The 72,089-nt window shown below is 35.8% G+C and overlaps 1 protein-coding gene across 1 annotated transcript; it reads left to right on the top strand.

The window, feature by feature from the left end:
• Positions 1-14,896: 14,896 nt before the first annotated feature.
• On the top strand, positions 14,897-64,627 carry LOC145662723 (chitin deacetylase 7-like). The gene is made up of 6 exons (XM_081728587.1): positions 14,897-15,094; positions 22,319-22,515; positions 48,397-48,652; positions 51,888-52,003; positions 53,789-53,932; positions 64,236-64,627. The coding sequence occupies exons 1-6, from the start codon at positions 14,936-14,938 to the stop codon at positions 64,534-64,536; spliced, it is 1,173 nt and encodes a 390-aa protein (XP_081584713.1). The 5' UTR covers positions 14,897-14,935; the 3' UTR covers positions 64,537-64,627.
• Positions 64,628-72,089: the final 7,462 nt, after the last annotated feature.

Below are 72,089 nucleotides of genomic sequence, written 5' to 3'. Positions count from 1 at the left end.
CCGCTGACGTAAAGGAAAAACCAGTTTCGCCGCTTCGAAACAACGGATTATTTTGGACAGGGAGGGGGAGTGCGCCAAAATACATGTTTTTAATGAGGAGGTTTATGTTTGTCCACTAGAGTGCACTGCTGCATAGGTGGAAATCACTTGCTTTTAAGAAGTAATATGTACACAGTAAATAGAAAGATCAGATTACAAGTTTTTTTTCTTTTTTTTATGACAGCTACAAGATTCATTTAACGTGGCAATGTGGCCATAGAAATGTACAGCGACGCAAATCTGTCTTCAACATTGGGGGGGGGGGGCCAAGTAAGACCGTTTTCTTCTTTTTTTTCTTTTTCTTGTTTTCTTTTTCTTTCTTTCTTTCTTTTTTTTTTTTTTTTGTTGTTGTTGTTAAGCGACGCTCAAAATATTTGTGAAGTAGAAAAACAATCCTGTGGAGAATCAGAAAGCAGAGTCGTCTTCAACATTGGGAGGCTGGCAGATTTGTGGCTTATTTTGGTGGGACATCGATTTCATCTCACTTTCCTTTGTCACAAATCGTCACATTTTTTCCCCAAAAACATGTATTTCAAATCGGATTATTGGGGGGATAGTCCCCCAGTTCCAAGATTGGAGTGGTCATGTTCCCCTCATCCCCCCTGGGATTTGCACCAGTGGAAATGTATGGTTTTGAACGTTCAGAAAGGAGTATATTATGAGATACAACGAAATATAGTTACTTAGTGTACTCTGATCCTTATGGTTTTCTGCTTCTATTATTTCATGTAATCAAATGAAAATTGATCATACCTGAAGTGATGATGAATATGAATTGATATTAATTCTGTTCAAAAAATGAAATCTTTAAGTTTTACGTCAAACTCTTATGCCGGTCAGGCTAAAGGAGACGCACGGTGATGATGACAAATGAATGAAATGGTGGAATGAAGAAAGTGGAAGAAAGCGGGAGAACACCGAGAAAACCCACACACATGGTATTTGTCCACCACAAAGCTCACTTCGCGATCGAACCAAGAATAACATGCACCTGAGATGAACGCTTTACTACTGAGCCAAATTCTGTTTAAAATGCGAGTTTAGTTGACAATTTTATAAGCCTACAGTTTATTATTATTATTATTATTATTATTATTATTATTATTATTATTATTATTATTATTATTATTATTATTATTATTATTATTATTATTATTATTATTATTATTAAAACAAATTTAAGCAACGTATAGTCTATTATGTTCGAAATATATGTGTTTTCCCTCATATTATAGTTGATTATTTAACGAAATTAACATTTTAGTTTTATACTCGCAAAAATGTCCGCTTTTCGCACACACTGAGAAAAGAAAATTGTAGGTGGCGAACTTAAAAAGATAGGTTAGATGCGTAATTCCTGTAGTTTTTGGACTTAACGTACAGCAGACGTATAACTGAAAACGCATGTTTTATAATACTTTCTGTATAAGTGTTCCATCTTATGTACTTTCCGTATGAAACAATGTAGGCGGTCAGGATCTCACATACAAATGGAAGTATATAACATATAGCTGAAGAAGTTAACATAATTATATGCATGTGATATACAGAAAACTGTTAAATACCAGACATCCTGCAACGGCATGATGTAACATCTAAGGGCAGTGCCTATGTAGCATACGGATAACGTATGCTCCGTACTGATTTCTACAGTAAGCAAGAGGATACCGTATATTTGTGCAATATACCGCTGTCCGGAGAACGGATTTTTCTCTGTGCAAGAACAGTAGATTTGAAAGAAGTATTTGAATCCTCTTTTTCCCTTAGGATACACATTTCAATGAAAGTTCCGTAATCTCGATCTTCCCATCCTCATCCCTAACCTTTTTACCCCATACAGATGAAGGCTGGACTTCGACTTAAACAGCATCAGAAGTGTCACTATCCATCTCAGCGACCTCGCAAACCACGAATTGGACATTAATATTGGACGTTTCCGATTATTTTTAGTTATCCTCTTTCCACTCAATAACTCACCCCCATACCGATGAGTGATGAGTTCGGACCTTAACAGCTTCGGGAGGTGTCACTATTCATCACAGTGACCTTAAAAATTACTAATTCGACTTTAATATTGGTTCATTGGTTGTTTTCAGCTACTTTACCATGTCACCTCTCCCACTCTATGGGTGCTAGGGGTGTCTTACCTCTGTTGTAAGGCACAAAGAGTGACTCTATTAATCCCACAAATTTCGAAAATTATGGATTTGACACTAATATCGGTCATTTGTGATTATTTTTACATGTTACCTCATTTCCGCTCCGGTAGGTGTGTTAGGAGTGTCTCACCTCATCCTACAGTATTTGTTCCCAGATTGTAAGATCATAATTATGTATAATAAGTTTGGTAAATTGCTTTAGGCATTCCAGTTATGCTGGAGACACATATACATATGCATACATTTATTAATAATACAGATAAGATACATTTATATATAATACAGATTATTTATACAGAGTGTTTCAAAACAACACCGATAACGTTTGGGAGGTAATTTCTGACACCGAGATAACACAAAAAGTATAGACCAATCTGGGTGCACAAATGCTTCCTTTAGGAGTTACAGGCTGACGAAAACATTAAAAAAATAACTTTAAAGGTCCATAGCTCCAAAACTATGGGACTTATCGTAGTCGGGTCAAGAAACTAATATGTGGGATATCCAAAAATCCATATTTCAGAATTCTAAGGTTTTCACGCAACGATTTTTATAGAGTGAGGCTACTTCTATAAAAATGGTTACGGACGTGCCGCAGGATTCTGAAACATGGTTATTTGGATAGGGCACATACTATTTCTTAAGTAAAGCCTTCATTCGACTAAGGTAAGTCCCATAGTTTTGAAGCTATGGATCTTTAAAGTTCATTTTTTCATGTTTTCGGCAGCCAATAACTCCTAAAGGAAGCATTTGTGCACCCAGGTTGGTCTATACTTTTTGTCTTATCTTGGTGTCAAGTATCACCTCCCAAACGTTGTCGGTGTTGTTTTAAAACACCCTGTATATAGAATGCTTCCTTGCCTCCCTTAAAAAAATTCAAAAATGCTGGAATATGTTTCCGAGTAATTTAATGAGAAGTTCGTATGCTGAGCTTTATGTTCCTAGTTTGAGGGGTTTTGATGAGATACTGAATTTTTGCTATAAATAATGACCCACAACCCCTCTTACGATAACCATTTAATGAAAGTAAGCTCAATTTGAGGTAGGCGATGACTATATGATGCTGAGAAGTTATCAAATGCCAGCGATATGTTCTATCTTCCATTCATGATTGAGAGCGTGACTTTGCTTTTTACGTTAATCGATCAATCAGAGGAATCTTCCAGACACTAATCAGATGAACTTCTATAACAAAGTGTACGATCTCTTTTTATAAAGAAGCGTATTCTCCTCATTTAAAAAAAATAAATCTGATCTTCAATTATGTTTAATTCAATTTTAAAAATCTGATCATTGATATATTTTGATTATAGATCACAGTACGTCATGCTTTCTTTCCCCAGAGTTGACAGCATATTGAATATTGTACTTTAAAACAAAGAAAGAAGAAGAAAAACTGAGTGAATATACTAGATTTTCTTAACGCCTTTCGTATATGCATTTCTTACGTAAACTGTGTAATATCAACCTTCGTGAAAGTTGGCTGTCTATATGTTCTCTGCATATGTATAATATTTTTAGTTATATCTTTCCTTTGAAAATACTAAAAGCAAAAGACATAACTAAGCTATTTTGCCTGTCTTTCGTAAGTTAAATTGTATTTCTATTACTTTCAACAGCTCTTATAAAGATATGCAATAAGTTACCTAGGCGGGCACCACCGTTGCTAGTTCCAATTGACTTCGGTGTTTAGCCAATCTCGTCTCTACCTGTCAACAATATTATTCAAGGCCAGCCTATCGATTCATGTAAGATACAGTAATGACAGTATGTCTTTCAAATTGAGAATAATCGCATTAATACAGATCACTAACAAACAACATGCTTAAATTGCTCAGTCGAACAGTAATAAGAATTGATTTTCCATCAAACATGCCGTAGAAAGTACTGCGGTTCTGATATATAGCAAATAAAATAATAAATTATAAGTTAATTGATTAGACATTTCAAGTTCACACTAACTCAGAAACAGATAGGTTAACAGTGGCATTATTACTTCTTATCATCTAATCTTAATATGACATATTATTTTTCGTATTCTTTCCTTGTAAGGAAATTATATTCACAATTATCACATTGGTGTATGTTTTATTTGCTAGGCTGCATTTACTCCATAGTTACAACTTGCCAACAAACAAACTGTCTTTCACTTTCTTAAAAGTTATCTTTATACTAAGAAAATATAACGAATTAATTGTTTCCGCCTCAAACAAACTCAGTGCAACTCAAGTTAATAAATGAATAACTCAGAATAGAATGTTCATCTGTGGTGTGAATGTTCCTGGTTGAATCCCAGGCCATATGCATTTGTGGTGGACAACATGATATACGTGGCTTCATCGGTGTTCTACCGGTTCCTACCACATTATCATTCCACCAAGTTCTTTAGAATCATTGGCTTCCATGCTTTTTAACCTGTAAGGCATAATCCTGGGACTTAAAATGAAAAAAAAATCATTTCAAGATTAGAAATAATAATAATAATAATAATAATAATAATAAATATAAGTTTTGACTTTACCCTATCAACTACAATGAGATCTTCTGACAAAGAAGAGTAATAAAAGAATTGATAATTTAATTGATTGCATATTATTTTCAAAACATACATCCTACATCATTTACATTTTGGTTGTTAGAAGAAACAATCAGCTCTGGAAGGAAAACCTGCTTACAGACGATTTTCATACTCTTTAGTTTACTGTTCTTTCAATAATAATGTCATTTTTATTATTTTTATTGTATTTTCTAAAAATGCTTGAGCTTATTATTTGTATAACCATCATAATATAAACAAACAACTTGAGTCTAAGGGCGCCAAAGAGCAAGGGCGTATGCGGGATGATGGTTATCTCCATCAAGGACATTATTTCAACGTTTTTTGAGAAATCAAAATTTATATCTCTATAAGTAAAAATGAAATTGGTCTTGTGTGTGACCACAGCACGGAAAAATGGCTAAACCTAAAATGAATTTTAATTTTTGGTTATCACATACTTTAATTATGGTTAGCACCTATCACGTTGATTAAAATGCATATCCCAAGAAGGGGGAGCTGATTGAGAATTTATACCAAAAATAGTCTCTCTGAAGTAAGCAGGTATTTAATAAGTAAGTAATCTCTGTGTGTATTAACTTCTCATTAAAAATAACTGCATAGACATTCCAGTATTAAAAAAAAAAAATCACTTCTGAAGAGTGAAGGAGTCAATTTCTGTATTTTGTCTTATTCGAATTGACGTTCTCTGTTTTACCATTACAAGAAAAGTGCTGATTCGTTTAAAACAAATTTTCAAACGCTTGCGGAGTTTTGCCATGTTACTTCCATTAAAATGTGTATTCTAAAGGAGAAGGAGGAAGGTTTAAAATGTATGTCAGAAATATATGTTTCTCACGACTACCTCATGTTTGGAAAATCAAGCTGAGTATTTAAACTCCTTATAAAAAGAAGTGAATATGTGCCCAACCTTTCCATGAAATTTCATTTGTGGTGACCGAGTTGGGGTGGATTGAAGCAATTTCTATATTTTCCATAGAAATATTTTCCCGTGCGGAGAACGAGCATTTCAGCTGATATAATGAAGGCATGCTGAGTCCATCACAGAGTCGCTGCCATGTTTCATGGTTGGGCGAAGACACTTGGTGTCATATGATGTTTTCGTTCTCCGCTACACATAAACACTGCTCGTGATTTGAAATAAGGTGAGCAATGAGTCATTCGATCATATAGCAAGTTTCTAGTTATCAGTGGTCTATGTGGCATGTTTGGGGCTCCATTAGCGTCTTGCTAAAGGACCCTGGCCCCTTATTAACGGCTTCGCCGTGCAACTCGACTCTGTACAGGGTTTGTCCAAGAAGTAATGAGACTGAGTCTATAAACAGGAATTTATTCATCCGATTGTAACAACTCCTCAAAATTCTTCAAAATAGTCCCCTTGGGAGTCGATGCACCGCTGCCAGGGCGATTTCCATGATTCATACGCTCACTGGAAGTCAGCTTCCGAAATGCCTTTTAAAGATTTGGTTACGGCCTTCTGGATGGCGGCAACGTCCACAAGACGGCGACCTTTCAGGGCGCTTTTCCCTTTGGGGAACACGAAAAAGTCTGCTTTACCTTCCACAACCTCCACCATTTTACGGCACACCTCAACTCGTCGTTGCATTTGTTCACCACTCAACACTTTTGGTACTCATTTTGCACAAACTTTTCTCATGTTAAAATTCTCGGTTACAATGTTGTGTACCTTGGACTTGCACATATTAAGTTCTTCCGCTATTAATCGCAGACTCAACCAAAGATCAGAGTCTAAGAGTTCTTTCACCTTTGACACGGTTTCATCCGAAGAAGTCGCCGAATGCTGTCCAGATCGATCGATCTTGTCCTTAACTGCTTCTCGCCCGTCTTTGAAGTTTCGACATGGCATTGTCTCCGTAGGAATGCTGGATCAAGGCAAGAGTCTCTGAAGCAGTTTAGTCCAAGAGAACGCAGAATTTGATGGCATATCGCTTCCCCATCTTCCACTCCATTTTTCATTTTTTATCCCGTAACCAAAATGAAAAAAATATGCGTAACGATCGATCCTCATTCTCTCACTGCTCAGAAGCGACTGCCGCGAGGAGCGATGCTCAGGTAAGACCCCTACCACCGATACCACCTATTGAGAGCGCTCTGGTGGCGACTGGAGCGCTGCGTGGCCGCCAGTCTCATTACTTCTTGGACAAACCCTGTATGTATATGTCATGTAACTCGAGGCGGACTGTGATTAGTGGCAGAGGCTAGGAGGTACTGCTTGTGTTGTTCCGTCATTTGCACTGCAGTCACACCTGAGGCCTATTCCACCATTGAATTTTGCAACTTTTCACTTTGCAAATTTTGCAAAGTGAAAACGTTTTGAGTTCCACCATTATTTTTGAAGAACTTTGCAATTTGATGTTCTGCAACTGCAAAGTTGCAAAGTCTTTGCAAAGTTATTTATTCATGAAAAAAAGAAAAAAAAGAAAAAAAAGAGTTTCGACATATGAACGTAATTGAAAAGTGAATAACAGGGTAGAGAGTTACAAATTACAGTGTATAGTGGGAATTTTATTATAGAGTATGATTAGACATTTTATAAACTACAAACATGACATAAATGCTTACGTTGAAATCCGTGTGTATGAATAAATAACGTTTCTGTTGCGAAGTAGTGTTTTCTAATTATTACTTTAATTAATTCATGTGTTCCAGTAAAGTAAATGTGTTCATATTATTTCATTTAGACTGAGTTCTTTTCAGTCCAGTATTTCCCAAGTTGGCATATTTTTGGAACTAGGGGGGCAGAATATTTTGCTTAAATTTCGTGCTTTCTTGCTGTATTTTCTGTAATTTTTGATGGTTTAAGTAGGGTAGGTTAGTTTAGTTCAGGTTAGGTTAGGATATTTGGATTTGGAGGACCAGAATTCTTCGTTTAAAATTCGTAGTTTCTGCCTATATTTTCTGTGTTTATGATGGTTTAATCTAGGTTAGGTTAGTACTTAGTATCTACATTTAAGTAACATCAGCAAACATTTCTGCAAGTAAGTTATTCCGCAATCGCTTTCATGATGTACATATTAAATTTATTATGAACAAGTATAGAATAACTTATAAAGGGTACGCTTACTGAATGCATTTTATACAAGAATTTATTTATTTCCCACTTCCGTGATTGGTAACATAGCTTGCAATAAACCTAATAAATTATAAGTTTAATTGGGTCTCAACGACATTAATTATTATATAGTAAAATATATACAAATCAGTTAATTAAAAATAGAAATATAAAGTTATCTCAGTCTGGGTTTCGGTTCATTTGTCCTGTGCTATGGACTTGGAGAGTGTCTCCCTTGTGTATTTGCCAAGTGTGCATCTGAGTAATTATAGTGTTAACGTTCTCCAATGTCCTCCAATACGAATTCTAATTGATCACTTGTCAAACGAAAGCATTCTTTAAACTAAAATAAATTCATCCCGTGGAAGTTGATTGTGCTTTTATACACTTTCTTAGGAATCTCATCTTTACTTGATTCATCACTTGATAAATATAATACCTCCGAAACAATTTCAAACGACAATGGCTTTTAGTCAATCATTGAGGCAAAGCGAAACTTTTCTTTGCACAACACGACACAACTTTGCAAACTCTTCCTTTGCACTTTTTCAGTTTTAAGATGATTGTGTAACAAAAGTCAGAAGTTTCTGCAGTCTTTGCAAGTTTTCGCTTTGCACTTTGCACTTTTCAATTTGCAGAAATACATTTTCGTGGAACATAAACCTTGCTGCAAATTGCAAAGCACAAAGTGAAAAGTTGCAAAGTTCAATGGTGGAATAGGTCCCTGGTCCTGAGTGAGAATCCGCTTTGATGACATTCGAGACCTGTCACGAAGAGTTTTCTTTCAATTACCCACTCCTCTTTTCTGGTATGGTTTTACTGTGAGTTTTGAGGACTCATCACTTTGGAAACTGTTCCTTGCGATTAAGTAACACACTTCGTATTTTTGTCATGCTCGCACAAAATAATTTAGACCAATGCTGTCCTCTTTGGAAACCAGAGAGGTCGTTTAGTTTACAATATTATCGTTTGCGCAGATCACTGAATACTGCTGTTCTACTACTCCTGACGTAGTAGAGTTCGCCCAAACACACCACCTCCAGCAGCCCATCGCTGTTTCCAACTCCAGGCGATTCCATTGAACTGATATATATATGAAATTTTTCAGTGTTACATCCCACGATTATGCCGAGTAGGCTAAAAGAGACGGTGATGATTAGAAAGGCTTGAAATGGTGGAATGAAGAAAGTGGGAGGAAACGGAAGAACCCCGAGGAAACCCAAGAATACGTTGTTTGTCTACCACAAAGCCCACTTAGCGCGAGCTAAGATAGAACGAAGGACACCACACACTTGAAGTGAACGCTCTACCACTCAGACACTGTAACTTCCACTTATATATATAGCCATTGTCAAAAGTCTAAGCACCTTACTGATTTTTCAGAATTGTCAAAAAAAAGAAAAAAAAACAATACCCATACAAAACCACTTTATTGGGCTTGTTTTGTAAAAATCGTTGCTCAAAAAAAGAAATTAAAATAATATGGTTCTGTTAATACTGACTGTGAGAAATTTATTGATGGCACTAGAACACCGACCTATTTGATACCAAATGGAAACGGTTCTTTCATAGTTCTATTGTTTCTTCTGGAACGTTTAATGTTTCTTCCATTTCCTTGTTTTCCCAGGGAATTTCTGCTTAAGGAAAACTGTAATTTTTAGACGATCTATGCGTTTCAGTGTAATACTTCCACCACATGGCAAATACCTTCCAAGAGTCCGACGCACTCCGCCCGATCATTGAGTAATATTTCGCAGAGAATGACTCTCTTCTCTGAAAATAACCACTTGAACACGTGCTTTTACTCTTAGTTAACAGTATCTCTTCCGCATTTTAAGGGTGCAAATTACTAAAAAGGATACAAAAGCTAACCATTTTTCTTTCGCCCGTTTTTCTTAAGTGAAAAGAGATAATGAAATGTAACTTACCACAATAATAGATAATGTTATTGTACACCCGAAAATTCGAATTGGAAGAATTTTCAGTGTTGCCATCCATATAAATCACAGTCATCAGAATATGAATTACCCAAGGCAATGACTAGAATAATGAAGTCAACAGTAATTGACGACTTATCATGTCGTGGCTTCTTGTTAACTATTTTTTAAATAATATTTGCATTTGTTTTGTAATAAACAGAAAGTTATTAAAATTACACTTGCTGTTTATTACAAAATACATATTCACCATCAGAAGCAAAGGACTTGAAATATGTAATAGATTATTCCACTGGGAAACAAAAATAAAAATTATCCAACTTACATTGAATTTCTTATGCTGAAACAGGTTAGATTAACTTCTTTCACTGAAATATGTCAGGTGAATGAGTAATTAATTAATTTAACTTGACTCTTGCAAACACGTTGAGAAGGTAAGGGCAACTTTAAAATTCTCTTACTACGTACATTGTGGACAGCAGAGCCCTTCTGCGTGGCTGAAAGACTAAAGTACAGGCAATCCTATGCAGGACCTACATTATAAATGCCATTTCCTTGAATAATGTTGCACATACTAGTGCTTCAATAAAGAAGACATTATATTTGTTTAACTCTGATTAACGACGATAAAATAAATGTAATGTACAATTTGTTCAATAATAAGAATTTGCTTGTTCAAATAAAGCGCGAATTACATGTTTACTATGACTTTTCAGAAGAGGTAGGTGTGTTTGAGAAGCCATATATAATAATATCATGTATTCAAGTCTAACAGTCTGCCTCACAAGACATTAAAATCTAATAATATTTCTCTATATATGAAGTTAAATGCAATGTGCAACATTACTTATATTCATTATTTTGTACTCTGTAACATACCCAACAAAGCGCTGTAATGTAAATAGATAACAGAATAAAACATGTAGCTTCCAAAAATAAAAGTAATCTACTAGATCAATGGTACTGAATTCAAGTTCATATTCTTATTCACCTAGGAAAATAATCTGGATTCACTGTGTTACATGATTCACAGAAGTTTCCATTACAGATAATCAATCTTCATATTATGCCCAATTTCTGTAACATACAGTAAAAGCTCCTTACTCGCGCTTCCTTCATTCGCGTTTTCACTATTCGCGGATTAAAAAAAATGCGACCCAATTCCTATATTCGCGGCTAAAGATTTATTTATTCCCGGAACTAATCAGTACGTACATACATAATAATAAAAAGGATTCCAATAGGTATCCAACCCAATATCCTTATTCGCGGATCTAATCAGTACGTACATACATACATAATAAAAAAGGATTCCAATAGGTATCCCATCCAATCAAATGGACTAATAAAATGTAAAATAGACCTTATTACAACTTTGCCTAAAGTATATTGTTAAATGATATCGCCGCTGTATTGGTTCGGCCTTCGACATAGGCCGCCTTCGCCGCGATCGGTGTTTTTGAGAATGTAAACAAACAGAATGAAAGCAACCTTATTACTCAATGAATAAAGTATATTTTTAAATGCCGCCACATTATTAGACGTGCCGTCCTTTGGTAAGAGCCGCTTTGCGTGTTTTATTGTTTCGTCTTTCATTCGTTACAAAAATTGTGATCGAGTAACACGTCTTTACCGCTGTCTTCCTAATTTATACAGTAATGTCAACTAAAATAATGAGAAACAAGTTTCGACACGAAAAAAATCTGTTACCGCTTAAAGTGAAAATAGAAATGCTTGATCGTTTACGCCTTGGAGAGTCGTTTGCATCCATATCACGCTCATTCAATGTCAACGAAACAACTGTACGATCGATAAAAAAAATCCGAAGATAAAATAGGTCGTTTGTAGCTTCAACTTTACTGTCAGCGACAATTGTTCGTGATCCAGCAATAGAAGAAATGGAAGTGGCGTTGTCATTATGGATCGAAGACCGCAACCAAAAAAGGTGTCCCTGAGTGGTCCAATGGTCCGGGAGAAGGCAAAGCGTCTTTACGCTCATTTTAAAGAACCTGATGGTAGTTGTAGTGGTGTATGTACAGATGGAGGATTTCAAGCATCGGAAGGTTGGTTCAATAAATTTAAGGTGAGACAATCATTGCATAACATTAAAATCGTTGGAGAAGCTGCATCTGCAGACACTGCTGCAGCAGAAAGATATCCAGAAGAATTTGCAAACTTAGTAGCTGATGGAGAATACAAACCTGAGCAAATATTTAATGTAGGCGAAACTGCACTGTTTTGGAAGAGAATGCCAAACAAAACATTTATTTCTAAAAGCGAAAAGTCTGCTCTTGGATTTAAGGCAGCAAAAGATAGAGTTATACTGCTGCTATGTTCTAATGCATCTGGAGATTGTGTCATTAAACCACTGATGCTTTACAGATTGTTAAATCCTCGGGCTTTAAAAAATCAAAACAAGGACGACCTGCCAGTGTTTCGGCGTGCTAATAAGAAAGCGTGGGTTACAGGCGCTATTTTTTGTGACTGGTTCTGGAATTGTTTTGTTTCTGAAGTTGAAACTTATTTTAAAAAACAGTATTTAGACTTTAAAGCAGTTTTAGTTTTGGACAATGCACCAGGTCATCCTCGCGAACTTGAAACTATGGATCCAAATATAAAACGGACATTTTTATCTCCCAACACGACAGCTTTGCTTCAACCTATGGACCAAGGAATAATCCAGGCCTTTAAGCTCTATTACATTAGACGAACCTTCAAAATCGTATTGGATAATATGGAATGTAATCCTGATATGAATGTTATGGAATGCTGGAAGAAATTTGACATAGGAAAATGCATCGTAAACATAAAAGAATCATTGGAAGAACTGAAGACACACACATTAAAGTCATGCTGAAAAAAAAAACTGTGGCCTGCTCTGACTGTGGAAAATGACGAAGAATATGTGCAAATTCAAACTTTGACTGCAAACATAGCCGAAATTGCGAATGGAATAGGACGAGATGGGTTCGAACAAATAGAATCAAGTGACATTCAGGAATTGCTTGAATCGCAAGATGAAGATTTGACTGAAACTGACTTGGAGGAAATGTTAAATTCACAGCCCATTGAAGAAGAGGCTTCAACAAGCACTGGGAACGTGACATTTAATTTGAGAAATCTTAGTGAAGGTTTAAAAATGGCAAATGAACTTTGTGATTTCTTTATGAAAATTGACCTGTCTATGGAACGAAGTCTTATTTTTAAGAGGCAAATTGCTAATCCCACTGCTGAATATCAGTCTGAATTGAAGGAGCTTTTAAAAACTGCCAAGCAAGAAAAAATTACAAAAGTCTTTAAACCAATCTGAAGATAATAATTAATCAATATGGTCAAAAACTTCAATTACAGTAAATTGATTTTTTTATATATGTATTTGTTTGTTTACTTTGTCACCTAGGAATTATAATCCTATATAAATTACCATTCCATATTCACGGTTTCTGTATTCGCGGCATATTTATGGAACATATACCCCGTGAATAAAGAGCTTTTACTGTATTAACACCCACTTCAATTTACATTTCTTAAAACTTTTTGCATTTATTAAATATACTAATATATATTCTGATACATCTTTAGTCCTCTTCCTCTTATGTTCGAGCTTCATTTGCTCTAACACTTCCGTAGTTAGACGGATCTAAGTACTGTCCCAATGTATCGTACGTAACGAAGGAATATTCCACCTCCCACTATGACAAGTTTGATGAAAATCGGATGCGTTTATCTGACGACGTAAAATCTATAGAAATACTGTCATAATGATAAATTATTAAGTTTTTAAAAGAATCAAATCAAGGACGAGGCATTGGTTTAGTAGTTAGAACCAAAAACGGGATTATCACTGTCTGAACAGTAAATCCAATTACTGTATTTGCTAACCTTGTTTTCAAAACTCTCAAGTATACGGGTTATATGATTAACAGTGTTGCCACACTTGGTACAATTGTACCAAATTCAGCCCTTTTTGTCATTAATCGGCCCGTTGGTACCACGCTGGCATTTTCAGCACCTTTTGTAAAAAAGTTGGTACAACTCTACCCAATTCAGCACCATTTAACAAATATTTGTCACATTTTCGAAAGTGTCAGTAAGACTTTTGCTACATTTCACGTTACTCACACTGTGTGTTGGACTCTCAAAAAATGTTGTTGAACATTCATTCTGTGACACAACGTATAACGCTACGAATTTTGTGTGGAAAATTCATAATTCAAACTATAACAGAAAACAAATGACGCTAGATAAGCTCATCCGTGCCGTGCATGGAGACGAGAAAGAAACATTATGGTAGAAAATTTTAGCTTGAAATCTTAAAGAGAGAAGCACACTCTTTCATACATGACCATAACACCGTTTTGGTTTATCGGCCACATTGAAATGGAGGTGCATTTGGATTTCTTACAATACATACTGAAGAAGGTAACTGTTTTCCCTTTTAATTTGTAGCCTCTGTTATACTTTCTACGTGCGAGAAAAGTTTCATCTAGGCCCTACTTCCACGGTTGTTCGAGGTCCTCCTATTTGTACGTTTTTAAAAAGAACACTTTCTTGATCTGGACTCTTGGAAGAGGAGGGGGGAGTGTTATAGAAGTGTATCTCTTTCAGTTTCATGTTATAAAACCACGTATTACACGTAATAATGAATTCAGCCCTTTTTCTTTCAATTTGGTACTATTTTTCAGCCCACTCCAGAGCTAGGACTGTGGCAACACTGATGATTAAAAGAGAAGGTGTGTGCGTACGCCCATTAGACATATACAATATTTATTCTGCCCATTAGACATATACAATATTTATTCTAAGTTTTACATTTAAAAATCTAATCTATTGAAATTGACAAACACTTTTTTCTAAAACGATAAGAACACTTCCAATTGTCAGATAATAAACTGATGACAAATTAATACTCATTCCGAGAATTATATCTATTTATGTAATGATTAAAACAATACGGCTTTGAAAGACCAGAATGGTTATACGTGATTTTTTCTGTTTTTACATATGAACTTTATCTGATAACTTAAGATATTGCTTGGACATTTACGTCATAACTTTCACTGAACTTTTACCGTGTCACTTCACATTTCACGTCTTGACAGATAGTTGAACTATATATACTCACACGTAATAATAGAACCAGAAATACTTGTTATTCTCACAAATCAAGATGTATTTGGGGTTGCTTTTAGTTATCGTGGCTGCAGTTTCAGCTGTGCCTAATCCAAGAGCAGCAAAAGAATGTGATAACAATGTTTGCAAATTGCCAGATTGTAAATGCTTCAACAGTGGAGTACCTGGTGATTTAGCTCCTGAACAAGTTCCTCAGGTAAGGAAACAAATAGTAGGAAATATTCAGTTGATGTAATGTTTAGTTAAAGGAATAAGTGTAACAATCATCTCAATAATCTATAAGTGAGATTATATAAAATGTATGGTGTGTTAATACTGGTAAAGTCTTAAATTGTGCTGTATTAAACTCTCTCATCATTAGTATAACCAGCTTTTTCAACTCCTGCGTTGGATAACCAAGATCAATTTCCGTGGTAGTATCTTTCCATATTTAATTTTAGAACTTGTTCATACAGCTTCGGTGCTGAAACCAAATCTTAAAAATAAAATCAGCGGAAAAAGAATATGAGGCTATCAGATATAGCAAAGTTTTGACTCTAATCACCTGGTATACGTAGTATAATAACGCAACAGCAAAAATCAAGATGTATTTAAAATACAAAACAGAATTTTATGCAAATATTAAATACGAGCTCCTTCGTGGTTAAGCGGTTGGCGTGGGAGACCCTGGGTTCGATTCCCGGTGGGAGCTTACGTGCTTTGGATTCCACGTTAATCAGTAGGTGCACATCTCATATAGTTTCGCTGCTGAACGGGACGTTAAACTCAATATAAACTCAACTCAACAAATATTAAATACAACATTCGTTTAGGAAAATTTCGAAACAATTAGAGTTGCCGACCCTACTTACAGCATCTTTAATGTTAACATATACGACAGTGTGGTGTAACTTATAAAATACAGCGGACATAGGGGGGTTACGAATCTCTCGGTTCGCAAACAAATCGGTTTATGAATAAGTTTTCCCTCGGATTATGAAATATATTTGAGCATATGAACACACACTCACGCGTGTAGGGAGAATTTCATGCGCCTAGTAGTGGTTTTGCGCTTTTCTCTTAAACATTACCCGTCAGAATGCTGTGATCAAAAATTATTTTTCGTTCTTTTTGTATTTCTTTAGCCCTCATACCATCTTTCTTAATTTACTGTTACTAATTTGCCATTTAAAAGGATAATGGTATTTTCACCACAGAAAAAAATAAAATGTACAAAATACACTATCTACCAAAAAGTCGCCGATCACCCCACAACTTTCGGAATGAAGCAACTCATGACGTACATAATATCGGGTAGGGCCTCCTTTGGCCTGGATCACAGTATGTATCCTCCGAGGAAGGCTTTCCACCAGTTGCTGATAGATATCAGGTGGGATGGCAGCCCACTCCTACTGCGAGGCGATTCCAAGTGTGGCATGTGAATTGGGACGAGTTGGTCTGGATCTTAAATCCCGCTCGAATTCATCCCACATGTTGCATGGGGTTCAAATCAGGCGATTGTGCAGGCCACTGGAGTCGTTGTATATTGTTCTAGTCATACCAGGACATAACATTGGCAGCTTTATGACAAAGGGTATTATCATCATGATAGTAACATGGGACCATTCCAAAGAATTTCCACAATGTGGAAAGCACAGAATTGTTTAAAATGCCTAGATAATTTCCACTCGTCATGTTACCAGGTACAACAAGAGCGCCAGGTACAACAAAATGCACCCCACACCATTACACCATCACCACCAAATTTCACTGTTGGCACAATGCAGTTTGGTAAGAAGTGTTCCCCGGGTTGTCACCACACCCACACCCGACCATCTAAGATGAAACACGTGTAGCGTGATTCATCACTCCATAACACATGTCTCCATTGGTCTAGGTTCCAATTTCGATTAGCCTTACACCATGCCAATCTCCTGGCTTTGTTCGTTGGAGTGAAGTGTGGCTTGTGAGCTGCTGCTCTACAGTGGAAACCAAGTGTATGCAGCTCTGTCCTGACAATGTTTAGTGAAACTGATGTGCCCGATGCAGTGTGAAACTCGTGTTGAATGGCTGATGCAGTTTGACGGCAATTGCTGGACACCACTCGTTTCAGCATTCTCTGGTCCCTGTCATTTCGTGGGTCCTACAGGCCGTTTAGGGACACTTGTGATACCGTGACATTTCCATTTCAGAATTACATCACCCATCGCTGATTTTGGATGGCGTAATTGAGCACTAATGGCACGATTCGACGAACTTGCAATATGACCACCAATGATGACTCCCCTATCGAACGCACTAAGTTCTTGTCTATGTGCCATTCTCAGTCAAACTGACTCCTCGCCTGACGCACGATCACTGATAATGCCTTCTGCACCGAAACAAATGACTGGCGTCGCACAGGTTGCTCTGAACTCCTTACGGCTATGTCCTAGCAAACTGACCGGTGACTTTTTGGTAGATAGTATATACAGTACCATGTTTTTGTGTCTAGATTAAGTTAATTGTATTTACATTAATTTTAATTAAAAGAAACAGTTAATGAACATTTCTCTTCCCCAACAACGTTACGGAACGTATTAAGTTTGTGACGTGAGGGCCCAATGTTTTACAGAAAAAAGTCTAATGTGGAGTCATTCATGAAAGCCAGCAAAAGACCAAACTTACTTTTTTCTCAGGACGATTTGACTATATCTTTCAAAAATAAGTCAGTAAATCTATCATTATACGAGTAACAGCATAAAAAGCTTCCATATAATCTAACGATAATGGAATGTATACAGAGACTTCTTAAGAGTGATTAGCGTCTTACTAATGATTTGACTAACTCATGAATTATAGAATAGTTAAACTCTTAGTATGACGCTAATCACAAGTAAGTGTTCTAAGACTCTGAACACTGTCCTTTAGCAAGAATTGAAGTGCACATTTCTGAAACAATTGGCTATCTTATACATGACGGGCGAGAAGTATAAAAAGTGGAGAAAATGGTAGAACTGATCCAACGATTTGCCTTAACCCTACAACGCATAGTGCGATAGATATCGGTCATAGCGGTAAATAATCTGTTCTTTCCTACATAACGGTGTGTAGTTGCTAATGCATGTTGAATCAGATTGAGAACGTTCGAAGCTAGTTGTATTATCACAGTTTCTGTATAGATGGCACTATTAAACATATCAGTACTTCCGTTACTCATTTTAGTTTCCTGTCACACAAAACTATTTTTTCACAGAACATTAAAAAAATCATGCATTGTAGGGTTAAGTATCAAAGTTAATAATTAATGAAGTTATTCTTCACCATTTCAACGACAATGTAGCTATTGGATTACAGTGAAAAGATTAAAAAAAAAAATAAAAATAAACTACACAGGAACTCGAAAGAAACCATGTATCGTTCATCTGACATTTTTGGGTTTCGCCGTATTTAAGACACAGAGGGCTGTATAATTCTGAGATTTGTTAGTCTATTCGTGGAGTATACTTAGCGCCCAGAAAATATTTGATGCTTATCAGTGTGCTAGGGTTGACCAAAGAGAGAACTAGTTTGTATGTATAAATGTAATTTCGTACTTGTATTATCTATTCCCATCTCCTCTCTTTTGATGACTAAAGAACAAGGATTTTTCACTTGAAAGATCCTGCTATTCTTGCTGCACAATTGTCATGTCACTTTTAAAACCCCTTAGGCAAGTTGAAAGAAATGTGTTCTTTTCTTCCGCTTCTTTCACTACCGTCAGCTCTAACACTCTGACTTTTCATGTACACTCATGTCCAAAATTATTGTCGCATGTCTATAAATATGTTGTTGTAGGAACATAATTTGATAACGAATTCGCCCGGTATTTCTTATAATGTTAGTATGTGTATAATTGGCAAAGACATGTATGTGGCAAATTTCATGTCAAAAGAGCAGTTAATAAAAACAATAAAACGAAAATAATTTTTTTCTTGTCCATTTAGCAACATTTTGTTTTACTCACTCTAATTTTCGTATTTATAATTCTTTTCCTATGAAATTTACCACAAATATACATTTCCCGATTATACACATAGTGTCAGTATTAAAAGTGCCGCGGTGGCTCAGTGGTAGAGCGTTCACCTCTGATGCTTGGGGTCCCGGGTTCGATCCCAGCCCTCGCCAAGTGAACTTTGTGGTGGACAAACACCGTGTGCGTGGGTTTTCTCAGGGTTCTCCCGTTTCCTCCCACTTTCTTCATTCCATTATTTCATTCATTACTCATCATCACCGTCTCCTTTGGCCTAACCGGCATAACCGTGGGACGTAAAACTCAAGGATTTCATTTCATTTTTTTCCTTTCAGTGTTATAAGCCGCCCTAAACGCAATCAATTACATTTTAAGCCCTAGTTTGAAAATAATGGAACATATCGCAAGTAGTTAAAGAAATTCGGCAGGAAGTAGTATTTCTTCTACCTAAATATCCATACAAGGATACACTTTTAACCCTAGGACTACCAGGTGGGTCCATTGCACTCGTATGCATACTATCTTTAATAATTACTAAGGCTTAGTAAGTATTGAGATTCTATGACATTTCCCTGGTTGTGTTCTTGTATTGTATTTAAGTATTTTTTTTTCATTTCCATGAGTCAAGTGATAGTTTTTAAAATTTATAGCATTGGGTACCGACTGGATCCGTTAAACTCGAACCTTAATGAAGAAATATGAGGATAGATTCAGTATAGATTGAGATTGTCGCTCGTAGCGGAGTTAACGTTTTGATAATCTTCTAACTGTCTCAATGAAGTCAGATATAACATATTGCAACTTTATGTGTTATTATGTAGTTTGATTAATTTAAATATTTGCAATTTTGCTTATTTTAGTAGCAGCTTTTCTTTATTTATTCAGTTATATAAGTCCCTTGTTAGAAGCATAATAGTTGCTTTCGTCTATCAAACTGTATTAATTTTTCCATTGTATGCAGTTGCGTATCCAGGGGGAGTTTCCGGGGATCTGGACTCCCAAGCCCCAAAATTTTTAAAAATTGCTAGAATTTGTGCTTTCAGTCTCCACATTGAAAAAAAAAAAAAAAACCTTTCCGGAGTAGGACACTGATCCCCCGAATAGAAATCCTGGCTTTGCCACTGATTGTATGTAAAGTTTTGTTTATTGTTAGTGTGTTTTGATCATTGCACGTGGTAGACTAACAGATCACTAACAATACACGTTACTATTGATGGTAGAGGAGGAATGTTTTTGGTAAATCAATAAACAATGAAGAAATTGATTCCCGACAGACGATAAGATATTAGCAGACTTATATACAAATGCAACTGAAGTTTGTTGTTCAGGTACCAATATTGAAATGAGACGTTGAGTAGTTTTCTTATCCAGAGGATGGGCTAATACAAAAAGCAAAACTCCGGAGAAAAACGATCCTACAAGGTCTGGCTTATGTTTTGATGACAACATCGGCGCCATTACAATACCTTATGACGAACTGTTCCTAATTCGTGAAGTTGCAAATTCTTCACACATTCTGCAATATAATTTTATTCTTACATATAATATGACTGTAGACAAACAACTCATTCTTTGGGTGCGCTGTCTCTTTTGACAATATACACCCAGTAAGATCAGCCATTTTACAATTGCAAAACACAATGCACAACTACCCTGAAGTGGTCACTTCTAGAGCGGAGGAAAAAACTCAAAGTTATCATATATTACAACACAACAAAATCAGACGTTCACACTAACAATCATATAGCTCGCTGTTACACCACAAAACAATGAACAAAATGGCCTATGACAGTATTTTACATTACTGATGTAAGTGGACTCAACACTTATGGTATTGTGTCACCAAAGCGTAATTTGAAACGAAAAACAAACATTAAAAAGTTTGAAATGCCGTAAATTCTTCATTTCGTTTGGTTAGCAGTGCGCCAACGTTGAGAAGAAATCACGGAGAATAGAAGCTTCCCAGCATACTGAAGAGGAACAGCCTAAGAAAGTCTCTCCAGCAAAGCGAGAGCACAAAACAAGAACTTTCGGCCGCAAATGCAAGCTATATGAATGTACTGACATGTAACATTTTCCAAGTGTAACACTCCGATTTTGATAAAATTTGGCAGGTTGATATTGCACATGAAATAAACGAATACACGTTTTTTTTCTTTTCTGGGGAAAACTGTTTTGAGAGGTAAAAGCCCCCACCCAAAATTTGGAGAAATTTGAGGCCAGAAAGATAAGAAGAAGTTAGCCGAAGTGAATGAAATTGTGCACAGATATTATAAACGTTAAATGATGGAATATGTCTTTCGTATTTTCCTGGGAAAAATGGTTTGGTGGGGCACAGAACCCTTCAAACCTTTGATCTCGAACACACCCACCCACCTACACACACACACACACACACACACATATATATATATATATATATATATATATATATATATATATATATATATATATATATATATATATATATATATACAGATGGTGATCAGAAAAATGGAAAAACCTGGAGTTGGCAACACGTCAGATGTATGGGTTGGCAGTGGTGTCGTGGCGCCCGCAGCACCGGACCGCTGGTGGTGGTGTGTTAGGTCGGTCTCCATACTACGTCAGGCGCAGTGGAACAGCAGTGTCTAGTGGCTGCAGCAGACGGAGGTAGTGTAAAATGGGATGCCTCTCAGATTTTCAAAGAGGGCAAATTGTTGGTGCGCGGTTATGTGGAATGAGTGTGACGGCAGTGACTACTGTGTTAGGTGTGTCGCGTGGGACAGTGTCGAAGGTGATGACGGCCTACACAACACACGGGAAAACCACATCGGGGAAGCGGAACAGTGGGCGGAAGAAAATCATGAGTGACAGGTCACGTTGGGTATTAAAGCGCATTGTCACACAGAACCGTCGTGCCACTGCGGAGCAAGTGACGGAGGAACTCAATCAGCACCTCCCCCACCCTGTTTCGACAATCACAGTCCGCCGCGAATTACATGACATGAACTTACGGGGTCGTGTTGCACGGGCCAAACCGCTCATCAGGGACCATAACGCTTTCGCACGCCGCAAATGGTGCCGCGACCATGCAACTTGGACCGTTGAGGACTGGAAACGTGTGATATGGTGGTATGAGTCATCCTTCACTCTATTCCCAACCACGGGCCGTGTTTATGTGTGGAGAACGCCCAAAGAAGTTTATGATCTGCAGTGTCTCCGCCCAACTGTGAAACATGGCGGCGGCTCGGTGATGCTGTGGGCCGCCATATCATGGTTTTCATTGGGCCCTGTGGTCACACTTAGCGGACGAATCACTGCCAACGATTATGTCGCAATTTTAGGAGACTTTAATTGACTTTAACATGGTCATGAAAGCATTATAGATTTTCATCATATTTTCTAACATTCTGTTCATTTTATGGAAGTATCTACTTAAGTTTTAAAACATTTTTGTTACATTTTCAGATTGTAATGCTGAGTTTCGATGATGCAATTACAGCACAGCTATACGACCTTTACTACAACCCTATTGCTTCTAACTACACTAATCCAAATGGCTGTCCAGTCACTGTTACATATTTTGCAACGCACGAATACACGGATTATACAAAAGCTTATAACTTATACAGAAGAGGAAATGAAATTGCCATTCATTCTATAACGTAAGTGCAAGTACCTCTCTCTCTTTCTTCTTGTTTAAGATATATACCCACACATATCTATCTATCTATCTATCTATATATATATATATATATATATATATATATATATATATCCCTCTCTCTCTCTCTCTCTGTCTCTCTCTCTATATATATAAAATTAATAAATAATACGAAATTATTCTGAACATTTTCTTATTCACCGTAAGAGTTTAAATATTACTACAAAATAACTACGCAGTACTCCTTATGTTCCAACTGAATATCTAGAGACTTAAAGTTATTATCTGTGAATGAAACAATAATAGGAATAATATGTGACGAACAGATATGTAGAAATTGCTCAATAACAAGTGGCTTTGCATATACATACGTATGGGCTAACATATGTGTGAATAATGAATCAAGAAGATATTTTCAAAGTGATTTCTTAATTTGTAGAAGATTTCAAATAAAACAAACAATTTATTATTGCAATGCATTAATGCTTTAAATTCACAAGCTCCAGACACCGGACTTAAGTAATCAAGTAAGTGAGATTGTAAAATATACCTGTTGCAAACTTAATATAGACTTAATTTCGAAAGTAATAATTTCAATAGTAAGTATTTTACATGGTAGTCAATGTTCTCATTAACTTTCATTTTGACTAAAAATTTTGCGAAACACATTATAGAATACACAGGTCGTTCTTTTTAATATTTCTTTTAATTTCTTACACAGTCAGTTTTAAAATAGAAAGGCGCACGACTCGGTACGACTCGGCTAAGAGAGAAACATTATATAATGTTCTTACAGAACTTGGAATACCGAGAAAGCTAATTAGATTAATTAAGATATGTTTAAATGAATACCAAAGTAAAGTTCGGGTAGGAAAATTTTTGTCCACGAGCTTTCACGTCGAAAATGGCCTGAAACAAGGAGATGCGTTGTCGCCATTATTATTTAACTTCGTTCTGGAATACGCTATAAGGAAAATCAAAGATAGCAATCAGGGCCTAGAGTTGAACGGTATTCACCTTCTTATGGCATATGCTGATGATGGAAATTTAATAGGTGATGATAGGAGAACAATAGAAAGAAATGCAGAGATCTTATTTAACGCTTGCAGGGACATGGGTTTAGAAGTAAATGCAGAGGAAACTAAATACATGGAAATGCGTCGGGACCGGAGTACAGCAAATTATGGATGCGTTAAAATATTAAATAATACTTTTGATAAAGTGGATAGTTTCAAATATCTAGGATCAATATTAACAAAGGAAAATCATATTTACGGAGAAGTTAAATGTCGACTAAAAGCAGGGAATTCGTATTACTATTCGGTTCAAAATCTCTTGTCGTCGCGAATTCTGTCGAGGAATTTGAAGCTTAAAATATACAAAACGATAATCATGCCTGTTGTTTTGTATGGCTGCGAAACATGGTCACTTACTCTGAGGGAAGAACATAGACTGAAAGTATTTGAGAACAAGATCCTGAGAAGAATATTCGGACCCAAGACGAACGGGAATGGGGAATGGCGGAAACTTCATAACGAGGAACTACATAATTTATATGGTTTACCCAACATTGTTAGGGTCGTCAAGTCTAGGAGGCTTGGATTGGCGGGTCATGTAGGTAGAATGGAAGAAAGTAGAAACGCTTTCAAAGTCTTGACTGGAAGACCAATCGGAAAACGACCATTAGGAAGACCTAGGCGCACATGGGAGGACAATATTAAGATGGATCTCGCAGAGATTGGAATACAAAGCAGAAACTGGATGCAGTTAGCTAAGGATAGAAGTCAGTGGAGAGCTTTTGTGAACGCGGCATTGAACCTCCGGGTTCCATAGGCCATAGAGTTAGTTAGTTAGTCAGTCAGTCAGTTTTAAAATAAATCAGTCAGTGTGGATTTTTCACATAAATTAAGCACAATTTAGTTGAATACATAAGTAATCTTATCCATTTCCTATTACAAAACTATTTAAGAAAGCATTATTGCACTATTGTATAAATGTTACAAATACGAGTTGTTACACATTACTTGCTTGAACTGTCTATTCGGAAACTAATGTGTTGTAAAACATTGCTTTAAGTTTTCGAGTATGAAACTTCGTCTATTATCTTCAATATTGCTTTGTACTGACTGAAAGATTACTCTACATCAAGAGAAGTAAGGGGCCATTTTAAATTTAGCAACACCTTTAGACATTAAATCTACATCTAGTTAAAAATTAATTTAGCTTGCATTGATTTTATTCACGTCACTGTAACATAGATTCTTGGCTAGCATTGTGTTGAACTTCTCTCTTACTACTTTTGTGATTCTCCAACATTAGAGTTGAAATGTTCTCCAACTTCGTTCGGATTATTGACGTCCTACTGTATGTTGCTCATATTTGTAACAATATTAAACACAAAATGTTTTATTAAGATCAGAAAAGAAGTAAAGATGAATGGATTTAAAGCCAACAGACTTGATTATTTTCTTTTAATTAGATTGCCAATGTACAAAATGTTTACTTTCCTTCCGAAGTATAAAATCATACTTTATTTATTACTTTTATTTAGATTAATCCGTGGTCGAGTGCCTGCGTTTTTTTCTAATTTTGAAAAGTATACTTCATGTTTAACATTCATTTCTCCGTTGAGCAGATCTTATCAAGAATAAAATACCAGAAAAAAAAAGTAGTATTGGGAGTGCGGAGTGAAAGTCTTCTGAAATAATACTGAAGAGAGAGAACAAAGGAAGGCATCATCACAACTTGTGCAAAATAAAATGAAACAGAAAACACTCTTGTCTCCTGAGCAAATATTCCATTAAAAATAAATGTAGCAGTTCCGTTTAATAATTCCAAGTTGCCAAATTATATACAACAGGTGGAAAATTCCTAGGACACGTTTCTAAAAAATAACTATTGTATCGTGGTATAACTGTAGTTTTGAACTCGCTTACAATATGTAAAACAGTAATCTATAACAGACATGATACTTTACAATAAGAGTAGCTGTAAATGAAACGAAGGGACTGTTTGAATATTTCAAAATAATTACTAACATCAAGCCACCATATAGCAAAGGCAAAGTTAAACACAAGAGGATGTCTTCGACATGTAAAGTAGCATAAAAAGACACAAGATCGTGCCTACAGCATGACTTGAAGCACGTATTTTTCTTACTATGGTAAAATGAATCACTTTAATATAGCACAGTAAGTTCTCAAAAATGTGAAAGGTTGCAATGTAATAAGAGATGAAAAGGTTAAGATAGATCAAGAATTTAAAGAGCAAAGTATTTTAGATACTATAAAATTTTGGTTAAGGGTAAGGAAGGGTTGCCTAAATAAAAGTAAGTGCGTTTTTAGATGGTGATGAAATGTGTTCTTAGGTCGTCAGATCAGTATTAAGGCAATTCTATAGCCCGTTTTAGATGATACGTTCATACATAACGGTGGTAGTTATTCTCTTCAAATTTTCCTGATATTTCAATTTTGACTCAAATATACGTGTCCTTGGAACATGGCTTGATATTCACCAGTGCTGTAAAAGCCTTATGTAGTTGGTACACTTACATAGAAGAACTATATACATGTCACCTCTAGTAATGGGCAATGGGAAGGACAATCAAAATGGGAATATTCCCGGGTTTTTCCTTGGTATATAAATTCCCGGGAGGGAATTTATTTCCATTTCTTTACTTTATTTTCCAAATTATAAGAATATGACTAATTACTTTATTTTCATTTATAGGGAATTATTTCTAGGTTTTAAATAATTTAGAGGTTTAAAAAATAGAAATTCGTTGACTGTACTTTATATAACTAATTAGTAATATTATTTTTAAGTTTCATTTCCATTTGCACTAGAAAGTAGCAGTGTACTAATTTATGAATTACCAAAAGGAAGTAGTTTCTAAAGTAATCGAGAAACTCTGTAGAGATAGAGGTGAAGTACTATGAATACACCCCGAACCACCGTCAGTAATAGATGTCGGTCTGTCTGCTGCCTCTAACTAGTGATGGGCAAATTCCCGGGAAGATTCCCATAAATGGGAATTTTCCGGGAATTTATGTACAATCACAAAGAAAATTGCCTTCTATTACTAAGTGTTATGATTTCAAAGTTAAATTCGTTTTCTTTTACCACACTATATGATTACTGTTGTCTCAAGAGGATTCTTTAAAATGTATATTCTGAACGGAATTATGTTATTAATATTTTATTATATTTAGAGAGTACGCATAAATGTATATGTACTTATAGTATGTTCTACGCAAGTAAATATGTGGAAAAATGGTATAGTAAGTCCACACTTTTAATACCGTTAAAGAGTTTAGAAAATTCACTTACATATTAATTTAAAACTTGATTCTACTACTGATAATATAAACATATTAAATTTTTAAATTTTATAAACAAATTAGGTTGGGTAACTGCCAGAAGACACATGTCTCACCATTTTATCAAAATTTGCGCATACATATTTATGTTCACAATATTTGTAAGATACGGACTTATCTTAATACTTTTGTATGGAACATTGCCACTCACGATCTTTCTTCCTACCTATTTCCCAAAATTTCATGCGTTAATTCATATGTAAGAGAAGTCCGAGCACCTAATCAGAAATTCGAGTCACAGACAGGAGACAGACCGACGTCTATTACGAACGGTGGTTCGGGTGTATTAATAGTACTTAATCTCAATTTCTACATAATTTCTACATTACTTCACGAACTTGTTCGTTTTCAACATTTGTAAATTAGTACTTTGATACTTTTTAGTGCAAATGGAAATGAAACTTAAAAAATCATATTATTAGTTAAATAAAGTATAGTCAACGAATTTTACTTTTTTAGCCTCCAAATTATCTAAAACCTAGAAGTAAATCATAATAAATGAAAATAGTCATATGGTTCTTATAATATGGAAGACAAAGTAAAGAAGTGCAAATAAATTCCTTCCTGGGAATTTATTAGTACTTGAAAATGGAAATGGAAATTAATACTTTGCTGTTTTTGTGTGCAAATGGAAATGGAACTTAAAAATCATATTTTAGTTAAATAAAGTACAGTCAACGAATTTTATATTTTTAGCCTCCAAATTATTTAAATCCTACAAGTAAATCAATAAATGAAAATAGTCATATGGTTCTTATTATTTGGAAGATAAAGAAGTGCAAATAATTTTCTTCCCGGAATGGAAATGGAAATTAGTATTAAATACTTTGCTACTTTTTAGTGCAATGGAAATGGAACTTTAAAAATCATATTATTAGTTATATAAAGTATTATCAGCGAATTTTATTTTTGTTAAATCTCCAATTATTTAAAACCTAGAAGTAGATCATAATAAATGAAAATAAAGTAATTAATCATATTGTTCTTATAATTTGGAAGATAAAGTAAAAAATGCAAATAAATCCCTTCCCGGGAATTTATATGTCATGGAACAAATCTGGGAATATTCTCATTTTTTATTTTACTTCCTACCGGGAATATTCCCATTGCCCATCACTATCTCTGACTCGAATTTCGCTCTCTGAGAAAGAATCATATATTGAATAAAGAAATCTCTGTAGTCGTAAATGTAATGTAAGTTACTTTTAAAATGTAATGTTTACATATTAATATTACGGTTGCTTCTCAGGATGTTTCATTAGTACCGGTGTTTCCCGACCTGTGTTAATTAGAATGTGTTTGCTTCCTTTTGCGTGTGTATTCATGTACCAAGATTTGTTGGCGAATTTTTATAACACCGTTTATATTGTTCGAAAGAGCGTATCTTCTAAAATTAGAGATTTAATAATACACAGAAAGAACACAGTTACAAAGCACAGTGTACTTAAAATCAACATTCTGTATATATGCCATCCCATACATTGGCAACCTTACATTTTTTTCGAGGGAGTACGTATGTTTTCATGCAGTAACTAACCTAATTTGTTTACAACATTTAAAAATTTAATATGATTATAATATTAATAGTAGGGTCAAGTTTAGAAAATACACTTACATATAAATTTAAACTGTCTAGCGATGTAAAGGTATTTGGTCTTTCTGTACCAAATGTTTTCCTACATATTTATTCGCATAAAACATATTGTAAATAAACATAATTTTATGCGTAATCTATAAATAGCTTAATCTAATAATAAAATAGCATGATACCGTTCAGTATTTTAAAGAATCCTCTGGAGACAACAGTAATAAGTATACTGTGATAAAAACGAATTTTATTTTGAAATCATAATACAGTAATAGAATGCAAGTTTCTTTGTGTTTGCACATAAATTCCCGGAATATTCCCATTTTTGGGAATATTCCCGAAAAATATTTTCCCGGGAATTTACTAATCACTAGTCACCTCTCATTTCTGGTGCGGGGGTTCGCTAGTTCGATCAGGTCATGTGAGATTGTGGTAAACAACATTGAGTCTGTGCGTTTTCTCAGGGTTCTCCTGTTTCCTCCTAAGTTCTCATTCCAACGATCCTTTTATATTCATTCACTTTCATTAATCATCCGTCTCCTTTAGGTTACAAGGAGTCTTCGTAGAACTTAAAACAGAAAAATCATTTATTCATTTTTTTCTAACGCATCTTGGTTTCGATACTGGTGGATTGATAGTTCCTCTATCAGATGGAAACCAACATATCTAATAATATGGTCAAAGGAACCTGATTGAGTCTCACATTAAGTTTTATATATAGGTGATTTCCAACTACAGCGAACCCTCTACTAATGGACACCTCTATAAAGCGGACACCTCCCATAACGGACATATTTTGTAATCCCCAAACAATGTAATAGGAAAAACCATATTGGCAAACCTTTCTAAAGCGGACACTCTCTAGTACGGACACGGACAGTCTTTCTTGTCTTTTATAGGTATTATTTACCTCCGTATTACGGACACTTTCTCTAAAAACAAGTTGAAAAGTGCTTTAAAAATACACCTTTAGCAATTCATACGTATGTCACCAAGGAAGAACATGTGGATGTGACAACATTTTGCCTCCTCAACTGTCTATTCAGCAACCCAGAGGAAGGGTCTCTGTTTCATAACACCCTTATATCCTTTGCTTGCATTCCACTCCCACCCAACCTGCTTCAGAAACAAAAGTGATTGACAGTTGCCCACTGTTTGGAATGACGCATCATTCTACTGTCCCGCTGGAATCTCTAACCAAACAGAAGACAAGTTTGGTATTTTTGACCACGGGTACGCATATTATCTTGTAAAAACGTCATTGCTGGACTACAATTAACTCACAAATTAAAGCAACACACCGAAAACGTAGTAAGTAGCGATAAGTGTAAAGTGCAGAGAACTATAACATCTAATTCCCATGTTGTGCCTCGAATTGGATGGAGCAAAATAATGCAGGTACACTAACATTTTGGTAATATTCATAAATACGTGATTCATGCAAAAATATTTTTTTTCTAATTGCATATTAATTACCTTGTTTATTAATTTACGTAAGAAAATATTGAAACCTCTCTAAGGCGGACACCTCTCTATAGCGGTCAATTTTTGATTCCCCACGGATGTCCGCTTTAGAGAGGTTTCACTGTATATTACCTTTCAGTTCTCGTGAGACTGATTGCTGGAAGGAATTGGTAGTGATGTTTGAGAGATCAATTTACGGAGGTTCTGTGAGATCGAATGATTCGTAAGCATTTCATGCAGATGTATATGTTTGGGCGTTCTAGCATGTGCAATGCACCCGAAGTAACATAGTTTCAATTGTCGGGGGTTTTCTGCAGATTAAAAATCAAATACGTAACATTGTTCACTTTTACAGTATTTACTAGTATGTATAACTTCATGCGAGTTGTAACTGGTTTTAGTAAGAAATCTGAACTTCACGGAAACTTTATTTCATAATAAAGTAAAATTGAAAACGTTCGTCTTAATGAAGTATGGGAAATTACTATACAGTGGAGTTCGCATGGTGAGGATAATGCATGGAAAAACTCTGTTTATAACTTAATCGTATACAATCGTATATATTTTTTACTGCTGCACTTCATTAACTGTGTGATATTAAAAGTTTGAACTCATTAATGGTAACATATAACATATGTTTCAAGACCTTGATCAAATATATCAGTGGGTATTAAGTACAGAATATTATAATTTTCTAAATTCAGCCGAATAAATTATTCGGTTTTGTAGACTATAGCAGAAAAAAACTAATCTTTTTGAGTTTTCTTCCCATTAGGTCTATGATGAATGCCACGTTTTCTCTAGGTATGCAAGGAGCATCATACCAAGAATGCAACCAAATCTTTGTTCTGTCGTATACTTATCATCCGTAATGTGTCTATTCCCGTGTCGGACCCAGCTTTGCCCTGTCTAAACTGATTAGATGGAAAATTAGTTTACCATGTTTACTCTTATGACATCCCAGTGGTTAAAACTAACGTCAGGCACTGAAAGAAGAAAAAACTAAGTATTAATTCAGAAAGGGAATAGGGGATTATAATAAAATCTAATTGTGATTACGGAATATTCAGAGTGGGTCACTAATGTAGTACAAACTTGGCGAAACTATACTAATGTGTTTATTCTACTCTACCCAACGCTTCTCTACGTTACATTACTTTTCTCTTTGTTACTCCGCTATACTATAGGCATATTCTACGCTACACTATTATAATATACTCACCTAGTTTGATCGCTACTCTATTTTGATCTTTCATACACTTCTCTACTCTTCTGTTTCTACTTTATCTTTAACCTATGCCATTTACTAAAGAAGATTGTTACGAAATAGCTGTAGTCATAATCTATATGTAGAAACTCTACTTCACTTTTCAATAACTATTTTATTCTGACCAGCTATATTTAATCTAATTAACCAGCACACAAATAAAAATTGTGTTCCAGTACATAAATAACCACTATTTTACAAAACGTCTCAACCTAAAATTATAGTACACACACTGAGAAAAAAAAATGTAGGTGGCATACTTAAAAACGTAGGTTACATTCGTAATTCCTGTAGTTTCTGGACTTAACGTACAACCGTATATAACATCCTGCAGCAAACGTATAGCTGAAAAAGTATGTATTATACGTACTGTCTGCACAAGTGCAATGACGTCATTCGTGTGACGTTATCTGCAGTAACAAGTATATACGGAGGTAATATCTAGCTTTGTGACGTCAGGGTCGTATGTAGCATGTGGGTTAATAATGACGACATACACTGACTATCAGGACGGAGCATGATTTCAAGAAGTATGCAATATACGTTCTGTACGTATGTTTCTTGCGTTCAACCCCGAGACAGCATCTATATTGTACTTGTGCCCCATACGTACGACTAGATACAGTATACGTATTGTACGTATGTATTATACAGATTTTCCTTATGTCGCACACAGCTTGTCCAGATACAGCATACAGAATATCCGTATGCACCATACAGAGTGCATATATGTAGCTTACAGACTGTCTGCATGCAGCATATAGATTATACGTATGTCGCGTACAGGTTGGCCATATGTAATGTATAGATTGGATGTATATAGCTAATAGGTTGTCCATATGAAATATACAGATTTTACCTGTATCGAATACGTATTGCCTTCTTGTAATGTATGGATCGGACATATGCAGGATCTAGAGTGTACGTATAGTGCACCATTATTAAAGTGCTGCAACATACTGCAAAGTGCATGATACATTCTTACTGTAATGTTGTCAAATATTGTTTTACTCTGTATGAAAACAAAAATAGCTTAAAATATGGTTGATCTCCTTTGTGCCAATAATAATAAAATTAACAATACTACACTTTTCAAATCTTAGTTTGGAGCAGTGAAACTGTCCAAAGAAATGTATTTACCTGCAGGGTGTCCTATAAGTTTGGGCTTCCTGCTAATTCGTTGGAAAGCTACTGCAAAGTCAAGTGTTGAAAAGTGACACAAGCGTTAATTTTAAAATTATGGGCACAAAGCAGGGGCGGATCCAGGACGGACTTCTGGGGGGGGGGCGGTCGGCGGTAATACTGTTACTTTTAAGAGCTCCAAACTTGTTATGGATGGGTTTATTTATATATAAAATAAGAAAGTTTCCTCTTGTGGGGGGGGCGATCGCCCCGATCGCCCCCCTCTGGATCCGCCCCTGGCACAAAGGAGGTTAACCATATATTAAACTATTTTCGTTTCCATACAGAGTAAATCAATATGTGATATATTACTGTAAGAATTTATCATATGGTTTGCAGTTAGTTAGTTGCAGCACCTCAATAATAATGCAAAATGCACAGCCTTATACAATCCTATATTCAAACTCAAACAAGATTTACGTACAATCATTTATTAAGCTGTTATCATCCATTGCTTGTACGATATAAAGATTATTTTACCTCATTCTTTTCCTTAATAGTATCTTCTACTAAAGTGCAGTTGTTACCACAAGAGGCCTGAATAGAATTTTCCAGAAATAACTTCTCTGTACATTTTAATTAACAGGTATGTCTTTTTTTTTTTTTTTTAAATGTCGCAATAATTAAAAGTGTGGTGTCAGCCGGAAACGTATTCGCTTACAATATGATTCCTACTCAGTACTCGCCATTAAAAATGAAACACCAAGAAGGAGACTGGGTAGATGCGCCAAAGTTCCCAGGCCGATACCTAATAGTAAGTGCAGAATACTCTTAAACGTTCGCTGTATTCGCTGTGTGACAACGTGGTGACAGCGGAGGCGTTGTGCAGCCATCGACTAAACATATTTATTCTTCCCTGCTATAGACATTCTGCAAATTTGGACTTTCCTGGATGCATCCTTCTTAGTGCAACATTTTAAGGAAAGAGCAATTTAACAGTCTCATACATTGCTTAAAGAAAGAGCAATGATTCTCAGAATTACTCGGAAGATATATATACACAATAATTTAAAACGGTTATTTCAAACTTTGCAATTCAAAGCACGAAAAGAACTATAGATAAAGGAACACTGATTTTAGCCAAATAGTAATTAGTAAACTCAATCACACTCAGTACCATTAGTTGCTTGGTGTTATCCGTAAGTCAGAGATCACGGTATCTCATTTCGTGTAGATTTTTGCATTTGTTTAACGCTAAAAATGTATTTTATCGCTAATTGAACCCAGTATCATATATATACCGACAGGACGTACCTTAGTCACAAGGTGACATGAGTGAAACACTAAACTATTCGATTGACACCTGCGGCCTTGTCAACACTAGAGAAAGTTACAAAGTGATTAAGTAAATACGGAACATAGTTCATACAAAGTATAGCGATGTATGAAGTCTCCGTTTCATACGACTTGGATAAAGTATACATCTGAAATAGCAACAAAGAAATATATAATGATTTCTCTGGATAATTTGGATTAGTCCAGAATTCGAACACACACACGCTGGTAAGTCCAACATTTTTTTTTTAACTTCTTTCTTCGGATTCCCAATAAAGTTGACTACTGAAAAGCTGAGTTATAGATTCTGTATTAAAACAACACCTTCGCTAGACATGTTCAGTATACACATTGTCTTACATACAGAACAATACATTAGTTATTAATGCATGTCTGAAATAATAGTGCTTCGTATAGAATTTTACTTCATCCAATCGCAATAGCACAAAGATAAAAAATATTGCTAGGGATAATGTTCTTATTACAGAGAAAAAGAATTAAAATGACTTAACATTAACAATCATTTTCTTTAAACAGAGATAATATTTTATTATAATTTATGGAAGAAAGAAATAATTTGTAGTACAGTATCTTTATTAGGGTTATATATTCGTACAAAATAATGTAAGTACAACTGAGTCTGTCTTCAGAAAGGGCGTACTTTTAGTCACAACCTACACTGCTTCTTTTGACTGTCTTTCAAGCAGAATCCTGGTTTGATGCACGAAATACCTGCAACAAAAATATTTAAAATGTTATATTCAGTGTGCTTAATTTGGTTGTACTTAACAATACAAAGTATCTTAACATTTTTGAGATTAAATGGACAAAATCTGTTCGGTCAGGTATGGACTTTTGGGTTGCACGTAGAAAAACTATGAAGTGTTTATTGATGCTGAACAACAACTCAAAATGTATTACCATTCAAAAGTAAGTGGGTACCTCAATGGTGTTCGGGCTACCATGGGGTACCTAATGTCTGTATTTTTTAGATATATGAAAATATATGTCTCTAAAATGTAAGGAACTGACATCTGTTTACCGAAAACCTCAACTCGGTAAGCCTTATGGATATCGAGATATGGGAAAATAAAGAGCGACACTACAGAACTGTGGAGTTTGCGTACTAGATGGTGCAGTTTCGGAAACGTAATTACGAGGGCTTACAACAACCTCAAAAGTAGTTTCAATTAAATACACTACACACACGCCCTGATGGGGGTTTTCGGGTACCATGATATTCCCAGAACTCTCATTTCTAAATATTCTAAAATATGTCTTAATAACGTTTTAAAGAACGTTAGAGGTGTGTGTTTACCGAAACCGCAAGTCGGTACGCCTAACAGTTACCGAAATATGGTGAAATAAAAAGCGACACCATAGGTACGTGGAGCTTGCATATTAGACAGTACAATTTAGAAAATTAATTAAAATATGACTATCAAGATATTGTCAAATAAAGGGAGGATCCATATAGTTATGGGGTTTTCGTGTTAGGTGGTAAAATTTCCGAAACCGGTCATGTAAAGTTAATAAGCATCAGTAGCAATTTCATATCAAAATAATTAGGTATTTCCATGGAGTTTAAGAACATCATGGGGTCTACCAAGACTAAATTTTAAAAGTTTTGTAAAATATATTTTGACATTTGTAAAGAGTATTAGAAATATGTATTTACCTAAAAGTTCCAGCTAGTACATCTAGCAGCTAGAGAGACACCATACAATAAAAGCGTATTAGATCTTGAAATTTCAGAAAACAATTATTGATCCTAACAAAAGTTAAATAAGATGGTACTTATATGGATTAAGTGAGTACCTCAGACTCGTCAGTACAATTTCGATCGAAAGATTAATTCAGCTCTAAATTTTCTTTGGACAATTCCAAGCGTTCATCGGGCTCTGAAATAAAGTGAACATTTTTTGTCAATATCTAATATAGCAAGCGAGATATAAGGAATTATGCATTTTATGACGTCGTAAAAATAGAGACCCACATGGATTTGTACTTTTGAGTATTTGCTGTAAGAAGAAGAAATTTCAGAAAACAACCGTATATACCTTAATAGACAATTAAATGGGCGAGGGCACGATGGCTTAGGGGTAGAGTGCTTACCTCTAGTGTATTGGGTTCTTGGTTCGATCCACGGTCAAGTCAGTTTGTAGTGCACATCGTATTCGTGGGTTTTCTCGGGGTACTCTCTTTCCTCCCACCTTTGCATTCCATCAATTCTGTCAACAACATTCACTTGCTTTAATCATAATCTCCCTGAGACTAAAATGCATAATCGTGGGTCGCTACACTGAAATATTTCCTTTTATTTAATTTTAAAATTAAATAGGGAGTTAAGTATGATCGTATCTCTACAGGTTAAGTGAATACTCCAATAGTTTCTGCAAAAAAAGATTAGTTAAATACCCTACCACTAAGCTACTGTGTCCCCGCCCACTGAATTGTCTATTAAGGTATATACAGTAGTTTTCTGAATTTTTTTTCTTATAGGAAAGAGCCAAAAGTACAAATCCGTAAAGATCTCTATTTTTACGTCATAAAATATATAATTCCTTATATCTTGGTTACTATCTTAGATATTGACAGCGAATTTTCATTCTTTTGCACAGCTCGATGAACCCTTGGAATTGCCTGAAGAAAACCTAGGACTGAACTAATCTTTCGATCGAAATTGTACTGAGGTACTCATTTAACCCATAGAAGTACCATCTTATTTAATTTTGTTGCCACCAATAATTGTTTCCGAAATTTCAAGATCTCGTACGCTTTTATTTCACAGTGTTTCTCCAGATGTTAGATGTACTAGCTGGAAGTTTTGGGTAAACACATATTTCAAATACTGTTTACAAATGTCAGATTATATTTTCAAAAGCTTTTAAAATTTAATTTTGGTAGACTCCATGATGTTCTAACACTCCATGAAGATATCTAATTACTTTAAGATGAAATTGCTACTGGTGTTTATTAACTTTCCATGACCGATTTCGGAAATTTTAGCATCTAACACGAAAACCCCTTAACTGTGTTGGTCCTCCCTTTATTTGACAACATCTTGATAGCCGTTAGTCATATTTTAATTCAATTTCCGAATTGTAGCGTCAAGTTTGCAAGCCCCACATACCTATAGTTTATTTTCCCATACCTCGGTATCCATAAGGCTTACCGAGTTGCAGTTTTCAGTATTAAAAAAAAATCAGTTCTTTACATTTTAGAGACATGTATTTCCATATATCTAAAACGCAGAAATTAAGTACCGCATTGGAACTCCATTGGAGTACTCACTTACTTTTGCATAGCAGGGTAAAAACGCCAGTGGTTCTCACTTTAAGGTTGAAAACATACTATTTTGTCTCTTCTCTGAGCATCGTGAATCTGTCGGAGCTGTACCATAGTTGGAAAGACTCACTGATCCTTCCTATAATGACCATGTAGTTAGAATTAAAAAAGGAGTAGCCGTTGGAGGAAAAACAATATTTTAAAATCCTTGCACCAGTAGTCGTCACCTTAAAATCAAAATGTTCCAGTAGTAGTCAGGATTTTCTACCAGTGTTCGTCACTCACTGGTAGAAACTTGACATAATTTATTCAAAAACGCACTGTGTATCAGTTTAGGGTTAAGAATACAATATAAAGTAGTAAGCTTAATAACTTTGCATCACTTTTAGCACTCAAGAAATAAAATAAAAACGGTTTTACATACTTTTTAAAGCAATTTCAGAGAGAAAAATATTAACTGAATTCAAAAGTTAACTGTATATCACTTCCACGTTAAGAGTACAATATTAAATACTATGTTTAATAACTATACGTCACTTTAAACTCTCAAGAATGAAAATAAACGTTTGTACATACATTTTAAAAACAATCTGAGAAACAAAATAAGTTAACTGAATTCAAAATTTAATTATACATCACCTTAAGCTTGAGAATACACTATAAAATACAGAGATTAATAAAAAATGAAATCTTTAAGTTTAACGTCCCACGATTATGCCGGTTAGGCTACAGGAGACGGAGATAATGAGAAATGAGTGAAATGGTGGAATGAAGAAAGTGGGAGGAAACGGGAGAACCGCGAGAAAACCCACGAGCACGGTGTTTGTGAACTGCAAAGTCCACACGGCGCGAGTTGGGATCGAACCAGGGACCCCAAACACCGGAGGTTAACACTCTACCACTGAGCCACCGCGCCCCCCTGAGATTAATAATAATGCATTACTGAAGAATGAAAACAAAAATGTTTTAGCTACCTATATTGTATTTACATGTTACCGGTATTTCTCATTAACTTTTTTTTTTTTTGATACCTCATGATCAAGTGTAGGGATGCGCAAGAGAAAAGATTTGAGATTGTCTCCTCTCGAAAAGGTGCCGCGAAAGTTATGTCTCGTCTCGAAAACTGGATCCGTTTCTATTGGAAGAGCTCTATCTCGTCTCGAATTTCGTAACAAAAATTCTGTCTCGTCTTGTCTCGTGCGCATCCCTAATCAGGTCCATAGCCAAAAACTTCATTTCGGAGGGGGTTCGATAGGGCTTTGGGATATCCGAATTTAGATATAGATAATCGATATTGACAAACTATCGAAACTTGTTCGAAATATCGAAAAATACAGCAATATCGAAATATAAACAATATCAAAAATCGAAAATATAGAAATATGAAAGAGATCAAAAATATGGATATATCGATCAAAAATGGATATATGATCTTGGAATACGATTTGGTGGAATAATGAGGGAGAAAAATAATCATTGATTAAATATTAAATTGAAAAGAAATAAGAGCCTGACGTTCAAATACTTATCTATCCGGCACCCATCTTGATCCCCATAAAATATCATGAAGTGCTTGATTGATTCTAAACCCAATAATAGTAATAGTAATTTAACAACAAACACAGAATATATAATTTACGCACCTTGAAATGTAGAAATTAATGATTGTAATCCCCAGCTTTCCAATAGACGTTTGATTTCTCCAAATGAAGATTCGGATATCTTGTTTCTTCTCAAGCAATAATGGGTTACAATAATCAGTTGCAGTCCAAAGCCAAGTCACTAAGTTAAGCATGAAAATAAAGAATTCATTAGTTAGATGCATACAAAATCCTACGCATATAAATCCGAATGTACTTGTATTAAATTGTAAATTTAAACAAACTAAATTATACTACTTTGGAAAGCGTCTCCAAATATAATGTTTTCATTCTAAAGTGAAGGAATTTTTAAAATCGGATGACCCGTTTGCGCTGTACACTCGCTATGCGTCCAATGTGAAATGAAAATGCAACATTGCCATATACCTGGACCCACAACGTAAGTGAGTGAAGTTACTGTCTTTTACGCTAACATGTCGATGGCCAGCCCCCGTTTCAAACAGTAACTTCATTCACTTATGTTGTGGGTCCAGGTAAATGACAACGTTGCATTTTCATTTAAAATTGGGTGCATAAAGAGTATACAGCACAAACATCTCGTCCGATTTTTTTTAAAAAGTGTTCACTTTAGATTGAAAACGTCATATTTCGAGATGTTTTTCCTCTTACATTTTGTTGTAACTCTGATAATAACAGAGTTATCCTATGTCAGGGAACGTTTGAGACATCCTGTATACATCATAAGAAGTTCCTTTCTAAATTCTACACGGATGTGGTTTCATTGAATGTGAGGTGGGTGATACACATTAGGCCTTTTGGGAGTACGTCACACGGACGACCGTAATTTTGTGTTCAAAATTTTTATGAATTGATGGGATATGTGATACATATGGCCACGGACTAGAATTTTCTCAGTATGTCAAATATGCAATCAGATTTCATGCAGCTTAATTTGGTGAAAAGCTATTGCCAATTGAACGTTACATTTACCTCTTTCTTGCAGATGTTGAACCATGCCGTTAGCACGTGAGGAATGGATCGAAATAATCAAACTGTGGGGCGGGAGGAGTATATGTGCAGTGGTTGCCGATTGCAGTCATCCACAATGTGACTCTGTGTCACATGTTTCAGTGTCACAGTAATTAACTAAATTTGAGAAGACGGGGACATTCGTGAACATACATCGTAGCGGTTCAAACTCGCGGAACCTTTTTCCTTCCCCATTTTGAACCGGTACATGAAAATGCCATTTTCTCCATGTTTGCCTGCGCCGATTTTGAAAATTCCTTCACTAATCGATTTCTCTCGTCGAGTACTACAAGAAACAGTTAAAATCTCGCGGGCCCTTTTTTCTTCCCCATTTCGAACTGATACATGAAAATGCGATTTTCTTCATGCTTGCCTGCGCCGATTTTGACAATTCTTCACTAGTCGATTTCTCTCGTCGAGTACTACAAGAATCAGTTAAAATCTCGCGGTTCTTTTTCATTCCCCATTTTGAACCGGAACATAAAAACGAGATTTTCTCTATGTTTGCCTGCGCCGATTTTGAAAATTCCTTCACTAATCGATTTCTCTCGACGAGTACTACAAGAATCAGTTAAAATCTCGCGGAACCTTTTTCCTTCCCCATTTTGAACCGGTACATGAAAATGCTATTTTCTCCATGTTTGCCTGCGCCGATTTTGAAAATTCCTTCACTAATCGATTTCTCTCGACGAGTACTACAAGAATCAGTTAAAATCTCGCGGTTCTTTTTCATTCCCCATTTTGAACCGGAACATAAAAACGAGATTTTCTCTATGTTTGCCTGCGCCGATTTTGAAAATTCCTTCACTAATCGATTTCTCTCGACGAGTACTACAAGAATCAGTTAAAATCTCGCGGAACCTTTTTCCTTCCCCATTTTGAACCGGTACATGAAAATGCCATTTTCTCCATGTTTGCCTGCGCCGATTTTGAAAATTCCTTCACTAATCGATTTCTCTCGACGAGTACTACAAGAATCAGTTAAAATCTCGCGGGCCCTTTTTTCTTCCCCATTTTGAACTGATACATGAAAATGCGATTTTCTTCATGCTTGCCTGCGCCGATTTTGACAATTCCTTCACTAGTCGATTTCTCTCGTCGAGTATTACAAGAATCAGTTAAAATCTTGCGGCCCTTTTTTCTTCCCCACTTTGAACCGGAACATGAAAATGAGATTTTCTCTATGTTTGCCTGCGCCGATTTTGAAAATTCCTTCACTAATCGATTTCTCTCGACGAGTACTACAAGAATCAGTTAAAATCTCGCGGAACCTTTTTCCTTCCCCATTTTGAACCGGTACATGAAAATGCCATTTTCTCCATGTTTGCCTGCGCCGATTTTGAAAATTCCTTCACTAATCGATTTCTCTCGTCGTGTACAAGAATCAATTAAAATCTCGCGGTCGTCTTTTCTTCCCCATTTTGAGCCGGTACATGAAAATGCGATTTTCTGCATGTTTACCTGCGCCGATTTTGAAAATTCTTTCAGTAATTTATTTCTGTTGTCGAGTACTATAAGAATCAGTTAAAATCTCGCGGGCCCTTTTTTCTTCCCCAAGCCAATATTTTTGTATATTTTGAATGTATTCAAGTATGGAACAAAAGTATTATATAATTCCCTTAGTAGGTTTCTCAACTTCATATTTTTCAACTTAAATTTTATTTATTTTAATTATTTATTTTCTTGTGACTCAATATTTAATTGCAATCGTTCATTGGGGAGAAGGGTGGCCATTCTCAAATATATAAATATAGTATTCTTAAAATTTATGTGTTCTCGTACTATTAGTTTCTTCCACTAGACCTGGAAATTGAAAAATTAATACCTGGAAAACCTGGAAAATTCAGGGAAATTGAGTTCCATATTTATGTATGAACACTGCTATTTACAATGTTCTTTTCGAATAGGGAGAACTGTACAAAAGGGTGTTTTGGGAATGGTATAACAATAGGTTTCTGGGAGTGTTGTTCGAAATGAAATCTTTAAGTTTTACGTCCCACTATTATGCTGGCTAGGCTAAAGATAACGGGGTGTTGTTCGCAGTGTTGAATTCAGACATTTACACCCGGGGGGGAATGTCAACTGCTCGGGGGAGGGTTATTTTTCTGTATTTTTTTCAAGAAAGCAGCATATTTAACAATTCCATTCACATACACATCTTACCTAATATTGAGACTAATTGCTGATAAATATTCAATGAGATTATAATTTTAAGAAAACAATCGTTTGATTTCATCTAAAACATTAAATAAAGACTGGCAAAAATAGTTTACACTAAACTTTAACTGCTATTTACAGTAACTATTTTTATTATTTCCTATATTCAGTAATTACTGTTTGTTACTAATGTAAAAATTTTTAAAAAGATTTAAATTAACTGAAATATTTTTTCTCCTAAAACAAACATACTTAGGAATATCTTAATAAAAAGTTATCATTCTTTCTCACACTTCTGATTCTAAATCAAACATATTAGCCTTGGTTTCTTCACTGCATATACATCAATAGTTTAGTTGACGAAATCTTCAGTAGGATTAGTGAATCTCACCCTTTAACTGAATTATTTTTAATTAAAGAAAGATGTGTTTACTTTAACAATCGTAAAACACATTTACGTCTGTTACTTCCGATGCGAGAACTGGGATTTAGGCGCCCTATTTAAATAATGTAGGAACTGTATATTTTCAAGAACTGAAGTCTGCTGACATGAGAGATTATATGGAATGATCGAAAGATCTTCCCTATCTTTCCTTTCGTATCTCAACCTGTGCTAGTGCTACCTACTAATATATAATATAGGGCGAGAGTATAGTACCTACTAAAATACAAACCTTTCTTCAACAGTTAACAATTTCATGTTCTGCCAAACTCAGTCATAGCGTTAAGAAATACAAGTTTTATTCACTATTTGGTATTCTATCTTAGATGTTACATGTTAACATTTATATAGAATGGGTCTGCGTCATTTATATGTATATTGAGAAATCGGATTTCGTCTGCACGTACACGGACAGAAAAGCAAATAATTGGGTGAAGTAATTTCTACATTTTGTGACTGAAATTTTGGGAGTTTCTCCGGGGGGGAATGAATTTTCTTCGGGGGGGGAGATTCCCCCCCGGGCTACCCCCTGAATTCAACCCTGGTTGTTCGGTGGGGGTCAATGTTGCCAATTTTGGGTAAAGTCGCTAAATAAGGGGAATTCGAACTCAACGATAGCGTAGGTTGACCATAAAATTTTCAGTTAAAAACGGGACAGGTTCTTGCAACCCTAGACTTTTAGATCTACCTTTGTTCTTATCAGTGCCTTGATATCAGATTTCCTCCTCTCTCTTTCTGTTACAGAGCGGGTACTTATGAAAAAGGAAAGACACGTTGAAATTTGTTCAACACACAACCAACTGCTAAAACCTCTGCTGCCTTTCGAGCAGTACTGCGAGCTATAGAGTATGTTTAATATAGGGAATTTCAGTTCAATTTTTGCCTCTTTGTTATTATTAATTATTAATACTTTTAAAAGGAGTAAAGATACTGGGTTTGTTATTTACTTCTTTCATTTACATAGAACGGGACGAATACTACTTTTTCCATCTACTGACGGGACGGCCGGGACACGCCACTAAAACGGGACTGTCCGGGTCAAAACGGGACGTATGGTCGCCCTACGATAGCGACAAAAAATATTTTTTTCCGATTGGAGACTTTTTTGGGTGATTTTTAAATGACGATTTACCTACTTACACATTTAGCGACTTTTTGCTCCAAACAAAATGTTCATCTGTAGAGAAGCATTATTAGTTCAAAACAGTTTTTACGTTCTTTTTTTCTGTTTGTTTGTTTTAATCAGCGCAACTGATGAAGAGTTTGGAAATACAGCATACTCACTGCCCCACAATCCTGCATTGTTATGTTACCCTTGCCCTCTAACGAAGAACAACTACAAACTTGATGTCCTTTAGTTCGCAGAGTTTCCGTTGAGAAACACACGTAATACATCATTACCGATAGCAACAAGATTAGCTATAGATTGCGTGAATAAAGGCGAAGAAGATGTTTGTTATATTTGTCCTTTGGGGTCTTTTAATTATTCTGCACTTTTTCTTTTACAAAAAAGTTGCTTAACGTAAGTACTGTAGTGTTAATTATTTCGGAACTATTTTGACCACAATATGAACAAAAGTACCCGAAACAACCTGAAATGATCCCTGAATTAAAGGATTGGTTGCGCCCTATTTACAAAGATGTGAGTAGAACCAGCGGCGCAAATCTGTCTTCAACATTGGGGGGGTGGGGGTAAGACCGTTACCATACTTTTTTTGGCGATGTCCAAAATACTTATGAAGTTGAAAAACAATGTTGTGGAGGATCAGAGTTGTCTTCAGCGTTGGGAGGCTGCAGATTTGAGGCTTATTCTGGGGGACATCTATTTTATCTCACGTTCCTTTGTAGCAATCGGACAAAAATAATCAAATTTCTCCCAAAAAACACATTTCAAATCGGATTATTGGGGAGAAGTCCCCCTCAGTTCCAAGATTGGAGGGGACATGTATCCGTCATCCCCCCCCCCCCACGGATTTGCGCCAGTGAGTAGAACATATTGTTTAGTTTACATCTACAACTTTAAAACAATGCTTATAGACAATGAATTTCTCTATTATTTTTTATAGCGACTTTTCACCCAAAATTGGAGTCGTCATATCCCGTTTCGCAAACTTATTGCCAACATTTTGGAAACTGGTTGCGAAGAGAGCTACAATGGATGAGTCGAGTTATTTCGTCGCTTCCGCTGTGAACCTAAGTACAAGATTCCAAAGAGATTAAAAAAAAATGAAATGAAACCTTTGAGTTTTACGTCGGTTATGCCGGTTAGGCTAAAGGAGACGCTGATGATAAGCAATGAATGAAATGGTGGAATGAAGAAAGTGGAAGGAAACGGGAGAACCCCGAGGAAACCCACGTACAAGGTGTTTGTCCATCACAAAGTTCATTTGACGGGGGTTGGGATCGAACCCGGGACCCCAAGTACCGGAGGTGAACGCTCTACCACTGAGCCACCGCAGCTCTTAAGAGATTAAGAGTCACAAACATAGTCACTTTCAATTTTGTAATATATATAGGTCTATATATTGCATCACTGACTAATAACTAAAATCCTTGGATTGTATATATAAAAGTCGCCCCCTGCCCGTAAAAAGCTTCATTCGAACTCGGAATCGAACAATTGCATCTGTAAAACAGTGCTGATTTGATTTTAACGTTCCTTTCAGCAGCAAGGCTGTATGAGACGTGGACCTACAGATTAACGTGGAATCCGAACCACATAAGCTCCGGCCGGGAATCGAAAAAATGAAATGAAATCTTTGAGTTTTATGTCCTACGGTTATGCCGGTTAGGCTAATGGAGACGGTGATGAGTAATGAATTAAATAGTGGAATGAAGAAAGTGGGAGGAAACGGGAGAACCCCGAGAAAACCCACGCACACGGTGTTTGTCCACCACAAGGTTCACTTGGCGGGGCTGGGATCGAACCCGGGACCCCAAGCACCAGAGGTGAACCTTCTACCACTGAGCCACCGCGGCCCCCGGCCGGGAATCGAACCCGGGTGTCCCACGCCAAAGGCGTGTTCACTAACCACTTAGCCACGAGGGAGCTCATCTATAAGGCAGTGTAAGCAAACAAAAAAACGCACACTGGATGTTTGCGCAACTGAGGATCAAAACATTCTCAATGGAGTATGAGAAATAGTTAACGCCAATCAAAGTGTGCTTTTGCTTATTTATTACTTCGTTAATACTTAATTCCTTCTAGAAATAGTGAAACTATACTATGAAGAAACACTAATAAACTAATAACAATTACGTTGTATTTCTTACCACACCACGACCATTTTTACCACCCATAGAATTTGAACCTAGTACTATACTGCATTAGTCACGCCGTAACGAAAGATGAACACCTGGCACTCGTAGCTGTTGAAGCTGTTTTGTAGCTACCTGTATATCACGCGGCCTGCGTTGGTACTCCTCAACATAAATACCTCACAGCCCAAAGCCAGGAAACATCACAGACAGAAGACAGGGGCACAAGCAGTGCCTGACACTTCACGAACTCTAAACCCGCCAAGACTCAACTCAACATGACCTTCAATTACGTTCTAGAAACCAAACCAATGCTAAGGCACAAACTTACCAACTTCCTATATGAAAACAGAAGAACAAAAATCTAACTTTTTTGGTTCCAAAGTGATGACATAACAATAATACTAAAAAGGTTTTAATTTTCAGTAACCCAAACATTAATTAACTAGGGAACATAACAAAGCAAAAATAAATAAAAATAAAAATAAATTAAATTAAAAAATAAAAATCTGACAAGTAAACTCTCCCTGACTACTTTTTTTTTTTAATTTCAGTGAGGCTGTAAAATATGTCAGTATCTTCGTAAAATATATATATTTCAATGTAAACAAGTTCTTTAAACAAAAGAAAGCTTTGTAGTAGAGCGCTTACCTCTGACGCGTTAGGTCCCTGGTTCGATTCCTGCTCCCGACAAATAGCCTTTTGGTGAACACTGTAGGTGTGGTTATTCTTAAGACTTTCCAGTTTCCTTACATTTTCTTGATTCCACCATTATCATGTATCTCATTGTCACCTTCTCTCTTACATTGATGTACAATCATGGGGCGTTAAACTAAAAGCAAAAAAAAAAAAAACAAATTTGCAAATATCCTAGTAAAAATGAGTTTTCTAGACTACACAAGTGGACCCGCGTAGGGTAGTCGCTAGCGCTCTCGCCTTCGGTGCGAACGGTTTCGGGTTCGATCCCGGGGGAGAACTCGGTCGAAAAAGTATCAAAAGATTTTAAGTCCAGCCATCCTGAATGAGGTTTCCTTGGGTTTTCCTCATTCACAGTAGGCAAATGCCGGAGTGGTACCTAACATATAGGTCCCAGGCCGTTTTCTTCCTTCCCCAATCCTTTCTTCCCTTCCTTTCCCCGGATAGTGTACTCGCCGAGGAAAGTCATCCCTCATATGGGGTAACAAGGCCATTGATGCCGAAAGCCCAGAAATCTAAATCCTAAATCTTCACTACACAAGGAAATTTCCGCGCTGAAAACGGTTTATTAGCAATTATGTTAAGCAGTCCTGTAGTAAATCTGCACCAAGTAATAAATCGTCACATATAAAATGGAATGAATAAACACATAACATTCATTTTGCTACCTTGAAACATAATATGTTTCAAAACATTAATATTCAAAGTTTTTTCAAAATTCAGATTCACCCATTCCATTCTCCTCAATCATTTACGAGTTACAATAGTAAGAATTGTAGTCATAAACTACATTACTTACTTAGTACTATATTAAAGCAAGTTACACTAAAAGAATATATAATTAATGGAATATTTAACTAAAGTAATAGTTAACTATTGTACTTACCCAGGCTTTTGTTTCCTTCCTCTCTTCTGTTCCGTTTGTAAACAACCTCGTTTCGCAAGCAAAAGACGGTAGTTCAATGACGTCAGCCATGGCGAAAGAAAGAGTGTCTATAGGCGGTCTGGATCTTACACACAGATGGACGTATATAACGTATAGCTGAAGTATTTAACATACGTATACGTATGTAAAATACGGAAAATTGTTAGATGTCAGACATCCTGCAGCGACATGATGTAACATCTAAGCGGGTAAAAGGCAGTACCTCTGTAGTATATGGATAAAGTACGCTCCGTACAGATTTCCTTAGTAAACATAACGAATCCTTGTATTTGTACAATATACCGCTGTCCGGATAATGGATTTTTCTCAGTGCAAGAAAACAATATCTAGCAACAAAATATGTTACTTTCTTGATGACCCAAATACCGTTCTATCTGTAGGATTTTCATCCAGCACAATCATTTCATTGTTCCAAAATTTTTATATCCATATATTCAAGACCTAGATACATAGATTTCTGCATACACTTATAGATTAAATTTTGATTGAATTTTGATAAACATTTTAGTAACACAACTTTACTCACTTTTAAGTAGTCATAACTCCTTTAAGCAATTTCAAAGCTTTCTTCTTTATGTATTGTTAAATGTATTGTTAAGTTTATTCAAGGGCTATACAACCATACAGCAGGACAATGCGCTAATTACATATTAAAATTCAAAAACAACTCATTAGATTGTTGCAACTCACAATTCGAATCATCTTTTCTAATATTAAAAATCTCTATAGAAAGTAACTAGTGCGTTAGTTTTACGTAATCGAACGTAAAATTTCCTACCGATTTGAACCTTCTGCCATATATTTTCTTTATTCCATACATTATTTTTTTCACTGCTTGCTTCCACAGACGCAATGAAGTATCAAAAAGAAGTTAGGATGGACGGATATAAAGTTTTGCTGCTGACTAAAATTTTGTACTTATTTTTTAAAGTCGGAGTCAGATATCATACAGTTCGTGGCTCTAATTCTACAATTTCGACTTTAAGAAATGGTCAGAGGTGTATTATGGTAATGTATATGATCTATGTAGGTTTATATAAAGTATAAAAGTCATAAGTTCGCTTTTAATACTCTCCCGCAGTGGCGTAGGGAAGGGGGCCCGGAGGGGCCGCCCCCCCCCAAAGAGGTCCGACAATGTACTTTGGTACTTTGATGTTTGTAATTTTTTATATATTTTTATGTTTATATATTTTCTTGTTTGTAATTTTTCTATATGTACCTATAACAGCATTTGGGCCCCCCCAAACACACATCCTGGCTACGCTACTGCTCTCCCGGAAACTAATTTACGCTTTTTTTTTATTTTAAAGGCATGCCCAACAAGGAGACGCTTCCGCAGACGTAATATCTGATGAATTTGTAGGTGACAGAGAGATGTTTAATTTATATGGCCTCATCCCCCTGGAAGATATGAAAGGAATTCGGGTTCCGTTTCTTAACATGAACGGAGATACTTACTTCAAAGTTCTCCATGACAACGGCTTCGAATACGACTGTTCATGGGGTACTTACACTTACAGATCTCCACCCATATGGCCGTACACTTTGGACTACCTATCTAGCCAGGTAAGGAGCAAAGTCAGTAGAAATTATTATAAGGATAAGTTTACTTTAAATTATTGAAGAAACCGAAGTTGTCTTATTAAGTATATACGTATATCTATAATTATTCATGAATTCTATAATTATTAATGAATACGAGTCGATAGTTTATATTACAGTATATTAAACTTGATAAAATTATAAGTAATAACGTTGTTATTCTATGTTTTGTTTTTAGTACTAGCAAGTGTGCAAGTTCTTTGAATGGAAAGAATAAAGTTTATGAACCTATATACTATGAAAGACGCATACAAGCTTTTTCATATAGTTTCAAGATGCTTGTTGATGTAGGTTGTACTTCATTTTAGTTATGTGAACTAAACCTTTACGCAATGTCGAACTAGAGTGATATTAAGGCAAGTATTATACATCTCCTGGACAGCCTATATAATATATTCATGATGGGATCACAATTATTTATTATCACCTTATTTTTGTGCACCAACTTTGATGCCGAACCATGAATTCATAGTGGATATTCTTAAATACGATTCTATCAATTGAGAGAAACACGAACTTAACTTCTTTCCAATTGTACTGACATTAAAACTTATTATAATGAATATTTTTAACTAAGAACTAAAAATAGAATTGAGATTATTTTCTAAAGGAGAGATTTTCATTTTGCAAATCGGAGTATTTCCTAAACTTGAATGTATATAAACAATCCCGTCCTATCTGCAATTTAGAACCTGAGAACATTTGTACATTTCAATTTACTAAGCCGAAAAGTCTCGGAGATCTGGTACATGTTTTAAGTTTCTTTTCCCTTTAGGGGCTTAATTCTTAAACCCTTGTGTTATTCGAAGGTAAAAATTCATTGACAACATTTGGCCAAACAAACGACAGAAAACGTATCTAACCATAACAGTTTCGGAGATCTAGTGAATGGTTAAAAAAGGTCCAAGAACTTCTCTATCCGTAGTGATCGCATTTGGTAGAACACCGTATCATCATCAGTCTAGAACGTAAGGTTCAAGGAACACCAGTTTAAAATATTTAAAACAATTTTCTTAATTGGATCAATTAAATTCAGGTTTATTTGTTCTTCGCACAAGCGTGTGCGCCAACGAAGTTTAAACGAGCGTTCACTCAAACGCGTTCAACATTAAACTTTCAAGTTTAAACGTGGTTTCAGGACTTCTGTTGAACCATTGAAAGTCGAAGTTCAGTACATCTCGTTTAAGTAAACTTCGGTCAGTTTGTAAAATCAACTCTGATTGGTTGTCATCTTTTGTCTCTAATCTTCGTTTAACAAAGTAACAAATGAAGAAAGCATATCGCGTGCCGATCTTTTCGACTTTCGAGATCGTGTGCATAGATTTGTGAGTAATCTAATTTCAGTTATCGTAATTGTAATGGAAAAAGTAATGAAACCACGGGCAAAAAATTTCTCCGAACACGAGAAATGTATTGTAATTTCATTAGTGGAAAAATACAAAGACATTATTGAATGTAAACGGACTGATGGGGATGAAAGGTTCCAGTTGCATAAAAACGCAATGTAATTAGCAAGCAATTGTTTCTTTTTGTTGGGAAACACGACTAGCTCGGGAGAGTAATACTCCCAGAGGTACATCGTTTCGCGCTCTACCCTAGCCAGCTGTTTTAAGTTGATCACAAAACTTATATCATGGCGGTTAAGGTGGAACAAAACGAGCCCTGTGGGGTTTCGAACCCGTTCCTACTCCTACCCCTACTACTTCTCCTCCTCATCCTTCTCCTCCTACTACTTATCTGCACAAAAGTAAGTAAATCACATTTTCGAGTATTATTTCCATCTTATTTTAATGAAAAAAGTGTTATGATTTTAAAAAAATTAAAAGCATTCCTTAGGCCGGGTTTGAACCCACGCCAAAAGCGGTTTCCGTTATTAGAAGTAGCACTAGGACGCTCAGCCACGAGGACCTACAGCAGCAAGCGTTTGATTTCTGCTATATGTAGCAACGTGGCAAGAAACAGATAACGCCAACCAATTTGAACCGTGTATTTAGTTTATTCTGGGAGTATTACTCTCCCAAGATAGTCCTTAACGTAACTGCTCTTCAATATTCTCCAACAACATTAAAACTGAAGTTCCTAAACGTAACTGCTCTTCAATATTCTCCAACAACATTAAAACTGAAGTTCCTAAACTTAACTGCTCTTCAATATTCTCCAACAACATTAAAACTGAAGTTCCTAAACTTAACTGCTCTTCAATATTCTCCAACAATATTAAAACTGAAGTTCCTAAACTTAACTGCTCTTCAATATTCTCCAACAATATTAAAACTGAAGTTCCTAAACTTAACTGCTCTTCAATATTCTCCAACAACATTAAAACTGAAGTTCCTAAACTTAACTGCTCTTCAATATTCTCCAACAATATTAAAACTGAAGTTCCTAAACTTAACTGCTCTTCAATATTCTCCAACAACATTAAAACTGAAGTTTCTAAACTTAACTGCTCTTCAATATTCTCCAACAATATTAAAACTGAAGTTCCTAAACTTAACTGCTCTTCAATATTCTCCAACAATATTAAAACTGAAGTTCCTAAACTTAACTGCTCTTCAATATTCTCCAACAACATTAAAACTGAAGTTTTGTTCAACCAGAATCCTTTTCGAAAATTTTCGTCGCTGAACATTTCAAATGAATTACGACGATCTTTCATTACTCTATGAGGCCAAATCTCCTCTAAACACTCTAAATGGTCAAGATCACTTTCGGACATTGTGTGCATCACAATAACAAATTCCACTAATACTACAGACTGACTTGGATCAACGAAGTTTAAACCCCCAAATTCAGCCGTTCAAGCTAAAACCAAGTTTATCCACCATTTGACCAAGACTTAACCTTGAACGTTGTTCGTGCAACAGACATTTTCACCGAGCTTGGTTATGACCCTCGTTCAACAGTTGAACTTCGCTGCTGCATACGGTCAACATTGAGCGAATTTGCTTTCAAATTGAAACAGTCTTTCTAATACGAAGGCAATTTTATCAGCTCGAGCACATTATTTTAATGAAAACTAACTTAGTTGGAGCCAAGCTAAGAAAGGGTTTTCTTAAAGTGATTTAAAATTATTCGGAAGTTTGGTTTTAGAAACTTTAAAAAGTAGAGAGATTCTGACCTAATTTTGATAACGAAGTTAAATATATTGCTCCAGTTGCAATGTGTACTGTAACAATTGTTACGTTTTCTTTAATAGGACTGTCCGGTTGGAAAATGTCCAGTAGAATCCTACCCAGGAACATGGGTTGTGCCTATGGTGGATTGGATGGGTAGCAATGACGCTCCTTGTTCAATGCTTGATGCCTGTATTATGTAAGTTGAGCTACTACATAAAGATACTGGTTTGAGGTAAAAAGAAAAATATTACAGCTTTCATATTTTCGCTTTGTACGCTTACTTTTTCGGAAAATAGTAAAATCTCAAGTAGAAAGAAACACATTTTACTATTGTTATCTGAATAGAGAGATTATTGAATTTAAATATGTAATAATGTACAGTATTATTAAATTGTTTACTATATTTTACAGATAACATACGTTAACTAAAACCAGCAGTCTATGTTATTATCATCATATTATTATTATTATTATTATTATTATTATTATTATTATTATTATTATTATTGGTAGTAGTAGCAGTAGTAGTAGTGATAGTAGTATTTTAGTGCTTTGGCAGCGCTTTCTGTCCGACTGCTTTGTATACATACCTCAGCAGTTCTTTTCTCTAATTGCGGATTTTCTCATTGTAACATCACACAAATAAACGAGTCCTAAGATTTACTTCTGGGTTACTTGTAATAAAACACTAGCCTCTGCACTTATACCATCTACGTCTAGCAGCCTTTAAAAAGGTATAAGAGGTAATTATGAAGCGACCAGTTTTGTCGTTGAATCTGCACCGGGTAAAAACTTTTGAACTGCTTGATTCTCATAGTACTAGAGAGCATCTACTTCAAAGCCGTTTCTAGCCCGCATGTCTCATAGCTTAGATGCCCTGAACAAAGAAATCCAGCTAGAATCAGAAACCTTGTTGTAGTTCTCACTATAATATCACCTTATGAACAAATAAATTGTTTCCGGAGCACTTTCAGCTTCTTTTCCTTTCTTAGTAGGAATATGAAGATGGAAGTGAAATACGAACGTTTGCAATGTTTGTGCAGTTTTTTCTCACCTGTTTCTCACATTTCTACCAACAAAAATATTAAAAATTTCTTCTTTAATATCGTGCTTATCATCACTTATTTACAAATGCTATATCATGTTCCACTTCACTTACAACATCCTCTTAATCATAGGCTCTTAGACTGCTTATTTTTAGAACACTTAGGGTTGGACTTAGAAGACTTATCCACACCTGAAAGACCAGCCGCATCATCACCAAGAAGAAGTCTTTGAAAGCGACTTCTGGATATTTGTGTATATATAAACTAACATACATGAATGTCAATGGTTTACTACTAATTATATTATAAGGATTGATTTGGTAGTGATAAATTTTATTATCGCAGGTAAAGAATGCACTACAAACTAAAAACAAAAGAAGTTATTTTTACGAAACAAACGTAATCAGGTGCATGGTGGTATGTGGTACCCCAGTTACTTTAGTACACTTTTATTGTTCAAAGATTGCCCAACAATGTTGTATTTCACCTTAATAGAATATTTGTTCTATTTTAGGAAGGTACTGAATACCACAACAGTATACCCAGCCGTGAAATTCAGATATGCATAAAAGAAACTAGCTGCGAGTATGTCGTGTCCTCCACGTGCCTACTTACAGGTTGAGTGGGTAATTCTAGAGACACTACTTTTGAATTGTTTCACTTATACATGCTAGTAATGTAGCTAGCTTAGCTTTCTGCATGTGCAGAACTTTTGCCTTTTGTTCGAGTTACTTTTGTGCGAAATTACCATGGAATTCAAGAACGATCAATAAGTTCTTCAACAATGAAAGCATGTGCTAATATTGTAATCAATCTTATTTCATTGATATTTATCATCATATTGCATTCAACTTTTAAATTTGACAACGCTTCTTACGAAATAAAATGTTAGAGAATATTTTCTTGAATTAAAATGTTCTTTTTTTAATATGTAGGAATGATACAGCCGAGGGTGTACTTCAGGAGATGAAGGATAACTTCCATAATCACTACGACAGTGAGACAAGAGCACCATTTGGAGTTTTCATGCATGCAGCTTGGTTACTTGGCTATCCTTATCACTGGACTGCTTACCAAAAGTAAGTATATACCTGCAGATTACTGTATGTGAAGTAAAAGTAGTCATAACTATTCTCCGCAGACCTAATATTTTATACCACATGTAAGCAACTAAACACACGTTTCAATTTATTAAAAGGAAGGGTATCAATACCCCATGGAAACCAGACTCACGTGGAAAATAAAAATGTTTTTGTATATTAGCAAAGTTTTTGTATATTAGCAATATAGGAAAACACAGACATCTTTCTTTTATATTTATAGCTGGAGATGGGGAATAATTTAGAGGTATTTCTAGAGAGGAATGAAAATCGCCGAATTGGGAACGATAATTGCCATTTCCGTAACTTGGAACTCTTTTTAGGAGGCAAGCAATCATATCTGGGCCTCCCTAGAAAACTATGAAGTTGGTCTCCTCCAAAATATGTAGTGTGAAATTTGGACCTCTCTAGAATTTAAATCATTTTTATTATTTCTAGGGATTCCAATTGGAGTTTTACTAAAGTAGGGCACAGAATCATGATTATTCTTCAATAAAGTAACTTCCAATAAACCTTTTGTTATTGTTAATTATTCCATATCGGACTCCCGAAGAAAACTCACCTAAACAACTTATTGACCGTGCCAATAGCGACTACTCTCAATCATGACTCCGTTTTCTTTCATTTAGAAATAGAAAAGAAAGAGAAGAAAGTAGAAGGGTAAAAGAAGGAGGTAGGTAAGGAAGAAAGAAAAGAAATAGGGTATTTTAATAAGAAACAGATTACTGGATAATTCCGGAAATATAGTAAAAGGTCGGGAAAGTCGTTGAAAGATGAATCATTCTAAATGTTATTAACGACTAATCAATTTTGGAATGCTTCGGAATAGACACATGTTCCCTCATACCACCCAGACCTAGCTCCAGGCACCACGATCATGGGGTTGCCCAGACCTAGACCTGGAAATGAGAAAAGTGAAATTTAATTCTTTGTAATGTTATTCCGACCGGTGATTGATAACCATCCAGCATCTGAACTCTGTTCTCTAGGATCGACCACACATATGAATTAGCCAAGGAAAAAAAAAATCAAACTTATACACTCAATATAAATTTATGTATCGTATCAATAAAAGTTTCAACTTCCTGGAAGAAAGATGTCGTATTTAGGCTCATCCTGCTATTTTTGCTTCACTCCTCGAGCCGATTTAAACCGTTAGTGACGGTCCTTCATGACCTAAGTTATTTACCTTAACACATATGTTAAAACATAACACATATATTGCAGATGTTAATATGACAAATGATATCACACAGATTACTTAAATTAAATCTATCATGCATTCACACGCTCACTCACTCAGGACAGTGTATATATGTTTAAAGGAAACCAACTAACTACAAAGATACAAATAGTTTATTACATTCATAGTGAAAAAAAAGAAAAATAATTACAAGGAAAATCTTAAAAGCACAAGTTCTTGGTTATATATTAATAAAATACATAGAGTTATATTTTAGTAAATTTTTATATATTCAATCATATTGACAAATGGAAAGGAAAAAAAATAATTACATGTATCATATCTTAGGCATGCTAAAGCCAAATTATGATTTGCGACATACGCAAATAAGACACTTATTTCACTTTAAAAAAAAATTGGACAAAGAGGAAAGAAAAAAAACCTTTTGGTGTATTAGAACTTATATGAGTCTCTACCTCACATTGGGTAATAAAATATTAATGATTTTGAGCGTTCAAATCACAAATCACGCACTACTCGTAGTGTCCAAAACATTTCGCTCCATTTAACTTCGTTCGTGTTTATATCTCTCTCTCTCTCTATATATATATACATATATATCTATTGGTTTACAAAACCATTCGTCGTCTACACTTGGTTTATAACTTTTAACAGTTTATATCTGCAATCGCACACTGCTACGTTTATACCCATCTAGGGATTTCGAGAAAATCACTTTCACTAGAGGATGTTTCTCCTCTTAGACGGTCTATTTCCAAACTTATTAATCGAATAATTTCAAGTTATTTATCCAACACTGGGACACTTCACGAGACCTTTCATTAGGATCACTTTCGTATATGTTTATATGCATGGTTCGGATTTAAGAAAAAAAAATCTTCCACAGGTGTACGGAGTATGATGGTTCAAATTGAGGATAGAAGGAAAAAAAAACTGGTCAAGTCATAGGATACACATGTAGGTGAGAAGGATTCAAGGTGCACTTTCCACAATGGTTTTAGGTTAATTGTTCAGGGATAATATTTGTTATGATGTGGGTTACGTTTAAACCTGCCGTTATTTTTTCAATGCATGCCATTATATAATTACAGAGGTTATCACTTACATTGATTCAGAAGAAAAGGAAAATTACTTAAGTGCACGGCGGTATTCTTAACAAAATCTACATTCTTAAATTCGTCGGAAGACTTCTGGTAAACTATAGCAACCAACACACGTTTGGGGGGACAGACACGAGCGCTCTTACATATATTTATATAATACATTTAATATCATACTTTTACTTTAAAATCATATTCACATACTAAATAATACACATATCGACGTATTCATTTCTCTATATATATATATATTTATATTCAATAAATGCGCACACATTTAAATTAATCACCCCAATAATAAAATTTTTTACAAGGTTGCAAACATTGTCCAAAAACAAATGACTTCCGACATTACATATGAAAAAGAAAATCGCTTTTCTACCTGATACCGCGCATCTATAAATTTTTCACTTTTATATAATCAATTCGTGTTTAAATCATGAAGAAAAAAAACTGTGAGGCTGGCACGTAACACAGATCATTTCTAAAGATATAACTAGATAAACCAAAGTACAATTTCTGGGCCCAGGTTAACTACAAAGTAATCGAAAACCAAAACAGAAAGGAAAGTGACCAATGGATTTAAAAAAAACTTAAGAGGGACGACGGTGAAAGAACGTAATCGAAGTGTCGTCAACTACGAAGTCTTTGTTCATTTATTTCGGCGATAGGTCAAAATGTGATGGAGGACCCAATCATTATCTACGTTATCCATGAATCGTGTCTTGCAACGTCTCAGCTGGTAATTTCAGATCAGAGTTGTACGTTAAATAAATCGTAAGCAACATGTTCAAAATCGGGGGGGGGGGGGAAGGTTGAAAATTAAAAAAAAAAATCTCGAAGTAAGAAGACAGAGAGAGAGATAGAGAAGAAGGAAGACGAAGAATAGGGGCGCCAAAGACTTAAGTGAGAAATAACTAACACTACAAAGATAGAAGTCGAATTTCGCTCTCAACAAATCCATAGCCAAAATATTCTTAACATGCCAAAAGGGTGGTCTACTCAAGTACGTAGACTCAAGGGGCGCCCTGCTGCCAAGGATGCAAGTTCTGTGTCCATCAGATCCCAATCCCACAAGAGTTTGCTTGTAAGATTGAAATCCGATCCCCGTATCCGGCCCAGACCAGCAGGATAAAAGGAGAGGGGGAAGGGACTAGGTAACTGTGTCCCCAATTTTGAAATCTCTAAGTAAGAAAAAAAATATTCGACCCCTCAGAAGAACTAAGAAGGTTCTAGGACAGTAATGAAACTAGAGTAAAAGTAATAGCTAAGATATCCCTAATTAATGATTTGCCGAAATAAAAAAAAAATTAAATAAACTGAATTTTGGATCGGTGATTTCTATGGCCAAACCTCACCGATAGCTCCCCTTCGCAGAATGCGCTAAATTCTGAGGCATCGATTAATTTCCATCACTATCTAGTTTAGAAACTAGGAAAAGAAAACGAAAATATTCAAGGGGGAAGAGGTCGATGCCCGGGTACGGGATATATAAATTTCAATAATTAATTGTTTTGCTTCTGTACCCCTGTGCGAACCGTCGCCTCCATGAACATTGTATGCTAGCCTGAGTAGGTAACGTGAAGAGAAAAAAAAATCTCACGGAGTGGTACATTCTATTTTTAAAACCGACCAGAAGATATAATTCACTACAGCCCTGTTGTATAACTACTATTGTCCTTTCATAATTTATCATTCAATATGTCTAGTCAACGATTATATGATGCTACCCATTCTATCAGATGGTATTACTATGGTTGATTATTATTATAACACATAAAACTACAAAGCATTACCATAGTCCGAATATATATCGCCCTCCTGTCCGAGTGATATCATGGTGCAGGGGTCAGAACCCGAGATGTTTGTAGCTACACGTATCTATTCAATATCTATATATATCAACACGCGGCGAAGTATTCACTGGGCTACTATATATATTTAACTATATGGGTGTCCTATCTTCTATATTCATTTATTACAATATTCATATACTTTATATTCATATTCACATTAATATTCATATCATCATTCTTTTCATTTGCTACGACGCTATATCTTACAGACACCCTGTTTCCTCTATTTACGCCCAGCCTATATACACATTTCATCATAACACTTTAAAATCTATAATCACTACAAACATTTCCCATTCCGATCACCGCACGACAACCTCACTCGAACTCAAGACTCTTCACCACACACACAATACTATGTAATACCTGGTAGCTTTATTAAGAACGAAAGAAAAAAAATCCTATGTATGTTCACTGAAAATAGAATTATCTGCGATAATCTATATATATAAAAGAGAACGTACAAATCCTTTGTGAACTCATCACGCTAATACGGCTGAACCGATTTCTTTCATTTTTGGGGGGTTGTTAGGATTTGGACCCTAGATGGTTTTTATCATATCACTTTAATTTTTAATTACCAGTGTCTTGAGATAATGGACCATTCAAGTCTCCATAGTTCATCATAGGTAAAAATAAACGTATGTATATGCAACCCGCCGAGTGACACGATCATGCGGGTTGCATATAAATACAGGCGCTATAATGACAGGCGATATAATGTTAACATTTAGTGCAATCTTCTATGGTTTTTATCATATCATTTGAAAGTGAAAAAGTAAAAATTATCTAAGTAACAAAGTTTATTGCGTTCCGGGGTGACCGCAGCGAAGCGGGGTGAACGCTGCTAGTGTTTAATGTTTATAAAATTCTGCAGCAACAATAAACTTCTGCAGCCACGAAGAAAAAATGAACATCTAATATAATTTCAAAGCGAAGAACTAGCATCATATCGCCCGACTTCTGTTAAAAATTTACGTATTGTTTATTTATTTAAATATTTAGATTTCTAGACTAGGCAGAATGTTGAAATTTTCAGAATATATTAATTTTGGGTCACTTGACCTAACTGTACATTCATATGGGCTGTGAATTATACCTTCTAGGTTTTATTTCGGAAAGAAAGGTCAATTTCATGAAAACTAAATCACTAAGCATCTCGACAGAAGAATGGCGGTTAGTCCTGACTTTTGACACTAGGGCTAGCGACGATATAATCAACCCTTGAACAACTGAATGTGACCTTGTACACGGAATTATTATACTATATTACGTTCACCTTTAAATATTGTGTATGAGTTCACTTAATGACGGAGTAATAAAAAATTTATCGCATAGTAAATACTACACTGTCCATATTTAATTATCTCACACACTCTTTCATCACTTAATTATCACAATTACTACTACTAGAACATGTTTCTACATTACGAACACATACATGCCACATTCATACTACACACTACATTAATACATGTTATACTAATAAATACACAGAGAAAACATTCATATTTTACCATTTTAAATCGGCTCGAAAGAAAAGGAAAGAAAGGAACAGGGCCAACTGGCCCTTGTATTTACTAAATCACATTCTTGAGTGTTTAATTAATGCCCTGAGGGGACATATCGAAGTCTTAGCTAACAATAGGACCCCTGCCCTGAAGGGGCAGGAACCCGGAAACAAACTAAATGTTCAACTCATCCCGCTGGAAGCCGTACTCCCAATTTGGGAGTCAGATAGGAGCCCTCTTGAAACTTTACACGTGCATTATGCTTACTATACTAACTACAACGAAATTAAATACCGCCATGTATGTTAAAAAAAAAAATCACTCGCTACCTACATAAACAAATCTCTATATGGACAGGTCTTGTAACCCTCAATTAGTAGGAAAATTGGGAGGTAGAAATATCAAGGGAAACACTGATCTTCAGAACCGGATTTAGGAAGAAAAACAGAAATCACAATACTTCTGGATCCTGTCCATAGCCATCGGTGGATGCAATCATGGCGTCACTATCTTGCACTTACTATTCTCAGTTTTTTAAACCAGTGTTGTTCGAAAAATTTAATAGTTTATGGCTCCTTGAGACTTCCAGTGATTTTTCATGTTAATAAAATCCAAATATTACCTGAATTTTGATGTTTACCACTGCAGGAATCAGTCCATTTACGAAGCAAAAAAACTAATGTCGTCGACCACAATTTCAGGCATGGAATGGAATAATTGCGCCCTAATATCATAGCGTGGGTTTATCAGCCAATCAAAACTAAGCATTTTGGCGGAGGGGCTTTGAAACGAATAAAATTTAGTAAAATCTGGATTAAACTAGATTTTAGAAGGACCTAGGTATCTAAAAGAGAGGTGAAGGGTGGTCCTGAAAATTCTGTCGAATTTTAGATTGGTTATTTGATCTGGAAAGTTCCGTCCAATAGTGGATCTATATTTTCGGATAGCACTGACACCGTAAGAATTGTAATAATCCATTTACATATACATATGCAAGACTTATAACTAATTTAAAATATAAATAAAGATATTGATTCCCAAAACTATCATTCGCAATGAATTTTTTTTTTACAGTTTTCCATGTTAATTTGAAATAGAATAATGAACAATATTACGAATTATATGAACAGCCAGAATTTTTTTGTTAAACGTCAGGTACAGTCGGTGCAAAAAATTTCGGGCACCCTCCTATTAAAAACATAATCTCATTAGACTGTAATGGCATATTACAATTTGATACTTCCGATACAGGGAAGTGTTTTGTGTTTGTGTTACATTATTTCAGTATTATTTATGTTAGTTAATTCTGGAGTTTAACGTATAAAGTAAATTAAATCTATAAATTAAATTAAATTTGGTTCCAGAACATCCACTTGGGGTTTCATACGAGACCTAATAATCTGAATGACTATTTTTTCCGCAAACATGCGTACTAGAAGTACCTGCTCTAACCTCTCGTGTAGAGAGAATAGAAATCAGCACGGGCTCGGGCCTAAAGAGCATATCGCTTCGGGCCCGGGCAGGACTCGGGTCATAAATTTTTAAATATACAACCATATTTCTCGGGTTTTTTCAGGCCTAATTTTGTAAATATACTGTGCAACGATATATACTGTACCGTTCTTTCTGGAGAACTTTTAAAGCGCAGCTGCAAAATTAGATCTCTAATTGCTGTAAATAAAAATAGAATTTTGCGTTAATTATTAAGTTTCTGTAATTGGGGCTTGTTTCGGGGTAATTTGATTATTACACGAGCTCGGGTCGGGCTCGGGCCTAAATAGTGAAACATATTTCCGAATCCGGTCGGGCCTCACATTATAAATTCATCGCCCAGGCCGTTCCCGAGCTCAAAATTACGGAACGTGCAGACCTCTAAAAGAGAAGTCCAATTTAATTTTATCCAATTTAAGGTAATCATGTTGGACCTACCTCATGGAGGGTGCTTTTTATGAAATTTCTATTATATGCAGGCTGTATTTGGTACCGGAAACTGTATTTGGTACCGCTTTCCGAAAATGGATGACCACAAGTGATTAATTCCAATACCGAATGCTTTCTTTCGTCAGGACGAGATGCGAGACTGGTTATAACCCACATCCGAAGAGTGAATTATTTACCATGTATCGAAACTGGATGGTCAAAAGTGATCAATTCCGGTACCGGTCGCTTTCTGTCGTCAAGACGAGTTGATTTATATATAGGTTATATGTGTGCAAACATTGAAAACATCCCACCTTCGGGAAAATGTATTAGATACCGTGTACCGGAAATGGGGAACTACAAGTGACCAACTCCGGCATCGACTCTTATCTTTCATGGCGTGGGGATTCATTATGGCGTGTTGGTTCATATATAGTTTGCATGTATGCTGTAGCTGGGCAAGGCCCACTCTATGAAAGTAAATTAGGTGCCGTGTATGGGAAGTGACCAATTCCTGTACCAATCTCTTTCTTTTACTACAAATTCCCTATCCCCGGAAATCGTATTATTCCCATCACAATAGATTTTTTTGAGGAGAACAAAAGATTAACAAATTAATATGTATTTGTTAGAAGTACAAGGAATAGACAAAACAATCTAAACACTTCATACAGGACACGTAAGTTTGGCCCTCCACTGTACAACGCATTTTGCGGTTGCCGATCGTTTTTTGCTTTCAATCTGTCATGTGGACCTTTCACTTCCGTCAGCATTAACCCGTTCACCTGTGAGTGTCGTGGTGTGAAAATCGTGCGGTAAAATGGGCGACATGACAGACTTCCAAAGAGGCATGATCGTTGGTGCCCGTCTGGTTGGAGCTTCAGTGACAACAGTGGCGAACATTGTGAGGTATCGAAAGGCACTGTGTCCAATGTCATGAGGGCATTCACAATTCATGGGCAAACGACGTATGCAAAGCACAACAGTGGTCGAAAGACAATCCTGTCAGATACGGACCAAAACGCATTAAAATGGATTGTAGCAGCTAAAAAGAAGACCACTACAATGAAAATTACATATGAACTCAATTCCGGCCCACAGAACCCAGGTTCATCGCAAACAGTGCGATGGGAACTTCATAAAACGAAAATTCATGCAGGGCCGCTATCGTCAAACCCCTGGTCAGCAGTAAATGCGAAGAGCCGTATCCAGTGGTGCAAGACCACAAGGTGTGGACTCATGAGCAGTGGAAACACGTAATGTGGTCCGATGAATCGACGTTCACCTTGTTTCCAACAACCGCTCGTGTTTACGTATTTACGTAGAGAACACTGTCGCAGGCCTATGATACAGACTATCTGCTCCTAACTGTAAAGCATGGGGGTGGTTCTGTTACAGTATGGGCAGTGATATCGTATTTTTCCGCTGGTCCCATCATAGCCGTGCATGGAATGATGAATGTTAAGGCGTATGAGGCCAGTTTGGGGGACTAGGTTCTACCCATGGCCCAAATATTGTTCCCTGACGGTGATGGCATCTACCAAGATGATTTGGCACCCTGTCGTGCTGCAAAAACGGTGAAATCATGGTTTGAGGAGCATGGCCAGGAGCTATCACACTTCTCCTGGTCTCACAATCACCAGATCTGAACATCATTGAGCCATTATGGTCTGAGTTAGAAAGGCGTGTTCGGTCTCATTACCCTCCACCAGCGTCCCTTAAAGAACTGGAGCATGTTTTGGAGAAACAATGGTACAAAATTACACACACCATAATTCAGGAGCTGTATACGTCCATTCCACGTCGGATCCAAGCTGTTTTGGACGCAAAAGGAGGCCTCCACCATATTAGGTGTGATTTTCACACTTTTGCAAACGTTTTAGATTTTCTTGTCCAACCTTGTATATGTTTATGTATCTGCGTGCACGTGCAACTTACTAAATGTAAGACTAAGAAGTATGAATTGTAAGTGCAAGGAAATATTACTGTAACCTACCAAAGGAATTATCAATGCATTATAAAATTGGTGCCGAAAAAAAGAATACTCGTAATTTAATGGAATAATTGATTCAATACTTTTTTTTTAGTAAGGCCACTGTATTAAATCTTTAAATTGTTAATTAAGCTGGCCATAATAAAAGCTAATATAAGAATTTATATATTTTTTTGTATACGTAAATAGGCTATGTTTGTTTTTTAGTTTAATATTACATGATTATCCCTAAGCGACAGGTGACGATGAGATGAACGATAATGATATCTAGAATGACGAAAGTGGGGAGAAACGGATTTCTTACACATAGCATGCATTTTTAGCAGTTTGTGGTATCTCTGTACGTGAAGAAGTAATGCACACCATTTCAAAAGATACGTTTGAAATAGTGTTTAAGATTTTGTAAAGATCAGTTGAATTATTTTTGTGTGCATAAAAAAGAAAAAAAGAGAATTGAATTTGTAGTATTATATTGTAGTTTGACACACTGATCGTGAAAAATTAGTCCAATAAGTCAGTTGGAGAGGCACGATACTAATGTTAAGACGTCCGTGCGACATTGTACGAGAACATTTGTAATGGCCAAAGCCAAGCTAAAATATACATATTCAGTATATTAATGAGCAATAATTTAACATTTTCTATTTGATTTTAATATTTTTAAAAAAATAACTGAGTATTCCTTGTTTTCTTTTAAGTTTTCTTCAATATTTGGGAACCCTTGATGATGTATATGTAATCACTGTGCAACAAATGTTAGAGTGGGTGAAAAATCCAACACCGCTGTCAGATATCGACTCCTTCGCCCCATGGCAATGCACTCCAGAGAGTGAGCTTCCACCTGATGAGTGCGGAAGAGGACAATCATGCAGGTATACAGATACTCCGGCAGGAGTATCAGAAATTTACATGCAAACTTGTTCCGAGCACTGCCCTGCTGCATATCCATGGCTCGGTAACCCACAAGGATTACCAGCCACGACAACAACTTCATCATGAAACTTGCCCGTAAGAAGTACTGAATTTGAATTTCTTAATGTTATATATTTATTGTTTGATAATAAATACTGCATTCATATAAAAATATTAACAGTAATATTTTATTTATGTTGGTCTTATTTTTATTCGACATAATAATGTACGACTGTGAGAAAATTGAGAAAATAGTTTAATACCCGTGCACTTGTGAGCGTAATAATTGTCATGAATATACCGTAAATAGTTTGAACTAAAAACTAACACACCAATATATAGACAGTAACCTACAAACTCAATGACTGTATATCCTTCCTTATCGTAATTACACTGATTTTGGACCATTTCCTTGATTTCCTCTCTCAGGTTTTATGAATGTCAATCTTGTTTCAGTTATTTCATTTATGACGTCATGATGATTACATGTAGAAGTCAAGAAGTTCTAGATCAAATTTATAAAATTCTCTATAAAATGTTTGTTCATATCCGAGAAAAATACAGTATATGTTCTATATTACAAAGACAAAATAAAATGTAATTGAAGATAGTCTTGAAAGATAATCTTTACAAATCGATGCAATCGAATTTCAACTCGGTTACAAAAGTTGCGAACTAGTACAAAGCGCAAATAACGTTGGGAACAAGAAGAAAATGTAACCAATGTCGTTCTAGCTAATAAACCAAATTTAACTAAAAGGAAATTGCTATTGTCGAAAATATTACAAGAATGAAAGTCAGAAAAGATAAATGGTCCAAATTGCAGTTTAAATAATAGTAGTAACGTAGATTCTTTTGCTTAGTCTAATCACCGCTGCTACTGCCAGTTCTCCATTCAACGATAGCAATGAATAAATTATATGACAACAAAAATGAAACGCTAGATAAGAAAATAAATTTAAGTTCTATGAACATACCATGTGTCCACAAAAACACTCCTTAATTTTATTGACTATTTAGAAAGGATTTTACGCCTAATTATCGTCATACTAAGGATTTAACTAACATGTAATTATAATTTCCATCTTGATTGACATTTTGATACATGTTATCCACAACTGATGCCTATATGGGTAGAGGCAAGCAACGACCTTTCCGCAGGGTAGTCCAAATACATTATTGGAAAATACATTAAACAGCTTTCTCTCTTACCGTTTTCACCATACTGTGTTTGGAAAACTCTGTGGAAAAGTAGGTGCTATCATCTTCTGATAAAAGTAGGAAATAAAATCACAAACGTGCTTCCAAGTACGGAAATTATAATTCGCGTTAACCAAATCCTTAGTACCACACTCAGTAATCACACGTAAAATTCTTTCTGAATATGCCCCATTGTGTTTAAGATACAGTTGCTACACTATAATGCTGTAGCACTGAGAGACATTCAATTCGACAAGGAAGATTAGTAATATTGCTTTGAAAAATCATTTTGTAAAACTTTTGTTGCATCGATGATTGGAAAAGAACATAGTGATTGAGTAAGCGTCATGGGTATACCCAAACAGGCGTCATATGATTGTAGTCAAGGGAATTTTGTGTTCCAACAATTCAGTAATAGAATGAACTCAGTCACTAAGTATCTCAGTTGAAGTCAACGTAACTAGGTCCTTCCTTTGAGATCGTAAAAGGAAGTTTTGTTCTACATTAGTGAGGACATTGAACCAGAACATACATATATAAGTGAGTTGATTCTGCTACTGAAATAGAACAAGTATATTGACTTGTTGGAACACGCGTATTATATAGATAGTTATAATTATCAAAATACAGACACAGATTCAGATGGTTATGAAGATAGACGTAGGTACATATAAACACAGAGGGTTATCAGAATAATAGAAACATCTGATAAAAGTACAACCTACTAGATTAATATAGCGTTGCACCACCTTTCGCCAACATCTCTGCTGTGATGTGAAATGGGGTCACACATGTCATTGATTGATTGGATAATGTTTAATGAAGACGTCAGCTGCAAAGGTCATTTATCCCTGTCATAATAATGTCAGTAGCCAGCAAAAGCTATACATTAGAAATTCACAATAAAACTCCTAAAAAAGGTGTAAATGAAAGATAAGATCTATTAAATTAAGACAACAAACCAAAACACAATAAAAATTAAAACAGAGGTAGCGGAAAGGATAAAGGGATGAATAACAACAAATATATAACAAGAAAATGACTCAAGAATAATAATAACGATACTTATAACAATAAAAATATAGAAAGCAAATACCTCAGAGCACGTTAACTGTTGGAACACCAGAATTAGAATTTAGAGTAGTTACACATACCCGCTGTCAGGCAGTTAGTCTGTAATGAATCTGTTTCCATTGAAATGAAACCTGTTAAGTATTTGGATTTTGTATGGATATTTAGTTGAATATTTGATATCTGTCATTATCAGATATACTTTTAATTGAAATAAGATACGCGGAAAGTATCAAATGTTATGTGTTATATAGTATTACCAGTTTGTAAATAGCTCTTTTAGCAAATATTCATTTGGTTTATATATATTCAGTGATTTATGAAATGATTCGGCAAACCAATATTATAAGATTACAGTGTAGATTAAGTTTATGAGTGCCACCTGGATAGAATACATAAAAAGTAATATAACATTAATCATTGCAATTGTTATATAGATTGGTCAGAATACGGCGACTAAAGACCACATTATCACCAAAATCTGATTAAGAACTTTAGGTAGTCCTAAACGTACTTTCAAATCTGACAAAGAACGGACATGAACCTGTCATCCGGACATCCGAATCAAATCTAGTCCATTCGATTAACATAACAAAGATATGTTCATGTGCAAAAAAATTAGGTGCCACGGACAACGGAGTAAGTCCCTGGGGCTCATTAACCCTGTTAGTATAAAGAAAATCGTAGATTCGCAGTGAAATAGCTATTGCATCAACACTGTTCATTGGAAAGTCGTGGTTTATGGGTCATTCTCTTCAGCACGAAACAAGCGCTACAGAGGTGCTATACATTGTGAACCATAACGTACTTGAACAGGGAAAGTTGGGAGAAGGTCGAGAAAATTCCCTCCAGAAATCTCTCCCAACAACTTTAAACCCCTCTAGAGTGCCTCCTCGTAAAAACATACAATCCAAATGTATCTCGAAAAATACCATAGGGAATAAGAAATGTGTGCAAGGGCGCCCATGTTGTGGTTTCTGTTGGCAGGAAATGTCACAAAAGTTTGCACATGCCGACGAGGCTAAGGTTAATGTCGAATAGTCCAAGGTTGTCAAGATAAACAAGATTAGCAAGAAACAAGATGTAATGAAAATATGTGTCGTAAGGAGAAAACATAGAAAGAATATAATAATTATATGAATTGGAAAGATTCAAAGGAGATTATTGTTAAAAGATTAAAGAACAAAGTTACACATTAAAGTAAGAATAAAGATTCCAGATTTACATAATAGTGAACGTATGTGTTTTGATTACTGGTGCATTACGATTCAGGTAAGTTTATGATAAAGTATAATCAAGCCAAATATCCTCTTAGAAATATCATTTCATTTATAAAGTTAACAAATGGCGCAGTCGAATCCTAAGAATTTTATGCTCTCAAGTTGGTGGGAACAGATAGAGAAGATGGTTGACACAAAAGTTAAAAGTTGGATTGCACAAGAATTTCAACAGCGAGATAAGGAAATAACTTTATTAAAAGAGGAAATATGTACGCTAAAACGACAACTAAAGTGTAAGCAGGCAGATACAGCGACTGAACAGAAATATAATGACCACCTAACTACATCGTCAAGCACCAGTAAAGTCGGTAAGTCCTGTACAAGATGTAAACGAGATCACAAAAAGGATTGAGTATAGCCCGCTCCCTCCAGTGATTTTTAATAAGTAGTAGTAGGAGGAGGAGAAGTAGTAATAGTAGTAGCAGTAGAGTAGTAATAGTAGTGGTAGTAGTAGTAGTAGTAGTGACTCTTCCAGTTCCGGTGACAAAGAACTGGGGGGAGCGGGCTATACACAAGCCCCCACAAAAATAAGGATTATCCAGCGAAATCCAAACGATGTTTCAGATGCCTCTTTATAGGTCATTATGCGAGAGCATGTTTGGCAAAAAGGTTAAACCCCAAGTTTGAATGGAAACATACACGCCAGAACTCGGAAGTTTCAAATGTTGCCCAGGAAGAACTTAGGCCTAATCGAACCAAGTTAAACGCAGACATTACAAAAGGAAAGCCAGCCTGCAATCAAGTTGTATTTTCAGTAGTCAAAGCATACTCTAAACAAAAATCTACTAATGTGAGTGGTGTGTTGTCATCAGCAAATTTGAGAAGTGATCAAATCGAAGAAGCGGAGAAGAAGGTGCAGGAAAAACCACAGGAAGTTGAGCAGAAGTGTGAAAAAGTTGAAGCGAAGATTGCTAGGGGGAAGATTAGATTAAGCAAGTCAAGTGGGGATAATACCGTTAACTGGACAAGATTACAGAAGGAGAAGAAGAATATGGAAGGCATAGTTTCCAGGGTTGCCAGTGAAGGCGGAGTTTCCAGTGTTGCCAGTAGAATTACGAAAAACAATATCAAGGAGAATAATGAATGCGTAGTTTCCAGGATTGCCAGTGATTCACACACCAGGCTTGCCAGTGGTAAACCTTCGAAGAACAAAATCTTATTAATGCTTAAAGTTAGGAAATGTTTGGGAAAGTGATGCTCAGAAGATAGACCTAAGAGAAAGGATTAGAATCAGTCAAAGGGTTTTCCAAAGAGTTTCCAGTCAAGGGAACAAGGTGTAAATGTTGTTGAACTCTGAAAAATGTACAGGGGGGAGAGTGTTGGCAGGAAATGTCACAAAAGTTCGCACATGCCGATGTGGCTAAGGTTAATGCCGAATAGTCGAAGGTTGTGAAGATAAACAAGATTAGCAAGAAACAAGATGTAATGAAAATATGTCGTAAGGAGAAAACATAGAAAGAATATAATAATTATATGAATTGGAAAGATTCAAAGGAGGTTATTGTTAAAAGATTAAAGAACAAAGTTGCACATTAAAGTAAGAATAAAGATTCCAGATTTACGTAATAGTGAACATATGTGTTTTGATTACTGGTGCATTACGATTCAGGTAAGTTTATGATAAAGTATAATCAAGCCAAATATCCTCTTAGAAATAATATCATTTCATTTTATAAAGTTAACAGTTTCCAAGGGGGATCAAGTATAAGCGACGTTTCAAAAATAGTTTCAAATTTTGCTGTAACTAATGTAAAAATTATATTGGATTTTCGATATTCTGCAGTACAATTTCCTCTAGGGGGCGAGCGCCCCACCTTTCCCCCTTGATGGGCGCCCTCGAATGTGTGTACCAAGTTTTGTTTTGATAGACTGAGTAGGCCTAGTTATGAGGGAAAAGCTTGTGTACCAATACACGCTTTCCCTTCACACCTATTTTGTAATATCTTTACCATGGTAACACGCTAAAATATGTTGTCAACACCGGCTTCGGTGGCCAAGGTAGTACAACGTGGGGGACCCAGGTTCAATTTCCGAGGAGATCAGAATCGGATAAGTTTTCCGTCGTCTCCACACCTAGAAGCTCTGGAGCCAACTCAGCCTCGACATAATTTGCGTACATGGGGGAAAGGATACCTTGGCGTCAGTTTGACCACCTACCTTTAATATGGCCGAGGTTAAAAACGTGCGAAGCTTTATATCTACATCCCCTCTACGTGCCTTCATCACATGGAGCTTTGCACAAGGGACAGATTGCAGTGGTAGAAAAATTACGTATCAAGTGGAAACGTGTGTTAGTGAGATGTGTCTGTCTGTCCATGCTGTGTCTAATGCTACTTCTGTTCTTTCGGTTTCCATTGTAGCATGTGCGTTCTCGGGAAGTGAAATGAAGGGAAGGGAAAAGGCATCATGAGTATTGATGTGCTTACGAAGGTGACAATTAGCCAGGAAAGATCAACACGGATGGATATACAAGAGGGTTGCGTAACCCAGATGTGTGATTTCAGAGTTTTGTCATGGTAACAATATCATCCTTAGAAGATATTTGGTACACTCCGCTTTAAAAAAAAAAAAAAAAAGCGACAGCTAAAGCCGTGCAACTAGGCCACCCAATATACATCTTATGCTATAATCGTGTCTGGTAAAGAAACCCCCTCTCACTCCTCCTTTCCTCTCTCCTATATTAAAATCAGCAAACAACATGAGAGTAATACTAATTTCAAAATATACATTTATTTGGATAGGGAGCTACCACATGAAAAATCACGTCTTAAGTTACAAATAATTTCATTCTTACATCTGGTGCGAGGCGGCCAGGAATGTAAGAAAAACTACCTCTTGTGCGCCGAGAAACTGGAAGCTTTTGGCTACAGTGAGCCCCGAATTTTTGAAAAAGGGCCAAAATTTACGTCATAAGGTACAAGAAAAAACAAAACGGGGTTTGGTGTGGAAGGATGCCCAAAACTAAAAACTGGTGCGTAAGACAAGATTTTCGGGAGCTTTAGCTCCATAAGACTAGATTCAAAATTCAAAAATGGGCCAAAATTTATATCATAAGGTATAAGAAAATTTCCGTTTTGTTCCTTTCCATGTGCCAATCACGAAAACACTTCGTAAGACAAAAAAAAAAGAAAAAAGAAAAGAAAGAAAGAAAGAAAGAAAGAAAAGAAAAGAAGAAAAAGAAACAAATGAGTGGTATTCTCAGTTTCGAGTGGAAATTATATTCCCTCAAGACATGCAGCTTTGGAGGTGGACTTCAAGAGCATGACGGGGAAAAGTAAGTTCTGCAAATATTGAAGCGTTTCGGACATAGTATTATTTCCTGGCAGAGGAACTAGAAACTCGTATGGAAAAGAAATATCTAACTAGAGATCGGCAAAACCTGAAGGGATTAACAAGGTTCCTGGCCTCACAACGTGTTCTTTTTGACAACTACGATGAAAATACTGAAACACTTTCCAGCAAAGAGACCTTACGTCAATCTATCGGGATTTGTTTCCAGAGATTGATAGTGAGGAAAGAGAATATAATGATTCGCAAGAATGTTATATCCTAGCTGCATCGAATATAGGAGCTGGAAATTTGAGACCGGCAAAGCAACCTGAGGCTGCACAATCAAGAACGAGATCTAATGTTTGTCCATTGACAACGCTAAAATTGCCAACACTACTTGGAAAACTAGCAGAAAATATAAAAAGAGAAAGTTTGAATTTAGAGGTGTTGAGCTTGAATCTTACAACAAAAAACTACGCCTCGCTGATGCTCAATTGTCAGATGTTATTTTGGAAATGCCTGTGAGTTTCAAAGATGCAGAAAGGAGGGATATTTTTGGCCATTTTCACATCATCTTTTCAAGGAAGATATACATATGTGGATTGATTACAATTCAAGAACTGTCGAAGAGGACAGTGCAAAGCAACGAGTATGGTACTGAGTAATAACGACGGGCATTCCACAAACCCATCATAGTTTTAGGAACATTGAAAATTACAGAGAGAATTGCAAAGAAATGTGGCGAGACTTTTGGTGTTGTCACTGATGATTTAACTATTGATAAACTGGCAATGCAAATTCAATCATTAGAGTCGTCTC

The sequence above is a fragment of the Thermobia domestica genome, chromosome 10 (genome assembly GCF_964235325.1).
Source record: "Thermobia domestica chromosome 10, izTheDome1.hap1.1, whole genome shotgun sequence".
Lineage (NCBI taxonomy): Eukaryota > Metazoa > Arthropoda > Insecta > Zygentoma > Lepismatidae > Thermobia > Thermobia domestica.
Note: the sequence above shows the minus strand (reverse complement) of the source record. Positions and strands in the feature narration are given on the sequence as shown.

Excerpts from the sequence above, each read along its gene's own strand:
- LOC145662723 (XM_081728587.1), top strand. The coding sequence starts at position 14,936 with ATGTATTTGGGGTTGCTTTTAGTTATCGTGGCTGCAGTTTCAGCTGTG. Across the intron at positions 15,095-22,318 it reads CTCCTGAACAAGTTCCTCAG|ATTGTAATGCTGAGTTTCGA; the intron begins GTAAGGAAACAA and ends TTACATTTTCAG. Across the intron at positions 22,516-48,396 it reads ATTGCCATTCATTCTATAAC|GCATGCCCAACAAGGAGACG; the intron begins GTAAGTGCAAGT and ends TTTATTTTAAAG.